The sequence below is a fragment of the Melanaphis sacchari genome, unplaced genomic scaffold (assembly GCF_002803265.2).
Source record: "Melanaphis sacchari strain LSU unplaced genomic scaffold, SCAv2.0 Contig24_pilon_pilon, whole genome shotgun sequence".
NCBI lineage: Eukaryota > Metazoa > Arthropoda > Insecta > Hemiptera > Aphididae > Melanaphis > Melanaphis sacchari.
This window is the reverse complement of record NW_020271125.1, coordinates 3,397,456-3,469,544: the sequence shown is the minus strand read 5'-3', so window position 1 is coordinate 3,469,544 and position 72,089 is coordinate 3,397,456. Positions and strand designations below refer to the sequence as shown.

Genomic DNA, 72,089 nt, shown 5'->3' with positions numbered 1-72,089 from the left:
CCAATAATATTGTACTTTTACAGCAATGGATAAGCTAAAGTTTAAAATAGTATTCAAAGAAGACTATTTTAGGAAAGTTTGAGTTTACTCTTCAAAAATTGTTTCTGTTAACGATGTTATTTTGAAAATCAAAATTTGTTTTCAGTGGTTTATGTTCTAGGTACCGCGTCATTGATGATACTTGTTAACAACATTGTGACATTGTAATATTAAATATCTACTCATGTTTATTCAAAATCATTATGACTGTTCTTTATTATAAAACCAATTTCAAAAAAGTTACTAATTTAGTTTATTTATGTTGTGACGTTGTGTTTAAGTTTATTAGTTAACCAAAAGTCTGTATGCTTCAAAATAAAATATCATCTAACTGCTCGTTATATTTATTTACCTATAATAGTCAAGTATTTTATTTTTAATTATTTTAAAAGTATTTTAATTAATTTTACTTGTGTTAAAAAAAAAAAAAAAAAAACAAAAAACGAATAGAAATTTACGAATAAAAATGTTTGCAATAGAATTATTAACTATGGATTTATAGTCTATTATTATTATATTATATGATACTAAGTACCAAAGCTGTCTCTAGAGATTATAGAGATTTACCGTATAAATGTATTATATATTTTAATTTTAGTTTCACACGGTCATTCAATGGGAATTTGAAACTAGAGCATAATGAAATGACATAGATAATGTAGCCAAGTATTTTAATATGGGACATTATTATCAGTTGAAATACAAACTGTACCGTATACAATAATTATTATTTGATTCTGTTAAAGGTCTGATAACCAGATGTATACGAGTTTGTTTGTCTCGATCCATTGAACCATGGACACAATTGCAAAATAATAGATATCAAATGCACATTACTGTAATGTTGATTCTGCTCTATGTTATTACTTTGCAAAAACATAATATACAATGATATTAATTTTTTTTTATCAAATATAGATACTTAATAGTCAATAATTTTGTAAAATGTCTATATTTTTTGTATTATGTTCATTATGATAAAAATAATATTTATTACAAATATGGAATAATAATTATTGAAGTTTACAATCATACAATTAATAATATTATTATTATCTAAAACCCGTTTTAAATTTGAAAATTTAACATTTTCACTTGATGGAAAGTGGATAGTATATTACTTAGACGTGTACGCATTAAGTCAAATTTTAATTATGATTATAATAAAATTAATGATGTACAAAAACTGCTGTATTTATAATATTGTTATTACTTATGAAGTTTCAGTATTTTCTATTGTCAGAAAGTAATGGTTATATATAGGCTTAAAACTTAGATTAAAACTTTCATATCACAAACTATTAAAATTTTGTTTTAAAATAAATAGTTATACACGAAATATGTTTTTGAGTTTTATTTGTTGACAAGTTAAAAATCAAAGCAAACAAATTTAAACTCAGACTTAATTCAATAGAAACTACACACTAATGAAATTCAACAAAGTACAAACATTATCTTGTAAACATATTTTAGTATAAAATATTTTAATAATCATATTATTTTAATGGCACTACTCATAAACATTAAACATTGTAGATACGGTACATATATATATATATGTATATATATATTACTTTTACTTACAATGTATACATATTATTTGTGTTATATCATTTTTGGTTGTTTTTTGTAATTAAAATAACTAGAATTTAATATTTAGATCGGTGTAGTTTTATTTATCAATCATAAATTAATAACTAATTAGCAGCATTGTTTATTCAGTAGAATTTCAAATTATTCTTCCTTCATTATTCCGTGAATATTAAAGTACTAAAATAATATTCCGATGATTTAAATCGAATTTAAATTAAATGTTTGTGAACATATACATATATACATATTAAAATACATGACGTACATTAAGTAATAAATACACATACGTAGTATTTACACATATGCAGTATTTATGTTTTATTTTTATAGGAACATTTTGATTAATTTAACTAATATAAAATACAATTTAAATGAATATTAAAAAATATAGAATATATTTTTTTTTATTTTACCTGATAATTTAAAGCCAGTAGAATAGTTTGTGAAATTATAGTTGTTATTGTATTATGAAATAAATAATTAAACATTTTGTCAATTTTAATATTACTTATTTTATATGATATTTTAATCAGTATCTAAAATAAAAAACTTATCTAGGTACTTATATAATTGATTGTTTACTAATCGAATTACAAGAAAGGCTGTTTTTATATAAGGATTGCGATAAGAACGATATACAACCAAATATTATGTTGTATGAGAAAGTTTCCTAAGCGTATGCAAATTTAGTAAATATTTATAAAAAGTACAGTAAATATACAACTGTATTGTCCAACCTATATCAATCAACATACTTACATTTAACTGGGTATTTACAGTCTCGTAAGTTAAATCAACATAAAATAGTATTGTGTATATTATAGTGTTCATATAATGTTATACTTATAATAATATGACACACATTATTGCAAAGCGCAAACTTTGTATTAGATGTTCCATTGTTTGTCTAGCCAAGTCACAATTGTAATAGAAACTTCCGTAGTAATGACGAGATACAAGACCTATGATAGCATAATCATAGCTACATAATAGTCACTTGTAGTGAACTAACATAAAAAATTAATTATAGCCTTTATATTTCTTTTTTATTTTCACTACCATTTCGCTTAAAAAATGTTTAGATTATTCCATAAATTGGTAGCTTTACATTATATAAACTTAATATAATATATATTATTAAATATTAATAATAAACATAAAAACTTTAAATGATAACCATTATATTTACAACAGTGTATTATGGAGACTAACATAATATGTGAATACAATTTATTTTATTTTGTTTTTAATAATAGCAGTATATATTTAAAAATACAAATTTAATTCAATTAAAAGAAAAATTCACAAATCGCATTAATAACCATTTTTATGGAACCGTACTAAGTAATCTAAATATTTTACTAAATTGAGATAAATATAATTCGATTTTATTATGAATTTATTTGTCAAACATTACCTACTTATTCAATTTAAAACTGAAATGTTCTCAATTGATATTTAATTTTATTAAGAACGGCCTTAATTATTTGAATTATATACTTAAAATTCGCATTTATTTCGATAGATTTTATTTAATAATCGCTTAAATTTAAATTATGGTAAAATGTATTTATTCTACAAACAACAATAAGTTGTTTATCAAACTATTTATTTTTAGTAAATTGTTTTATATTTATTTTGATAAAATCTGTTGTTTAATAATTTTTAAAACTATAAACTTTCCTGAATAATAATTACAAATTTAAAAAAATATAATAACATTCTACAAGCGCCAGTTTAAGATAATGCATGCCACTTAGATTATTATTTTGAATCGAACTGTTCAATGCAGTTTTAAATTTAAAGTATTTGCAATTATTATTATTGTTCAAAATTATATATATACCAATGTAAAACTTTCTTCAAACATTTAAAGTTGGTATTTTATTCGTTTTTCTTTTTATATTATATATGATATAACAAAACTCATATATTTTTCCTTTTATAAATCATTTGGTGGTTAAAGCCGAAATAAATTCGTTGAAATATTGACAATAATGTCAAAAAGGGTCTTACTATAATATTTTTCACACAAAAAAATATTTTTTTTTTTTTTATAAAATATTTATTTTTATAAAGGTCTTGATAAACGGTAGAATCATATTGACATAATATAATGTACATAGACAACGTAAAAATAATATTATATTGGTATTCGAAACGTATTTGAGATGTTTTGTCGCTCAACCCTAATCGGTTTTAGAATTTAAATTCGTCTAAAAATGAAAAGGGTATAAATATGCGAACAAGGTAAAAAAACAATGAGTAACATTATTCATGACCATTTTTTTTTCGAATTGGTTAAATCATTTGGAAACAATCGCGAAATGTGTACAATGTATATATCATTAAAAATCCTGATGCGATAACTATAACCGCCTTTGACACCCTTTTCTAAATAGCAAGTATAGGGTACAAATTTGAACAAATAGAGGCAAATGTTTATGACATGAAGTTTCATAAATTATGACCAAACAATAATTTATCATTTTCATTTTACAATTAGATTATTTTGACTAGAAATTCAGTGACATTATAGTGGGTAAAATAATAGAGAATGAAAAAAAAGAGAGAAATACGATTGTCCTTACTCCAAAGAAAAATGAGAACTCATTATCCTATAAAAAAGTTTTGCATATTTAAAACATAAATACTAATATTTTCCGTAAAACACAAATTAGATAATTAAACTGTTTGATATTTATTATCGTGCAGTATTACAATGTATGTATCCCTATATTTTTTTCTATTATTAAATATTATTTAATATTATATTATATAATTTTAAAAATGTTGATATTAATTATTATTGTATATTCTATAAATATATATTTATTTAAACAACATTGAAAATTACATCAAATGTTATAATTGTTACAGTGCAAAGTTGTAGTTCGTATATTTGAATATATCGATGAACAGTGTCATATTTAAAAAAATAATAGAGTATTAAATATTAATCAAATAAATTATATTTGGGCAGATCAAGTAAAACTAAAGGCTGGTGCATGTTGAACTTAATATTTTAGGAATATTATTTCATATAGAATTTAAGTGGAAGAAACCTCTTGAAACTTTTTTATCATTATTTTATTTTATATAAATTTGGCACAAGGCCGTCTATGCGACATCCGTTAGGGCTCTTCAAAAAATGACCCGTATTAAATTTAACCCCACTTAAACATTCCGGCGGGTAAAACGTATATAGATGGGGTGAAAATATGTGATAAATCGAGGAGGTTAATAATAAAATAATAAACGATACAGACGAGAATGGGCTAGATGTAGATCGAACAGTTTTAGTCGAGTATGATCGGCCTACCCCTTTTAGACCTATTCGGAGAGAGTTTCGATGGAATATCGGAGACAAGCGGAATACTACATATCGTATCGTTCATATGTTTAAAAATAAAAATAAAATCCGTAGTCACCCTCACGCTTTCCTTCCTACACGGGGGTTAGGGTTCATTAGTACCGATGTGGAAAATACCTGTACGCAGACGACATGAAAAGGGATTTTCAATCTATATTGATTGCGTGGCTCGCGGGACACACCCACACATAAATCGCCTGAAGTTGTGATTGCAATCGGTGGAATCGGTGGATGCGCAATGAAGTTTGCATTTCGCTTCAGGAATACTCAAGTCGGCTGTACAAGGCGGTATGAGACCGAAGGGTGGGTGCTCTGTTCCAGACCAAACGACTGACCGCCGTCGGGCTGAGTTGTACGTCAGAAAAGATACATTTTATCCTGGTGTAGTCTCGCCGGACATGGACAGTGTGCGCGTTGAAATTAAAACGACCACAGCAAACGATATAGCCAACTATCGTTTTTTTTTTTTTTTTTAGGCAAACTTCAAATTACATTTTATTTTTTGTTTCGCGTAAGGCAATAATTTATTGCAACGTGTCCGTGCATCCCTATGTCTATGATTTAAAATTGTTTAAAAATAAGATTAAAATGTTTTTTTTGACAAGTTTGTAAACACGTGTTATGCTTATGAATAGGATACCAAAGCATAATTATTATATTCAACGTTTCGTTAAAAGTTAGAAATAATTATTTTTAAATACTCATTAAAATAGTGTAATTTGTTGTAAACAATCAAATTCTCACATCGATAAAAATATAAACACTAATTAAAACATTTTAAAATCTTATACAAAAAAAATATCGTTTTATCCACTTCAGATTTTCTTCTACAGATTTATTTGGTTTAATTGGCCGTTAGATATCCATCTAATTGGTACATAAAGTTCAAGTATGCATTATTTTTTAGTCTGGTGCACGCCATAATTTCTCCTCTTCAAAATTCTATTTTTGTTTATTTTTTTTTTCATTTATCGGCTTATCGCCAAACTCTGCGTAGGTACTTCTTTATAAACTCTAAGAGTATAATAAATATCCAGCCAAAGTTAACAGTTTAAAATGTATATATTTTTTTTTCATTTAATGATCATTTCCTACTTTCATAAAAATAATTTTTAATTCCAGTTGATTGTTATGATCAATTTATTATATTGACGTGAATAGTATATACATGTAATTGCATAAACAATGAAATATAATATAATATTATGTAGTTACTGACTGTAATTAATTTCATTTCCAAACTGTATGATTTCAATCTACACTAATTATTACTACAATATTCACGGTGAACAGATTTGTTCACATATGTATTTGATATAAATATGTTACAATGTTTTGGTATTTTATCTATTCAGAGTATTAGAACATTACACTGCTCTTATATAATTCGTTTTTAATTTAAATTATAAATATACAGAAGTAATTTACTACAATTTTACAAGATTTGGTTAAAATACATAAATGTTTATGGTAGAAGTCAAGATTCTTGTAAAAATATTGCTTTTAATATATTTTTATGTATAATTTTTGGAATTTTTATTGGTTGGTTATATGTTATTTTATAGTTGATATAAATTTAAAAAGTTGAATACGGTATCAAAAAAAAAAAAAAAGTATATTAAGTATTTTTTAAATTTAAAAATCACAGTTATGTACTTATGCTTATGTAGTGCGATTTTCGTCCCGATTAGGACATCGAGTCACATTGTCGTTGGCACGCAATTCATGGTATAGTATAGACTATAGTAGATAAGTACCATTTTTAACACTTTTAGACTATCAGAAATAATGATCTTAACATTTTCGTCTTGAATTAGTATTGAATTTTGATGTTTTAACGAGTAAATCTAATATACCTATATTAATTTTGAAATTGGTAACTATATGAGCGTTTGAACTAATGTAGTTCAAAAAACAGAAATCAACATGTGTAGTGAATAAAAATAATTCTGGTATATATGCTATGTTTTATTTTAATGTTTTTACTTCAATACGTTTATAATTTGTAACTATTAATAAATAAATTATTACTATACATTTATATGATATAATATTTTAAAACAATTATAAGAAGATGGTTTGGATATATTATTTATCAAGTATCTATAAATAACAACAATACTTCCTTATGTAAACTCTAGTGTTTAAAAACGACCAGCTATAAAATAGTATTGTATTATAAGTGAATAATATGTACATTTAAATTTGCCAAGTTGGAGACAAAAGCAACCGATTGTTAAAGGACAGCAAGTTGACATTTCTATATCATTGACGGAAATTCATGACACAGTTAACAATCTTAACATACGTAATTATTCGGTTTGGAACCATTTGCATCGACAACGCTGAATCGCAGCAGTACTACACTATTAGCAAATGGTGAATGAGTCGTATAATCACAGTGATATCATTTAAATGACAGATGGATAAGGATCATACTTCTCGTGAGAGTATTATAACACGTCGCGCTTTGTCCTTATCCTTGGGGACATATTATTTTCATGGCAACGTTTCACCGTATTAAGGGAATACACGGCCAGGTTACAAACCTAACGGATTTGATCATGTTAAGCAACTATAGTGTAGTATATTATACACGTATATAGTGTGTGTTGAATACGGAATGTAACCAGAAGTCGTTAAATGACTATAATTTGATTAGTTAGATTGTTATCTTTCAGACCTTTCCGTTGATAGTACAATATCCGGTGCAGTAAACAAAATAATATGCAGTATTAACGTTATGAAATGTAATACCGTATTTTGCGACTGCAGAAGATATTCATCAACACAAATTGTGTATTTGTAATATTTATTTAAAAAAAAAAAAAAAATAGGGGGAATCGAAAATGTTAACCTAATACTAAAAGAGTATTGTTTTAATTTAATTATAACAAATTCCCGCTGGTGTAAGTTTTTATGGCCGGTGTAATAATATTATAACTCCGAGTAAAAAAAAAAAAAGGAAAAAAAAGCGCAGCAGTAAGTAACACTTGTTAAAAATCGTGTGTTTTAAAATTGATAACCTCCATAAACAACAAAGCACACTTTTTGGATGGGAGGTGGTCTCGTCGTATTCGTCGTCGTTCACCGTCATAAATTCATGTCGGCCACCGCGCGCGGTAACACGTGTCGTGTAAAATGGGACAGAATGGTTTTAATGTCGTTTTCGGCGTGTAATCGAGTCATGGATTATAATTTAATAATGATATAAATATCATTACAGACAGTCTCGTCGTCGGCGAATACGAAATTCGCAGTTTCGTAAAAAAAAACTATGCGTACATATTATATTAGGTATGTATTATGTTGTTATGTGTACTCCTTACAGACTACAGTATAATATTATACGTACAATTTGTTCAATGGCGGGTGGTACGTGATAGGTAATAGTACTGTTGATGGAAAGGAAGGTTGATGGTTTAATCAGTCGACCGAAAAATTTTCGTAAGTCACGGTTTGCACAACGGCAGTTCAAGTTCAAAATTTTATTTCTTATTTGCGCGTCTCTTGTGTACAGCGTATATATGAAAATATATATATGTTTCTCCCCCCTCCCCCATCATCACTGAAGTCAAGTAAGCAATCTTGCGTCTTCGCTGCAGCTAGACTGGCATAGAGAAGTAAAATGAGAAATTGAGAGACAGTGAGGGGGGGATGAAATAATAATAGTAAAGAAAAAAGGGAAAAAACGTTATTCGGTGAAGGCACTGGTGCAGTCGCTCGTATACGCATATTATATATATTATGGGAATTCGACGGTCCGGATAAAAACGAACGTGGTTCGAACGGGGAGGGGGGAGCGATGTGTTGAACGGGGGGATGATGGGGTATGAGGAGGAGTATAGAAGGATCTGTGCGTGAGCTTCGGGCTGCTGTGTCCACCGCCGCTGCAGCATCGTTTTAAAATTCCGAGACCGTGCCGCCGCTGATCCGTCTAACACGCAATTGTTGTATCGGGACGTGACGACCGGCGGACGATCGGGCGGCGGTTATACCCCGCTGCCCCCTGATGCAACCCCTTTCGACTTGGGCCGACGGCAGACGTTTTCGGCGATTTATATATTATACAGAGCGCGCGGTCGGCGAAAAAAAAAAGGGGTGGACATACACACAACTGCAACATATCATTATTATTATTATTATTATTATTATATATAAAATATATAACGGTCGGCTATGCTGAGGGGTGAAAAAAAAACCTCGTTTGTTATTTTTATTCTCCTGTATACTACCTATACATACCGCACGCCACGCGCATAATATACGGTATTCGTTGGCAATATATACGATGTATTTATTTTTTATACTTTATGCCTCCTTACACTATTATTATTATTGTATGCATTACGTTTATTTTTCGAAATGCATTCAACGAGCGAGCACCCCCTTAGTCGAACGGACCCGGTGTGTGTACGCGCAATAAAAAAGGGCCGCTTCGACACAAATTCGAAAGTAGGTACCTGCGAAAATGAAAAAAAAATACGCGAAACTTCGGTTATCGCACGTGCGAATCATCGTGCTGCCAGTTTCGTTAATAATATATACATTTCATAATAATGATATGTAGTATGTTATTATATTATGTATATGTGCCATGTGGTTCCAGAATCGTGCGTGTGTCGACCTAAACGCTCTTTCAAGCGGTATTTCCGAACTGGATATCGTGACGATGACTTTGAGCTTAAGAGGTAAAATATTATATTGTACAGGTATATACACAAATTACAAAGAGATTCCAAAGAATTGTTTATGACTGCACCATTGATTAAAAACGTTTTTGTTTTCGTGTGTATTTTGAATTTCTCTTGCTTGGGGGGGTTTTTTTTTGTTCCTTTAAACTCTTTAGGAATTTTTTTTTTTTTTTTTGTTTTGTAGTAGGATTTAACAAAGGATCTAATAAAATTTATTCATCGTTATAATAATCAAAGGAATACGCGAAATTATTTGACTTATAATCTTATTTGATTAATTTCTGTACGTAGTTAAGACAACCTTTTTGATATCGACCCTTTAATTCTGGTAGATTATAAACATTATACAAAAACAAATGTCGAGAATTCAGAGAAAACTCATTATTAGAAACTTTTTTTTTATGGATATCCAATACACATTGTGTAGTAAATCAAGTCGTGAATGCTTTTACTGATTTAAAATATATATATACATATTAACAATTTAATTTACATGAATACTATTTATGAACTTTATACTAGTTCGTGTTTTTTTTTTTTTCAGAACATTATATAAATTGCATTAACATTTTAATATAATGCTGTCCCACGACTGTTCATACCTAAAAAAAACTTTCATAAACTTTTTCAAAACTAAAACATAAAACCATGAAGTAAGTAGCTATAGGTACTATTAATTTATCATTGAAGTTTTTAAATTAACCCGAGTGATTAGTTTGAATAAATTTTGTAACAAAGAATGATTTGTTCATATAAGGTTTACATATTATAAAGTTACATGAAATTTTCTGCTTGGATTTTTTATAAATTATGGCCATTATTGATATAATATTTTATGTAGTTTTACATTTTTAAGTTGAAATAGTTTATAATGAATCAATAATTTTATTTTTTTTCATTACTTATTTGGTAGTTTAATAATATAGTTGCTCTTTTTACTTTTAAGATGTATTCATAACAAAAGAAAAAAATAAAACTATTGAATAGTGGGGCCGAGCTCCAAACTAACTTGTACAGAACAACTTAATAGAAAAAACACTCAACCTATTCACTCAAAATTTGAAGTCAGTCAATGTTCGGAAAACTTATCCGATTTAATCCATTGTTTTTGAAGGTTTACCAACAAACGTACTAAATTTCAAACTTTTCATGAAGCGTATTCCGCAAATGCCAAATAACTTACGCACGGACGGACATAACTGCGGCCTCCTCATTTTGCTACATCGTAAAATGAGTTTAATATAAAATATTCACGTTCTTTAGGGTTTGTATGTCGCCTCGTGTGCGGATTATGAAAACGAAAATACAGCATTACTAACTTAGAAATGAAAAAAAAAAAATGTATAATTCAGCTATAATATTTTATTTTTAAATAATATTATAATCCAAAAACAAAAATACATATTTATATTTATCTAATTAAAATATTTAAATAAAAATAGGAATTTAAATCCCATCAATATTCAGGATACGTGATTAACTCGTATATAATATATACATATAAATATTTACATTAATAATATTAAATGTAGCTAAAAGTAAGGAAGTTAAAAAATACTTATATAATAATTTTTGTTTTTTTCTAATGATAACATATTTTTTATACAGTAAATGGTAGTACGCTGTAATAATTTATACTATATAGCAAACCTTTCTATTGAAGATTTATTTCAATAAGTTACCAAGTGAACTATATACAACACTATGTACCTTAAAATACATTACTTTTATTTATTTTCAAAATAAAAAAAATATACGACTGTATGCTTTATATTACCCATATTTTACAAACCACAAAATTATTTTAATAATTGGTGAACTTGCAAGGGTGTTCCCAATGACCACATGTGAACTATTTATTTCAGTTATTCAAGTGGGTTTTGGTAATTAAAATGCCACTATACAGGTATAAATATAAAATAAGCTATAAAATATTATGTAGGTACAATATCGTAGTTTCCATTGTTTCAGCTAATATGAAATCGATATGATTGTGTGCAGGGTTTTTATGTAAAAACTGAATTGTGTTTGACATTATCTATAATATCATATTGAACACGTATGTAATAATAACAATCCCTGTACAATAATACGCACTGATGTACGCACTATGCTTAATAAGCTTAACGGGAATACAATCAAAAGGTCATTACTAAAACGTATATGGTAAACTTATAATAAACCAGTAGTTATATATTGAGCTTAATTATTGAAAATTCAAAGTTTGTTTTTATTAGCATTAAATAAACTAAACTTTATTAGAATGATCAATAGTTTATATGGTTTTTTATCAATGAATAACTTGTTTTTAAATTCCTATAAATTTAAAGCCACAGTCATCACCGTACTACAGGGAATTTTTTTATTATTTATTGGTTTTGCTAATGTAACATAATATCTTTGAGTTTTCAACTTTTGTTTTATTAATGTATTTTTTACTAGGTGTTGTCTAATGTAATCAATTATGATAAATGTTTAACTTTCGTAGAACAAATTTTCTGTTTTCCAACTACTCATCAGTCATTAGGAACTACTGGGTAAGTGATGTTTTCAAAGTATCAACTATATTTCATAACTCATTTACATGTACTAGAATGGTAGTAATTAATTAGAAAATTTGTGAAATATTAATTTTTTTTTTATTACTATTGTAAGTTGAATATTTGTAAAACTTACCCATTTATATATTTATATTTTAATTTATTATTCAATATAAAAATAAATACTGATAAAACCTATTAAAACACATTAAATATTTCAACAACATTAAATAGTTAGGTAGCTTACGACTAGCAACTACTTGTAAAAGAGTTCTAATAATATGTCATAAGTAATTTGACTGGTTTCGTTTTATGCCAGGAAGTTACTCTTTCCCCCTGTTACAACTAGTCTTACTAGCAATTTATGTACAATTTAATTCGCTTGTAAACTCTTGCAGTTACACGCGATTCCATTTTAGATAACCTGGTCCCCAGTGCTAAGATATTTTGAGGGCCGTGCAAATATAATTAATTTACAACCTGCTGGTTTATTTTAGTTGTGGGGTTACGTTCAACGAGAAATGCATACTATAACTTTTGAGTTTAAATTAAATTCATAAATTTTATGCGACCAACATGTAACGTTTGTTATCGATTTTACATAATATAATAGTCCTGGAAAACAGACATATAGTTATTTAGATAATATTAATTTATCCAATCACTCTCAAACAATACGATAATAATGAATCATGAATACGGCTTTATTGAAAATTAAAGTTTACAAAACACATACACTTTTATCTACATACTAATTTAGTGTCTGCAATTCACTTTACTCTTTTTGATCGATAATTTTTTTTTTTTTAATTGGTTAAAGGTCAAACTAAGCAGTATTATTTACAACGTTTTTTGTAGAAATTATTTTTAACTTAAAGTATTTAATTTATAATATTTATGTTGATATAGTAATTCAATTGCAGTTATTGATATCGCGTTCTTCAATTAAATTTAATTATACGTTTATCAATTACCTGTTAACTTATAAATCACTTGAAATCAAGTAAATTATATTGACCTAATAATCCAAAATAAACTCAGTAAAAATATTATATTTTAAATGTATTATAATGAACTAGACTTCATTTGACAATAAGTGTTTACTTCATAAAGTTATACGAGGTTTTCTTCTTAATGTTTCATAAAAAAATAAAAATACTTTATATATATTATTTTTTGTAACATAATTAATTAAAAACTTATTATTTATTTTATCAAAGATTAACTGGTTCAATCAAACAATATATTATGTAATATAATTATTATAGCAATAATTAAATGTGATATAGAAGAAATAAAAAAGTGTAGGGTGGGTAAGTTACCTAGTGGTGTTAACAAATAAAAGAATTCTGAAAAATTATAGGTAAATAAAAAATGTTCGTGTTATAAGTTGTTTATTATTTAAGCGTAAAAGTTAAGCTCTGAAATTTTAATATTATAAATAATAGTATAAAATAAAAGATTGAAATACGTTAACTCATAGTGTAATTTTTATTTAAATGTATATTTATACATTATATATTTGTTATTATATATTTTCTAGAGTAAAATGTTTGATATTTTAAATCTAATACGTGTAAACGCATTTATATACCATATACAGAATAATTACTAAAACAATGTTAGTCTAATACGTAGAAACAACAAAATTTATTAAGAGGGCTCATAACTTATAACTTTAAAAAGGTTGTTATACGCGCTAAAATATGCACTAAAAATTCTAAAATATAAAAAAAAAAATATTAATAAAAATATATTGAAACTTTAATTTCTTAGAAAAAAATTTAGTGATATTAAGTACCTACATCAGATTTATTTGTTATATAGTGGCATTCAATTGTTCTGTAATTGTTAGAAAAAAAAAAAAAATTATAAAAATGAAGACATTTTTAATGATATTTTTAACATATATTTACCTTGAAAGTAATATTAAATTATGAAATGTTTATACACGTTTTCAAAGTGAAATATTTTACGATTATTACTGAGTAGAACGTTATGCAAGCGAAATTGTTTCAACTCTATCTTCGAAGTATATTTTTTGTCCTCTATGATACAAATAACATTATCGTTTAATTTTTCATGAATTATATGTATGATTTTATTGTTTTTACAATAGGAATAAAATTTGAAGTAAGGATCTAGGTATTTTATAATGTACTTATAGGTTCAGAAAATTTAAATAAGACGCTTCATTTTTAAATAGTTGAACTTGATTTGGCGCTTTTCGAAATATTTTTTAATACTATAAGTAATACGAATAAGCTTGTTGAGATAACTGAACTGGCCACTTTCTTTCTCTGCTATTCAACGGAGTCCATGAACTATATAAGTAATATGAACCGTTTTAAAACAAAACGCTTTTAATGTGCATCATCTGAAACTGATCATATAAAAAAAAAAAAAATAAAAAAAAAATAGGTAACCATTATATTGATATTCAAGATCATTTAAATCGCTTTTACTTCTTTAAAACAAATTTATAGCCTAACAAGAAAATAAAAAAGTATAAATTCTAAAAATTATGACTCTTATTTATTGTTATACCGTCAAACAATTAAACATTTAAATAAATCAAATTACGCAGTTTCTCTCGGATATAATAATCTGATTACAAGCTAACTTTAAGATGTCTCGTCTCGAGTATTTAGAAACGATTTAAAATAAAGTCTAAAAAATACCGTATAACACTTATGCCTGATCGCCGAAGAAGACTTAGACGACGCAAGGGTGGTGACGGGGTTTGCATGTTTAAACAACGGAAACCCCTTTGAGTAATAAAAATCATTCGCCTCATTTACCAAGTTTTGATAAGCGATTAAAACGCACAAAGGCATTTGAAAATCAAACGCAAATCAACGACGAATAATACCGGCACGCATAATGAACCCTCAAGAGTATGCGCGTATAATAATAATAATAATAATTATAATGATAATAAAAAATGTGTACAATATCAAAAGGGTCGCCTTTAAATTAAAATATCTTTTGAGTAGTCTTCACGATTTTTTTTGTGAAGAAAAAATAGCATGCACGCATGTATATATATATACCTATGTATTCCTATGTTATTTGTTTAAAGTACAAAAGAGGTAATTATTGCTACGAAATTAATCCTCTTCCATCGCCTCCAATAGCAACGGGTATCGAGAGGGTGATATTCACGATCCGACCAATTGTTTTGCCATTTTGCTCTCTGCCACCCACATTACCCGTAGCCGTGCGGATGTTAGCCACCGCTCTTCCACGGTTTTCACCGTTGAGTACACTTCCCCTCGGTTCTCTTACCATCGTTCTCGAGCATTCCGATATGAAATTAAGCCATATTAATAATAACCAGCTGGCGCAGTGGATTTTGGGCGGCCTTTGTCTTATTTACCGACGTCTGTCGGTCGGATTTAATGTCATTACGATGATACGGCTAACAATGCTGACGATGAGGAGAGTGGTGACTGGAAAACGACGACGGTGGGGAATACATTGTTGCCAGGGAAACTCCAAAGCCATCCTCACAGTCCTCGGTTATTCACTCACACACATACGTATTACATATATAATAAGTTTAAACTTATATATATATTTATATATATTCACCGTGTTCATTCCCTATAACTACCGCGTTACTATACGTCCATACTTCATGAACCTAGGTAACCAAGGATTGGAATAAACTGTAATTTTGTCTTGATTGTAAATATTATTATAATTATGACTACCTATTTTAAATTCATTAAAATCAAGAAAGCTGGTGAACAATTTACTATGTAGTGTATTATGATGTGCATATTATTTTATTATATGCAATGACAGAATGAAGTGGGACTCCATCACTGATGACGACAATGAAGATTACCGGGATTTCGCTCTAATGGAAATGCGAACAATGCTATAAGAACCACATATACAATGCGTACTTTTCTTAGTCCATAAATATATATTTATATCTTAATATATTATTTTGCATAAAATAACATTATTGGACAAATCACATTTTAATTAGATTAAAAGCTTAAAATGTTTTTTCATATTTTTATGGGAAAAAAAGAACAATGAAAATTTTATTTTTTTTTCAAATTATTTATAATTGTTATGCATAGAATAATATTTCTCTAACACCATTATGGGAAATCAGCAAAAATTCAAAATATTTAAAATTTCTTTGAAAATTTTAAAAGTATTTAATTTTTAATTATTTGACTTTTAAAGTATGTAAAAATGTAATACAATATGTGGTGTTTGTAACGTATTACAGTGAGCTACCTATATAAATATATTTTTGTTATTTTCTAAATAACACATATTTTGTTAATTAAACTATTGTATACATATTAATATTGGTGTTCAGTACAGGATAAAACTAAATATATTAGTTAAAATAGAATTGTTTAATTCTAACTTTTAAAAAATAACTGTGTACATTTAATATTTAAATGACTAAAATAATATATTTAATATAGCACATTATTTAAAAAAAAAAGATAAACTTTAACTAAATGTGTGATTTAGACGATGTTTTATGAATGATATTATTAATATTATGTGTATATTAGTATCCATAACTTAATACTAATACAGCTTAATAATAAAATGCAAGTTACGATCTTACAACAACAATAATAATTCATAATAAAAATAAATAACCTTCAGTTAAGATAATAAAATATACAAATTATCATATAAATATTTTTTTTTTTTTTTTTATTATGTAGTATTAAATCTATTTATTATTTAAAGTAATTAATATTAATTATTTTGTAGAATTTATACATCTTATATTCTAATATACGTCTGATATGAAATACAAACCAAACGTTTATGTCATAAATTCATAAATAATTGAAAAAAAAAGTTAGGTAAGAGAGTACCCCTCTGTTTTATATTAGGGTATATTAGATATCAAGGGGGTCACTATTTAGGTCTGTTAACTTTGAATTGAATGATATATTATTGTATTCAAAAATGATTCTGAGTGGAAATGATCTACCAAATTATATCACTAAGTAAGTAGTAATGTTTTTATTTTTTAGTTACAGCTATTAAAATTATTTATTTTACTTTTAGTAATATAGTAGCTTTTATGTATATAAAAAAAAATTGATTTGTTAACTACAAAATAGTTAACTGATATTCACGATGTTTAGAAATTTCGCTAAGATTCTAACTCAAAACACTTTTTAAAAATATTGAGACTATAGATTTTTGACATAATTTAATATAGATATTAATAACTTATGAAGAACTTTATGTTTCATTTTTAAGCAATTTTACTCAGAATTTAAAAATTGTTAATCGACATTTATAAAAAAATATACTAAAGATATTTTAAGTTTTTATGTTCCTAAACAGCTCAAAAATAGAAATACTTTGAAATATTATTGTAAATAGAAAAAGAAAATGATAGAATAAACTTTTTGTAAAAATGTAATTTTTTTAACTCTCCTCAAATTTTAAAATCGAAGCATTTTATCGACAACTTATCGTCTATTTAAAGAAAAAAAAAAAGAAAATCAATAATTCTAATCAATATATTCGTCGTTCCGTTTAAAATCTAAAAAGATAAAAAAAAATACATAAATTAAATTCAAACAATGTTTATTATTATTATTTTTTTTTTTGTAATTATTCTAATAAATCAATAGTTATTTAAAGTAAGAAAGTATTAACATATGATATGTACGTATTATGTGTGATACAAAAATCTAACATGATGAAATAAATTTTGTTCTAATTAATATTGTTTTTTTATTATTATTTTTAATTTAATTATTATATTTTTCGGTTTAAACTTTTATGTAATAAAAATTATAGAATGTTATTATTAATGTATGCTTGTATTCGCAAGCGTGTAGAAATTATGTATCTTAATAATATTGTTGTAATCGGCATTAAGAGATTATTGACTGTTATAGTACAATAATTCTCAATGCTGTTATCAATAGTTAATACTGCCGGTTCGGACTCAAATATAGAAAAAATATCAAGTATATTAGATTTTCCGATATATAATATATTTATTATAATTGTATAAGATCTAAGATTTTAATCCAAAAAATTAACATGTCGAATAAAACAATATCTCATTTTTGGAAACCTTAGAAACCTAAAGTTTTCTTCTACATAATATCTAATAAAAGATAAACAATAATAATAATATTTGCGATAAGTACGCAATATCATTCGTTTTTATGCATACCTATTACGTATGCGATTAATATATTAATATTAAAATAGTAACCTATAATAGCATGATTGTATTACATAATATTTTCATCTTCGATACGTTAATGATTTATTTTCGTGTTTTATTTATCAAGCATAATGTTTTTAAAATTAAAGAAATCAATAATTAATAATCTGTTGAAAATAAAATATTTTGGTTAAACTGATAGATAATTGTTTTGCTATATCATTCATCAGTAGGTACCTCTTTAATACTAAATAATAATTACCATACTATAATTTTATCATATACAAACAATGTGGATATTAAAATAAATTATATTCATATTTCATAATATGTATCTTTATTTAATATACATTGGAAAACATTGCTGTATGTCAGGAAGTTATAAATACGGTAAGGTGTTCTAATTTTCAATAGCTTTATTGTAGTATACTCTTATTTTATCAATGACTATTTATTATTAATAATACATAACAAGAAATAATTGCTTAAGGATTGTTCGTCATACACTCATACGAATGAAAAATTAAAATTATATGGCTTAGGTATAATTTATGAAATTATAAATAATTAATTAAATATTAAAATATCTATAAATAATTTAAAACTATTCAAATTATATAATTTATGAAAGTAATAAACAGTTATTATATTAACAATGTAGACAAATTTTAATTTGTTGCAAATATTAGTATATTTTTAACTAGGTACATTAAAATATCTAAAATCATTCTTTTTTGTTTTATATCGAACTATTAATAAATAAAATTAGGATCTTTTAATCAATAATACAATATTAGGACCTAACTTAATTTACGAGGAGAAGAAATCTAGAAATCTTGTATTAAATGTCCAAGCTTTTTGACTAAAAATAAAAAACCAATATACATCTTAATAACCATAATATATTTATCATTTCAAATGTTTATAAATATTATTTTTGAATTAAAACAAATGCTATGACCAATTCTAGTTTAAATTTGATTAAGTATTGCGTAAATATTTCTATATTGCTGTTATTTTGTACCTAACATTGTACTATTTCTTGAATACTTAGAAAAATATTTTTTCACTCGTCAAAATTAAAAACAAATTTCAATGAAAATCAGCTGATTATTTTATCAGTATATATCTTAAATTTTAAACTGGTTAGTATAAGTTATTTTTGTTTATAAAATAATGAAATATTTTTAAATGTTTCGATTTAACTTAAGATGGGTTTAGTGATTTAATATTGACCTTTATTAAAGATGAAAACTATACAAGAAATAGTTTGTATTGTAATGTGTTGTCAATAATATGATTCATTGTACGTATTATGATCATTAATTATTGTATAAATTATACGAAGTAGGCAATAGTTCAATAGTTCATAGTACCGTCTTCAATGAATACAAACCATGCAATAAGTTTTTATCACAATCAAAAAATACTCACAGTAAAAATATTATGCATGTAAATAATGTGTACAATAACGAATAAACATTTTCACTGTTTGAATATTTGTGGATGATACTTTGAATATACAAAACAACCTGTAAACAGTAAATTTGAAATTAAATACACTAAAATAATAGATTGTATTTATTTGATTCACAATTTTTTAGATCCCTATATTTAACAAAATAAATACAAACACAGTAACTTATTTCAATGTATTTTAAGTTATTTAATGTTCATATTATCGAAGTTATTTTTTTATTTTTTCATCACTCGATATCGTATTCTATAATTTTGTGACTCAAAAAATGATAATTCCATCCCCTTCAGAATTTATATTTGTCAAAATAAATATAATTATTATTTTTTTTTTCATAGTTAATAATTAAAATTTATATCTTGATGCGTGTAAATCGATATAAAATTTAGAATATCTTTATATGTTTTTTATTAACCACATTATTATAAACAAGGTATAATGCAACGTTATTAGAAAGCATTTTAGATAAAATGTAATGGATAAATTATTAATCGTAGTTATTTATACCAAAAACTAATTAATCGCATTATATATATTAATGTCAAATAATAAAATAATTTATTAATTTTGACTGTGGATACTTTAGATGTATTTATACCTTTAAGATAACGCTGATTTATGATAAAATAATATAATTGTATATAATTTTAATTGTATGAAACAAAATTAATATTCAGTTAGTCTTCATACAGACGTTACAAAGGATAGTAATTTGTATAAATATATCTAAAGTGATTTTTCCAAGTGCATAATAGAAACTTTAAACTGTCAATCATGTAAGTATGAAAAATATTATGGTTTATTATTTCTGTATTTTATTTTTTTTTTTTTTTTATTACACTCACAACTATAATTCATAGATGAATGAGTGAATGATCTTTGATAATTGGCCAATAAACATTTAAAACATCAAAATCTAACTAGGTATTTATAAATTAAAATTAAAATTTTAATAATTTCATTCATATGAAGTAAATTTTTTTTAAATTATATTTTATTGTATATTAACATTTATTTACATAATTTTGTTAAGTTATAAATTAACAACAATAATAAAGTAATTGTATAGCGCAGTTAAATAGGTTGTGTGTCAATAAAATTACATATAATAGGTGTCAATAAAGTTATGTATAATATTATTATGTTATACGTTTTATTTTATTATATATTACATAATGTTAGCAAAATTATTTGTCTTGGACTTGATAAATACCAATTTATTGAGTTCCATCAAGAAGAATCTTTAAAATAGGTGACTTTTTATAGAATATACAGGTACCATAATGCGGACTTAATAAATATTTCAAAGTTTAAGTCTGTTTAAATTTTAATAAGACATTGAAACATTTTTTTATTATTATTATTATTATTATTTTTTTTTTTTTTTTATGATATACTAAATAATTTACGAAAAATAGACTTATAAAATATAGGTAATAGTAAACTTCTATACTTAATTTTTTTTTTCTTAATATTTGTTTTTGTTGAAAAGTTTATAGAACTTTTAATGTATTTTTAATATAATTTTTTCAATTGTGAATATATTCAGTTTGTAATATTAGCGTGCTATAACAAAAATGTCTCACAAGTCTTTTGTTAAGATTTAATAATCAACTTTATATGCACATTCGTTTATTATTTACTATAGATTATTATACATTCAAATTTATTGAACAACAAAATATTATGAACAGACAATATATCACGAGTATTTTCATACAAATCAGATTTTAAATACGACTATTTTAGTAAGCTATTTAATTGAGTATCTAACATATTCATTCAACAACCATATTTTCTTCATTCATTAATAAAACCTACGAATTGGCTTTTTGTCTTAATTCATTGCGAATAGCGTTCTTTAGACTTAACATTGCTGTTGTATAAATAATTATTATGCATATACGTAATATTAAATTAGTTCTGAATAGTTTTATTTAATAATGACTAGGTAATATTATTGATTATATAAAACTAAATAATGTTTAATGTATACAATAAAAATACAATAAAATAGTTTAAATTATTTTTAACTATTTACTGGAAGCAAGCCTTCTACTAAAAAATAATTTTAATCAAAGTCCAAATACAAATTAACAATGATTAAATAACAACAATCATATAATAACCTATGGTGAATGTATTTAATTTATAAATATAGGTTGAATATGATTTTTATATCACTATATCTTTAGAATGAATGATTTGATAAAATTGATAAAAAAATAAATTCCTATAATAGGTAGGTGCATCTACCACCTATTTATATATATATTTTAATATAAATTACAGTAAAGTTTACAAGAAAACAAGCTCGTTAGTGTACAATTTCTTGTTATCTCATCAAATATTATTTCATGAAAAAAAAAAAAAAATAATAATAATAAAATTATTATAAGATATCGATTAAAAAAAAAAAAACATATGCATCCGTTAGTAATAGTGAATGTCGTTGGCACAATAACTAGTTTATTTTACATGCGTTAAATTGATGGATTTAAGAATAAATTGTAAAAACGTAAATCGTGTGTCAGTCGTTAAAAATTAGTGCTTTTTTGAGTTTAAAATAATGTTTTAATAAACTGATTTAACAATTGGAAAAATAATTTAGAAATGCTGAATATAATATTGTTTCAATCACGCATGTACAATTTTAGCTAGTTGTATGGTTTTGATAAATTTTAAAAATTTTTTGTTGTTGTTAAATTCGTTTGGTACTAATGGCTAAAGGTTCGTCTTCTGGTGGTAACCATAGTCCTAAGAGAAAAAACAGCAAATCTAGTAGAGTTAACAGAAACCAACCAACCTTAAATGGATCAGATACAGTATGTAATTTATTACAAGCCATATTATTACGTAAATATTGAAGTGAATAATAAAATTCAATACATTTATTTATACAATTATCATTATCATTCAAATTTCAATAATGCCATATTAATATGCAAGGTAAGCTGGAAAAACTAAACCAATAATATAAATATCTTTAATTTTATTTAATGTCATAATACAGAAAACAATTTAAATTTAGCTATTAATTATTATTATATGACAATTTATTATCAACTTAAAATGATGACTAATTAACGTATCAATGGAAATTCCAGCTATTTAAAATAATTAATTATTAAATTATCTTAAATTTTTAAAATTAATTAATCTTATTGAAACGTTTTTAATTTTAGGTAGGTACCCACATATACATATATATATAATATTAACACATATAAATACATTTAACATTTTGTTATTCTTAAGCATAACTTTCATATTAATTGAGTATATAAACGAGGACAAATGTATCATAACATAGTTATAAAATAAAATTTTTAATTCTTGTAACATATTATATTTTAAATCGTATCTGATAATTATTATTAGTAAGTATTATTTTACCAGCCGTATTTTTATTTATGAAATGAGGTCATATTGTTATTTAATATAGAAATCATTTATTAATAGGTATATAAATTAATAAGGTTCCTAAATTATTATTATAGATATAATACAAATTAATAAATAATGAGTTACTGATGTTAAATAAATATAAGTATTCTTTTTGATTCATAGTTCAATGGCAAAAAATATGGAATATTATTAATATAATATAATATTTAGAAAGTATTACATTGTTATAAAATTAATACTTATTTTAAATTTGTTATTATTTTATAATTATTGTATTTACTGCACAATAGAGCTAACAGACAAATAATATTTAATTTTAACCTTTATTTAATTTATATAATATATATTTTTTTACTTTTTATTAAAATAAATAAATAATTTCAAAGTATAGTAATCGACGTTAATTAAACTCACTTTTATATCAGACTATTTGATTCCATCAACCAAATGAGTCAATAAGGCGATAGACTCATAAAAATACACATATTATCTTTTAAAAATGTAAAATATTAATTAAGATTTCAATTTAAAATACATATTTACTAAAATATGTATTTATATTTATTTTATTATTATATTATGTAGAGATAAATATGTAATAAAATGTATAATAATATGTAATATAACGTATTGGTAATTGGTAATAAAAAAAAATATGATTTAAATATGAATTAACAGCACGTTTGTTTTATGTACCTATGTACATATTTTATTTATTTATCTAATTCTTAAATTATTACTAGATATAATTAGTAATAATTATATAATTATATAATTATTATAATTATTTATTATAATTAGATGGTTTTTTTGCTGTTTGTTAGGTAGTATAGGTACGTGCTAATTGGGATCAGCTGTTTTGAGTATAGTAGGCACATTAGTCATATAAATCTAATCTAATATCCCCAAACTATGTTTTAGTTTCGTCCAATATTTGTCAAATATTTTTATTTTTTTATAATTGAGCCAATACTTTCAGTGCGGAATTAAAGAGGGTTATTTTTTGATTAGAAAACTATAAGTCAATCTAACGTGATTGGTTCTAATCAGATTTTTTTTATTGAAATATATTTGTACTTCTATTAGTCGATAACTGACTTATTTGGCTAGTTTGAAAATTTAACTGATTAATGGCTATGTATTTATTCCACACAAATCAAGAACAAGGGATTTTGTTTAATTTGATTTCTTACGTCAGCGTATGGAGAAGTATGGAAATGATATATCAGGTGACTGTATTCTTAAATTATTCTGTAATTTTATAACTTTTCTGAATTAAATTATTGATAGTTAAAATTATGTACGTTAAGAATATGTTGTTTGTTACCAAGAATATTTCAATTCATTCTTCACTTTTTTTATTATTTAGGTATTCACTAATCTTTAATTTTTGTATAAAACAAACAATTTCAAGTCTAATTGCACGTAGACTAATAGTCTTAAAATTAAGCATATATAGTTAATTATAAACAACATTTTTTAATATCAATGATGGTATTTAAAATTTTGACTTTTTTTCATGTTAAGAGAGAATATACCTAGATACTATTTTTATGGTTTAGTAGGACATAACGTACGTATGAACAGTTAAAATTTCAGGGTGGTCACTTATTCGAGAACCAGAATCACTAGCTTAACACCATATCTTGACTATTATATTGACATTATTTTTGTAGTAAATTTATGTCATATGCTTTTGTAACTTAATCAAACATACACAATTATATTAAACTATAATTGTTTAGTGATGTTAATACTTAAACAAAATATCTCTATGGTTAACGTTTTATAAAAACAATATTAGATGTGATTTAATTAACTATCGTAATCTATAAATGTTTTATTAACACTGATAAATGTATAAACATAAATCAAATTTTAAAATTGATAAAATAATATATTAAACGTTTAATGAACTATTCAGTTGTATATGTTATGTAAAAGTGATAGATGTTATATTATATCTGATTATAAAGGATACAAATATTTTACCTGAAGTTAACTTAAATTTTTTTTTTTGTGCAGAGAATTTGAATTTTGTCGTTTTGAACTGAAACCATTGCACATGTCTGGTGATGTTTTATTGACGTTTTTTTTCCACTTAAGAATTGCAGTATAATAGTATAACTTACAGTATACTTGCGCACTCACTTAGAAATTGGGCATTGTTCCCATAGCTCTCGTAGGAGGGTGCCAGAACAAAAACTAAAATATAAAAAAAATAAAAAACACCAGACTAGCAAGATAATAATAAAAAAGAGGTACTTGCTAATGTCACCAAAATGTCCAGTCGCCAGCTGTACGGCCAAAGAAAACTTGAGTAAATATTTAACACTGTGTATAAAAAACTGTTTGGAACGGAAAGAACATATATTCATTTGACATATGCCACCATGTACTCGTTATTATTTTTCAAACATTATAAACTTAAATTAAGCACTTTTCGAGTGTTTATCGCGTTTCAATATAATATTATGTTATATCTGATATCGTTACCCTGTCCGCGTGGGTTTTGTGAACCGGAAAGGGTGAAGTTGAGTGTTATTGTTCCATATTTTCGTGTTTGCAATGTTTGAATACTTTATTATACACACGGCTTCTATCAAAAATAAAAGACAAAAGTTTTGAGTAGACTAAAAAATTGTATGTTGAATTTTTTTTTTTTTTATCAATTAGAAAGCAGAAAAAACGATTAACATATTTCAAAAATACCCATTCAATAATAATAACTACGCCAATAATACATTTAATTTTTCTTCAAGTTGAATCAATTTTGCAAAATTTACTAGCCTACCTATAAACTCAATGTATGTTTTACCCAAAAATAAAGCTGACGAAATTCAAATAAAAAAGTATTTGTTAAATGGTAACGAAGAGGTATACTATGAAATATAAGAAACCATAATCCCAGCAAAAAAATCCTCTGTCATCATAAATATATTTTACTGGACATAAATGTGGCTATACAATATCAGAAATAGTGCCAAAAATATAAAATTCCATAGAAACCCAAAAATGTTCTCATGTAATTTATATATAAACAGAAATACGTTTAAATCTTTTTTGAACATCAACATATAACGCATATGAACTATTTTATTTCGCTTAGAACAATACGTTGGAACTTGGAGCGTTGTAGTCAATTTATCATTTATAAACAATTCTGTTATTCGATAACATTTTACGGTTTAATTTATCATCATAATATATTATTATTTAATATTTTACTAAATAGAGTTCAAAAATCAAAATACAATTTTATTCAAATTCAATATTTATATTGATTCTAAGAAAATTAAAATAAATTCTATAGTAATATTATCATTATTATACGACGGTTTAAGGAAAATCAAAAATGGTACTACCAGTTTTGTAACCGGGTAAAAACGACCTATGTATTTATTTTTGTGTATTTAAATTAGGGTAAATTATAATTAAATTATTTATGCGGTTTGAATTAATAATAATAATATTAATAATTATTATTATTATTATTATTTTGTTTAGCATTTAAAACTAGAAAAGCGTATACCTAATATTAAATATAAAAATTTTCTTATTGAAATTAAAAAAAAAAATTACTCTGTAAAATATTATTCTTAAAATTTTTATAACATAATAATATATTTAAATATTGTTTGGATTACACTAATATTGATTAAAATAAGATTGAAAAAAAAAACAAATCTATTAGTTGCATTTATATATTAAATATGTAAGGGACAATGCCACCCAAACATATATCTCCTCATGAAGTTGCATACTTAATTAATAAATCACAGAAACACAAATCTCTCAGCTATGATTTAATCACATCCAAAGTTGTAGTTCATTTCCCAAAAAAGGCGTTACTGTTCCTCACTTTTATTTACAATTCCATGATAAGGCTCGTCTACTATCCCTTACTCTGGAAATATTCAATAATAATAATGATCCATAAGTCAAGCAAACTAACAGAAATGCCTCAATCATTTCGACCAATCAGCCTCTTACCTTACTTCTCGAAAATTTTCGAAAAACTGATTCTTAAACGCCTCTTACAAATCATAGAAAAAAACCTTCCTAATACTCAATTTGAGTTTAGACACAATCATTCCACAGTACATCAGATCCACCGTCTTGTGGATAAGATCTACTTTTCTCTTAAAGAAAAGCTCATATGCACAGGAGTGTTCCTGGACGTTGAACAGGCATTTGATCGAATTTGGAACCAAGGGCTTTTCCACAAAATTAAAATACTTTTCCCTCCATACTTGTATCTACTTATAAAATCATATTTTAGCGATCGCCACTTCTCTGTGCACTCAGGAACATTTTTTTCAAATATTTCTAAAATAGAAGCTGGTGTTCTGCAAGGTGCAGTTATTGCACCACTCCTTTTTAACATCTACACCGCGGATCAACTCACTATTCAAAATACAATAGTAGCCGACTTTGAGGACGATAAAGCGCTACTCGCATTCCACTCTGATCCAGACATAGCTGCCTTCTTTATGCAAACCCATCTTGATCTACTAGCCTCATGGTACACAGAATGGGGTCTAAAAACCAAACTAAAGCGCTCCACTCTACCTTTACACTACGCCCCAGAGATTTTCCATAACTACTTCTCAAAATTCAACCTCAACCCTACTTTCAAAACATCAAATATCTTGGATTAACCCTAGACCGCCGGTTCACATGGGCCCCTCATATACGCTCCAAACGTTTAACGCTCAACGATCGTAGCCGTCAACTAAGACACCTGCTGACCTCCAAACATATTCATCTAAATAACAAGCTTCTTATTTACAAAATGTTACTTAAATCAATATGGGTCTATGGTATACAGATCTAGGGACCAGAAAAACCTACTAACATCAATGGAATACAAACCTATTAATCCAAAACTCTAAAACAAATCACTAAAGCACCATATTATTACGTTTCCAATCACACACTTCATCACGACCTCTCCATATCCTTTGTTGCAGACGTGGCTAATACACACTATAAAAGATTCCACAACCGTCTTTTAAACCATAGAAACCCACTCATACACGACATCTCTTCCTTGACTATCCCTGGAAATCCCCCAAAACGGCTAAAGCGTAAATGGTGTAGAAACCTACTTACTAACTAATACTCTTATAGTACCTTCTCTGGGAGGCTTCTACGCTCTGTTATATTTACCTTGTTATTTAATTTTTAATTTTTTTTTTTTTTTTTACTTCCTCAATAAAATTGTTCTTATTGTTCTTTTTTTGTAACAGATTGAATGATTGAATAAATTATAAAACATTTAATAATAAAAATAAAATAAAATATGTAAGGTGTTGTGTGAAATTAACATAATATTATTTACTGTGTATTAGCATTGATTATATTATGTATTAATGTATATTATATAAGTACATATATAATACATTATAAATATTAATTAATAAAACCTATTAGATTTACCGCAGTGTAGATAACATTACGTCACTATTTGTTTTTTAAACTGTTTAATATTATTCAGATTATTCATCACTTCTGTACTCTAAATTCTTAGGAAAATATTTTACATTGTTTTTATTACATTATGCATATTAATATATTTAGTTATAATTTTATGAATATACAATGATTTGGTAATGTGCTACTTTAATTTACCGATTTTTTTACCACAAACAACTTTTGGTCACAGAACAAGCCATAGTATTTTATTTTTTTGTTTGAATCATATTTAATTTTAATTATATTATAAAAAACTTATATTATACGTTGTTCTTTTTTGTCCTGTTTGTTGTTTTGGCAGTAATATTTAACTGTAAACAATTAAAGTATTACACAATATACATTATTTTAAGTATTTTTAAATTATTGTTTTAACGTGTTTTTATTTTATTTTGAAGTGTATAACTTACAATTTATCTTAAAAATATGAAAATAATATAATAATCATTTTTTTTTTTTTTTTTTTTTTTTTAATTGAAAACTTTTCATAATAATCAGAGTAAAAAATTAAATATATTACCTTATAATATGTGTATAGTTTGCTTCTTAAATTTTGTTGCTATAAATATCTGTGTATTACATAGTTTTAAATTAATTTAAAAAGTATACCTATCATATTATTATCGAAAAATGTATTGGTAATTACTAATTTATGTGAAACATGTTCGCAAATCTTCAAGAATCTAATTAGATTTGCTAAATATACCTTAATGCATATTTATGAAATTCTCGTAGCGTCAGAATTGTCTACACAATTTGTTCCGTGTATAATTTTCACATGCTATAATTTTACTGATAAAATATCGTTAAAATAACTAACCGTTGATTATAATTGAAAGATCTTTTGAACGACTAACGGAATACAAATAATATTTACATCGTAACATCGTACACTGCCTATTAACTATTATGTACGTTCGAGTTAAACGAACGAGTTAATTTATACTTAAGCAAAAGTGCTGTATGGCACGATATTAATTTAAAATACTCAATATCTAATTACATATTGTATTTATATTTTAGGTTAAGACGTTGCATAACGTTTAATACCTATAACTTGTACCGTTAAGGTTAAGCACTTATGATTACTTACAATTTACAAAGATAATCACGTTTAAATAACTTTGTTATCGATGTAGATATTATCATAAGCTCACAAATATAATTAAATAACACTATATTTATCGAAATTGAAAAAAACTATGTAAATTCAGTCACGGTCCAAAGGTTGTTTAGGTAATTTAGTATTAATATAAATTACTTTAATAAGAGTAAACGAATAATAAATATATTACATAACCATTATTTTTATATTTATATATAAGTGTATAACTATTATATCATTATAAACGCAGGTATAAAAACTACCACTTGAGGTAATATATGAATGAGCTCCCTCGAATACGTCTCTATTTATACGAAGGCGTATTATATACGTGTAGGTGCGCGAAAATAAAATTTATGATTTCTTATTTTTGTGGTAAAATCATTACAACGTTATGCATGCTCGAATAAAATAATAATGACGACCGATGTGGATTTAACGATGCGGTGCTCATCTCTTCGTCATTATTTATTATTATTATTACTTTATTTCATAAGTTTCCCAAAACGGTGTACGCTTATATACACGTTTAATACTAAATACATAGCTGCGGGGTATAGGACAAAAATATAGAAATAGGGCTGTTGTTATGGGAGAGAATAAATTAAGCTTAATACGAAGATATTATTAATATTGGAAAATAGATAAACCAGGTTTAGGTGTGTTGAACAGTATTAATTTATCAAGTTCAAAATAGTATAAACAGTTGAATAAGTGTATAGAGGTAAAATCTCTGTACGATTGTATAAAGGTTGTATCTTCTTTACAATTGTAATATGAAATTGAATTTTCTGAAATGAGACAAGTAAAACAAATTCATAATATTTTGTTATTCATACATCAATTTTTTTATTTTATTTTTATTTTTAATACTCAGTAGGTGTATTATTCATCTTCCGTTTCTCTCTGCTGTTAATAAAAAATATATGCGAGTGCGCGCCCACACGCACACACACGCGCACACATACACACGTGCACATGTATTATGCATATTAATATGATGATAGTAACATTACCGTTGTCACAGCGTCTGCGAGAGAGCGCAACAGGACTTTTAATCCGATTCCTGTATGCGCGCTGCTACAAATCCTCCCGCCGCTGCGTTCAGAGCTATTATAATTGATTCGTGACTCTTTCCCGGGGCAGATCGGAGCGAGTGAGGCGGCGTATAGGTATCCGATATAAAGCACGCGTCCCGAGGGTAAAAATTGCGGACCTGACCGGGAGGGGGACGGTCGGAATAGAAAGTCGTAATTCTTTTCTTTTCCTCCACCCCGCGTCACGGCGTTTTTCGCTTTTATTCCATTTTCTCCCTAATATACCTATGCGCGCCTACGCATTCGGTCGTTCATCGCTCTCTGTATCCATCCATCTGTCCTCGTCCACTCTCTCACTCACTCTCTCTCTTACACACACACACTCACACTATCTACCTCTCTACTTCTCTTTATCGGTCGTTTCCTACTCGACGGTCGTAGCAAACCCCGTCACTATGCCGCTCGCCACCGTCGTCCGGACGTACCGCAAGGTTCTGTTCCTAAGTTTATTATATATATATATATATATATATATATGTATAAATGATACAACCCACCTATATGTACGTACGTATACATATTATACGGAACTGTACTGGCGAACGTCTTTTCAATCTGCGTCCTATTGTGTGGTAGGTGCGTGCTTTTCGGACCCGAACTGCCGTCGTTAGCGCCGCTTTTGCAACGGGCGCGACGCGAGAACAAGTCAGCAGTTTTCTCGTTCAATGCACTCCACCGGCGCGTCGTTATCTTTATAATTAAGGCCGACCGCGCGCGACGGACGCCTGCATAGTCTCCGCTATCGCCTTTATTATATGTGTGGGGAAAGAAAGCCGATAAAATACATCGGGTCTGCAGCCCGGCGGAAGAGATTATGATAATATAACATCAATTTATAGTTTTTATTATTTTTTATTTTTGCGGAGAGTTTTATTTTTCTTTTTTTTTTTTTAAATTTAATTTGTTCGTCCAACTATTGTTATCGCCGCTTAAAAATATTAAAATAAACACGTTACGCAAATCTGCGACCGACTGTGCCAGTTTTTCGAACGCCCGTCATAACACATATAACTTTTGAATTTCAATCTTAATTAATAAGACGTCTCCTCACCCGTATGACGTGCGTTGTTAAAGAAAATTACGACATGATAAACTTGCATTTTTTAATACCGATTTCCCAATTTTGTATCATCGAATTGGCCTCCTATAAAACTTAAGGGTAAAAACATATGTGACTAATTTTTACACGTCGGTTTTTTGCGATTCTTTCATTTTTAAGCAAGTTATGAACATGTAAAATATTACAAATTTTCAATCTCATAATGATCATAATTCTTTTAAACATTTAATTTTCGTTAAAAAAACTAACGTAAAAATTCTGAAAATTTTCTTATGGTTATCATGTCTAACATGTAAATCACTCAAATATCAAAGCTTACAGTATTAAATTGTTTACCTTTGTTGAATATAAATTTGCTATATTTTACGTTCGTGAGACAAAATCAACATACGACTTCTTCTCATAACAAACTAACCACGTACAATTCATACTTGAATTTCCAAATCACCTTAACTGTAACACATCCAAAATAAACGATATTTGTATTATTGTAGTGTACCATATATATAAATAAATATACACTTGGTTTCGGTGGATAATGAAAATATAGTGAGCAAATATGTATGTTATATCGTTATCGTAATGTTTTATAATATATAATTGTATTATTTATTATACGCACTGAACGTAATACGACTATAAAGTAAATATTGTACTCTAACTGTTTGGAAAACAGAAATTATAAAAAAAAAAAAAATGATTGAAAAATATTTTTTACTTAAGATTAATATCGTAAATTATTTTATGTCTTATTGTAATATAATATATTCTGTTATAAACTTCAAAAATATATACATTAAAAACGGTTTTAAACATTAAAAGTTTTTATAGTTTAATGAGCTTATAAATATATTTAACGTTTCGTTATTTATTTAAAAATGTAGGGTTCATATTATTATATATCAGTAAGAAATTATTTGTTGTCTAAAATAAATTATAAAGATAAAATATACTGTGATTTCCATTACACATTCGTACTTAGTACTTAGTTTGTTAAATAATTTATTTTTTCTGAATTAATTTGTGTATTTTTAAATTTATAATAAGTCATGATTTGATTTTTAAATGCCTTTTTTTTTAAGTAAAAAGTAAACAAATCATACTCATGTATAATAATGGGCATAATTATATTACATTAGGTCTACACACGTAGGCAATAGACGTACGGTATATAATATAATAAAATATAATATTAAAATATTTCGTTGTAAATAAGTAGGTACATTTTTTAATTTATTTATGATTAAAATAGACACCTCGTATCAAATTATACAAATCATTAATAAATTTTTACGTTCGTATATAATGCTTAGGATATCGAAAATAGTAAAAAGCTACCAACTATCTATGCATATAATTTTTATAAAAAAATTAATACATCAGGACTTTGTATGTAAATTATATTATTTTAGAACCATTTTACTGAAATGTTATTAAAATATTGCAATTTTTATTATCTACTATTATTACCTTTATTTTTTTATTTCACCAAATTTCATTCATTTTTAATAATATTATATTAAATTGGCATTTAAAAATATCAAATAATAATAACGATATATCTCGCGGATCATTATATAACAACACTATATTATATTATCTTGTTTATTTTATTTATTCAGAGATTTTGGGTACACATATAACATTTATACTAAGTACTGCACACTAAGTTCTTTTATCTACAGTGCGTATACATTTATAATGTTTTGTAAATATTTTAGTTTAACGAAAGAATAATATTTATATAAGTAATTTATTACAGAAATAAGTACACATTATTTTGAAAATAAATTGGTAGTTATTTGAGTATCGTTGCGTTAAAAAGAAAAAAAAATATTTCATTTTTATAAATAATTATTATAAGATCACAATAGGTGTTATTCAAATTTATATCTTTTTAAATGTAACTATTATGTGTAGTCGTATAGATAGTACATTTAATTATGCTGTAAGGCTAATCTTATTTTTAAATATCATTCATAAAATGTACACAAAAACATTTTACAATTTGTTTTGTATTAAAATATTTATGAAATTAAACTATTTTATATATATTTATAAATTATAAATTAAGTAGGTTTATCGTTTTCATACCTACCAGCGTGAAATCATTGATTTTTTATCACTGAAAATTTAAGGTCCCTAAATGGTTTGATATTATATTATACTTGCTTAAAATACATTTTTAGAGTCACGTGTCATCATAAAGTTTTATTTTAAAGTTTAATTCTTTAAAGTTATTTATAACATGTCGAAAAATAAATTTCTGAAGAACTATATGAGTTAATGATTAAAATTAATTGTTCTAGGAATAGTGTCAATATGATACTGATTATTAACTTTTTCTTAGCAGATAAAAAAGTCATGTCTGCGATTGTGCTTGTAAACTAAAACGTTTTGATTCGTTTTGAAACTAATTGGTTAACATTTTGAGCTTACGCACTAAAGGTTTTGTGAAAAAGACGAATTTAACTAATTTTGTCAGTTTTGAATGAATGAATTTACAAAATATGTTACCAGCTGATTTGACCTCATTAAATCATTTTTAATTAAATCCATTCAGTATCAATAATTTTGCAGTGGAAAAACAGATTTTTATAAATATTTAAATAACTTCTATTTGAATATTGGTTTATAATTACTTTTTAGTATAGTTTCTATTATATTATACTTGTTCACAGAAAAAAAATCCATATAATTCTGAGTAAAACATTGAATATTGTAAAAAAAAATATTTTATACCTACAATTATTTGAATAAAAATAATATTCATAAAAAATTATTTGGATAAAGTTAAATGTTTATCTATTTTAATTATTTTGTTTTTAGTTAAATATACATCATGTTTTTATTGATCATAAGAAAGAATCGTTTTTTTAACATAGTCAAACAACCGTAGAAATCATAGAAATGTTCCAGATGTCTGTGATTTATAGCATTTTCAAAGTATTCCTCCCTTTATATTTTCAATCGACTTTAAATATTTCCTCCTTATTTTAATATATTTTTCATTTGAATTTTCCCCTTGATTTTTTGTTGATAAACAATTAAGTTAATATTTTCTCACTACATGAGGTGGCATATGGTTTAACTTTTATAATATACAATGTTTTATTACAAAATTGTATACTAGAAAAATAAAAAAGTAGTGTATTAATATATTTATTTTGATTTATATCATAAGTTTAATTGAAATAACTTTATTAAATGTTGTCACTTTTTATAAACTTTGTTTTCTCTATCTTTTAAAATTGCATTCATCCAATTTAATATAAAAACAATTAACTTTTTTTTTAACAAAAACAAGTTAAGGTATAACTAAATATTTTAATGTTTATATGTAAACACAAAGTTAATAAAAATAAAGTTAACATTAGAAAGTTTTATTGTAGTTAATAGATAAAATGTAAGTTTTCATATTTTTTACACTTTGAACTCATTTAAAATCGATATTTATTTTCATTTAAATACAATGTTACTACCTAGTCTCAATCTTTCATTTTATATATTTTAATCACAAAAGTGCTATGTTTAGACTTCATAAGAAAATTTCATTCCTTAATATTTTATTTAAAATATATATATATTGTTTTATTTTTTGTATACCCTTTTTTTTTTTTTTTTAAATATTTTGCTTTGACTTTTACATTATTACTATTGTTTACTAAAATAATACTTTTATGGATTCAGTTTATAATTAAAAATAATTATTTACATCAGTTCATAAAAGGTTGGATAAAAGGTTAAAAAAAAAGCATTACTATTAATCCAACTAAATACTATTATAGTTTCAGGTTTGATTATATTTACATATTTATAAAGCTAAACTTTGAAAAAATTTTATATTTTAATAAATAGTTAAGTTAATTTAAAATGACAATTAAATTATGGTATAGGTCAAAAATAAATAATTATAAATTAATAAGGATAATATAATGTCTGTAGGTATAATTAATTAATTAATTTTTTTGCCATTTTTTTGTCAGCAAAAAATGAGAGTATAATTTATTTTAAACATTCAATTATGGTATGTTTAATGAATTACTTGCTTTTATGTCTTCTCTTTTTTTAGAATCATTCCAGAAATATGACCAACGCACAAATAGACAATATCAAACCAGTACCATTGGCACCTCCTTCCACTGAAGAGTTATGGACATTAAAAAATCCGATTTCTTTAATATTAGAAATACTTATCATCTTTCAAATGTTTTTTGTTACGTTATTTTTTAAGATGTTTAGAGTGTTTTTGCCAACATCGAAAAAATCTGTCAAGGGAAACGTTGTACTGGTAAATTACAATACATTAATTTAAGTATAATATGACTAATATGAGACATAAACAAATTATTTATAGGTATATAGTTTTTTCTTGTACCATTTTAATATTATAAAATTATAGCATGAATTTCCAAGATCATTATAAATTCGATGTCGGTTAAAGTTAAATTAATTCATATTTTCTATTTTAATGGATTTAATAAGATAATATTATATGATGAAATCGTCAAAAACCAAAAAAATAGGTAACCAAATGCAAAACTACGTATAAATAGATTCTTATTTATTAAACTGTATGGTATATATGTAATATATTTATGAACAAAATTAGAGATAAATGAAGTTAGAACATATTTTTTTATTGAACTAATATGTATAATTATATAATAATACATAACTTTACTTTAGAAATAGTTATATTAAGGAAATTTTTATTTAAATACCATTAATATTCAATAAAGATGATACAACCCTTTCAATCAATACCTCTCAGAATAATAACCAACGATCCATGGTTTATTAGTAATAGAACTCTCAATAATGTCTATTTGTGGTCAAGAATTTAAATTCTACAAAGGATTCTATAATAAATTACATAATTATTCAAGATCTATCATATCAAATTCATCCTATCTAGAATAACCCGATATAATCCATCGACTGAAAAAAAAAAATAGCTCAGAATTCTTTTAATTTTGTTATTATTCATACTATTTATAAAAAAAAAATCAATTATCGAACTCAGATTTTAGGTAATTTATTTAATGTTATAATGATGATGTAATGTAGAATATGTCGTATCATTATTATTACATCACTGGTATGGTTCATTTTAATTTATGATACTTGAATTGCTGGTTATGAGTTATTAATATTCAATTATATTCCAAATGTAAGTTATGATAATCAAGTAAATTATGGTAAAACGAACTTAACGAAGTGAATATCTGAATATAGATTTGATATGCATGTTGAAACTCAATAAAACAACAGTATACTCACACGATTATTAAAATATATTAACGTAATGCCATAGAATATATTATTAGTATAATACAATTTTATTGTTTGGTTGTTAATTACAGTGTATTGAGTTTAAACCAAGTTAAATACATGTGACTTTTCGATAGCTGTTTCTTTTCTTTACTAAATAGCGTGCACATTGTAAATGTTCACAACAATGTGGTTCATATTCCTCGTGTTAAGGAACTGTAGTCATAAACAATTAATATTAGAGCCAGAATATTTTGAAAATCATGAAACCTAACATAACCTGCTTGTTTAATTTTTTAATTATCTGTGTTCATAGATCACGGGCTCGGGAAGGGGCCTTGGCCGTGAACTTGCCTTAGAGTTTGCTCATCTTGGCGCTAAAGTAGCATGCGTCGATGTAGATCAGACAAGTAACGAAGAGACAATTAAACTAATCGAGTCTAAAGTCCCGAATGTTTCGGCCAAGGCGTATACTGTTAACGTGGCAGACAGCTCCGAAACAGCCGCTTTGGCCGTCAAGGTGGAGATCGATCTAGGTCCGGTGGACATACTCATTAACAATGCTGCTGTCATCGTTGGTCACACGTTCTTGGGTGCCCAGGACCACACGATTTCTACTATCATCAACATAAATCTGCTTGGACACTTTTGGGTTAGTAAGTGAAAATAAAATTCGATTTATTAATCGAAAAATAAAATAAATATATTACATTTAATAAAACATCAAGGGTGACTTGAATTTTAAAAGATGGAAAAACATTGGCATAGTTCACATTTTTGAACTTTGTGATCATTAAAATGTATATAGCATACAAAGTTAAATGTAAGCACCTAGTTAAATAAAAAAATTAAAAATTTGAAAAAAACGTTAAAATTGTTGTTTTTTATTCGAAGTGGTTGTTATTTAATGTCATATAATATTGGATTTTAAAAATAAACATTTAAAACTATGTGAAATAATTTAACTCAACAGATAAAATTACTTTAAGTAAACAAAGCAGCGACTTTGTGTAAAATTAAAATTATTTAAATATTTAAAGTCAATACACTTGTATAAAGGTTATTATAAATACGAGGACGATATTTAAAAATAATATATTATGCAGATATGATGACCAGAACACTCGTGTATAGTTAGTAGTTACTAGTTACTAACATTACTGTAGACATGTCATATTCAAAGCGTCAACATGAATCAAAAACTCAGATTCTTAATCAATTTAACCCACATTTTTTTATTTTTCTATTATATGGCAAGCATTAAATTTTAAAGGCAGAGTCCCACAACCCCAAGAATCATTTTAAGTTAATTTCTTATAATCTATTATTTGAGCTGAAATATTTAAATTTTCATTGAAGTAATTCAAATTTAATTTTAATTAAATTATAAATTATTGTCTTTCAAATAATCTTTTAACATTCAAATTCAAAACAAGTAAACGTGAACAACAATATTTTATTTGAATAAATTATCTTTATGATTTTAACAATAATTTGTTATTGTGTCATTTTTTTATGGTTTAGATGATACGCTCGTTTTTGCCAAGTATGATGAAGAGGAATAGCGGTCACATTGTAGCCATTTCGTCAATTTCGTCAATTAGTGGTATAGCAAATTTTTCGGCTTACACGGCTAGCAAGTCAGGTATTAATGGTAAGAAAAATTCTACGTTCTACGATCGAAATCTTTATTGTAATCATCAACCTTTCGATCTACATTTTTTTTTTTTTTTTTATGGCGTGACTTTACTTGGAACACATATTATTATTGTTCAATTTGAAGTGCATTGTAATCAATTTAAAACTATTTTATAAATTTTACTTATTTTTTCATACATACAAAGTATATAACGGCTTGGAAATATTGTTAAATAGGTACTTATTTTTTTATCGTTATTTTTTTTAAAGTTTTTACTTTCTTAAATGATAACACATGTATTTAAATTATGTTTTAGAGTAAAATTATTTATAAAAAATCGCGATATATGAAAATTGAATTTATATTGAGTAAATAGCTATAACTTTATAAGTATTAAAAAGTTTAACAGTTAAAGGAAGAAGAGTTAAGTGGAATAGGAATAAATCGAAAAATTTAGGCCCAGCACTCCGTTTATCAATATTTTAAATACTTATAATTTTAACTAAATAACTAATTACTTGTTAAATTTATAGATACATATTAAAATTTTTATAAAAATATTTTGCTGTTAATTTATAGTGTAAATAGACAAAAACCTTAAAAAATGAATCATGACAATAAAAAACAGTAAAATGTATTATTTATTTTTTTTGTCATTTTTTTTTTTTTAATTTACAAAAATAAATTGACGATATCAATGACAATGATAATATTTCGATATTTTTTATATCTAGTTGGTAACAAATTTATTTCTAGGAATGATGGATAGTCTCAGAGAGGAACTCCGGGAGCATTCGCACAACAAAATCCATACCACTGTTGTGATACCAAAACTTATTAACTCGAGTGCTGATTATATGAAATTTTTCAACAGCAGGTATTACTATTTGTAAATTATAAACACAATACAAAGAAATAGGTCAATTTTGTTAATTAATTTTTTACTATCTCTATCATAGAATAATAATATTACATATATTAATATTGATTGCCAAAATATAAGCAATAAATGTATAATTATTTCTAATTCCGATTGGTTGTGAAGAATAAAAAATCCATGATAGCCAAATAGAAATCACGAAATTTTTCGTTTTTTCTGAATAATAATTTAATTTAAATTAAATTTTGCATTTTACCAACTCACCGTCCAAATGCCATTGGTATTTATAAGTAGATTGTCTAATTATTTATTATGACTATTAACTATAAAAAAATTATAAATATAACATTTGGATTTTAATTTTTGATTCGTATAATTTACAAATTTTAAACTTTAACCATTGATATAAATTAAACATAAGTATTTACATTTTTCGTTGAAAAGTCTATAGGTACTTGCATAGATTATAATATTTAGCATCTATTTTTTTATCATCACCATCTCATGACACTACTCGTATAATACTTACTATCCTACGATAATAATATATTCAGCTATATTATATTAATAAACCGAATTATGTATTATAAATCCAAAAAGTAAAAGTTTGACAGGATATGCAATTAATATCATATAAGTTTTAAATTATGAACATTAAATCGGATGCTTATGGTATGATAATCGGTTTTCAGATTGCCAGTGTTGAGTGTGGAACAAGTAGCTAAAGCCACGGTCCACGGGATTTTAACAAATGAAGTAGAATTCACTATTCCTCGCATAACATATTTTGCAAATGTTATTTCGAAGTAAGCTGCTTAGTAAATGCATTATTTGTTTATGTTAAACTAATTTATTTTCTTTTTCTTCAGACTCTTTCCCGTAAATATTTCTGATTCGATAAAAAATATTTTCTATTTGAAAGTCATGTTGCCACCACAAGAATACCAGGACAATCTGCCTAATATGTCAATCATTAATCGTACAGTAGCTACTAAATAAAATTTAAAAAAAAGGTTTGTATAATATGTTTATTCTTAATTTATTTATTTTAAAATATTATTAAATCGTATGTATAATTATAATCATTTAATACTGTAAACGATTTTATTTTAGTTAAACCCAACACATGTAAATTAATTAATTAAATTGGTTGATATGTACACAACTTTATCGTTAAAAACTATCATATTACGGGTAAATTATGTTATATGTATTTCTATTATATTAATGTTTTGAATGGTTTTTTTAAGTCTTAACTAAATTTTAAAATATCTGTTATCTATGTGTGTTTATTTATTATCAAAGTAAAACAAGTTATTTCAAGTGTTTTTATTTATTTAAAAATTGTGTAAAAGTTTATTATGAGAAATATCTGTTTGGGAGTGTAAAAAATAAATAAATTTATTGTTTTTATTATAAAAACTTATTTACTGAATACAAATTTCTGATTAATTTGTTTCAATATTGAAAGTAAATTGTGTGGACGGACTATCTGTTTCAAATTTTGTAGAATTTAAATGATTTATTTAATACTGTTTTAACTTAATTGATTATTTATTTAATAAAAGAAAAGTTAAGAATATATAATAGTCATATAACTTAAAGGTGTTCTGCGGTCAAATGTTATGGTACATTTGAAAATTTAATAGTTTAGACTTTTTATATAATATGGTGTTCTTTTACCTCTTTTTCTACATAAAGCGTTCTATAATTTGTTCAACCGTCTTCTTGTTGCTTCCTTTGGAAAGTTATTGTTTTTACTTGTCTATTATAAAATAAAATTTATTGTTCAAAATATTATTTTCAAACAATATGAATAGTTAATCAATAATCCATTTTTATTTTTATTATTATTGTGAATAAACTATTATTGAAATCGATAAAATTATTTATCTTTTTAATTTTCTATGCCATACATTACTTAAAATTTCTGTTACTATCATTTTATTAATTAAGTTTACCATTTATACAATATGCTTATATAATATAAAATTTAAAACATCGTTAATTCATATGACTTAAAGAATATAAAATATTCGCATTGTGTCTATCGTATTAAACTGAATTGGTTACATGATTCTTAAATAGTTCAAATCAATTATGATAAGACAAGTCTTAAGATGAAGTGGACTGTTATTCCATAATAATATTTTTCTGAAATAAGTAATACGTACATCTATTTTGTGTTGTGCAATTAGGTACTTATACGTATTGAGTTATACCTCAATGTAATATATTATGTATAAGTGTATAGATATATTCAGCTATAATAGCCTATCTACTGGGTTTTCTAAACAGACTTATGTAAAATAATTTAGCCAAGTTTTTTGATTAATTTATTGAAAATGATTTCAAATGATGTGCTCGCCAAAATATCAATACCCATTCAATAATAAGTCATACTGGAAATTCAGTTTTAAATATTTTAATAGTAATTATTATTATTATTTATTTTTCACCTTTTAATAACCAATTTTGAATGAATGTTTTTTTTCTTAAGTGTACACTTCATCCATTATGAATTTATGGCTCTTAGAATGTTTATGAAACAATAACCATTTTAAATTTGTATTTAAATACATACAACTTAATATTATTACATTATTATTATCAATAGATTTATTCAAAACGTGCTTATAACTTAAGTACATTATACGTAATGATATTATTATGCTATACATGAAAAATAATCCCTTATAAAAATTGATTAAGGTTTTTTTTATACAAACAAATACAAGCAAATTCCTTGTACTTATTTAAGAGTCGTAACTAAAAATTAAAAAATTACAACAAAAATATATTATATGCTTATAAAATTTTTTATACGGAACTACTATATAAAATAAAAATCATTTTGTAGTATTTTGTTTTGGAAACCTCGAATTAACGAATATAGATTAATATTTTGTATTTTTTATTTATAATTTATAAACTTTGTAATATTTTTACTCATATTTTTGATCATTGTACATTTTTCTTGACGAATATATATATATTTTTATTAAAACAAATTACTTTCAATAGTATTAATATTTATCTTCAAACAATTTGTATATATATATATATATATAAAATAAAATATTTAATAAATATATGTGTGTTTATTTCTTATAAATATATATTTTTTTTTTTTTATAAATCTAGAGTACTTAGTCCAAAATATAATAATAAAATGCTATACGGTAGTGATCCAATTATACGTATTTGATGAAATTCTTTAGCCATTAGAAAATACATGTTTAATAAATGATTATAGTTTCTCAGAGAATGCATTAATAAACCTGTAACAAAACTTGATGTCTACCTCATCACAGTATTACGAGTAAGTTGAAAAAAAAAAAGTTTTCTGTTTATCCATCTGGGAATATAACTTAATTCTTAATTTATTTAACATTTCTACCATCCATATCACTCCTATAAATATTTTCTTAAAAGTATGATCAAACTTTCCAAATTATAATAATATTTTTAGTTTCTCTGAATATATATTTTTTTAATTACCTTTAATTACAATTAATATTTAGGGAAAATATAAATTAATTTTAATGCATATTATTAAAAAAAGTAATAATAAATAATTATTTGCCTACAATTTAAAACTTTATGAAAAATTCAATTTTCAAATAAGTTTATTTTCATTAGATTGATTTTAAACTAGAATCAACATTAAAAAATTAACATCGCAACTAGATAATAAAACAGGTTTTATTTTTATACTATTTTAAAACTAATGGATTATATAATATAACTATGACTTTATATAATACTTTATACTTTATACTTTATTATACATTACACGTGATAGCCTTCAAAAACAGTGACTATTCTATATCTTTCTATGTACCTTCCTAGTACACACAGTCATATAAAATATATATCTAGCTAAATATACACGTATCTTACGATGATTTATATTTTTTATATAGCTTTAAAATCGTAGAATGATTTCACAGAACAAATATACTAATATTATGCTCATCCACCTTGAAATTAATATATTCCTTATTTTATTTACTATGTTATGATAAATTAAACTTATTATTATCAATTGCCATATTTACCATACATTTATTATACTCTTCAAAATTAAAATAACTGAAAAATATTCAGCTAAGTAAAAAAAATCCATAGAAAAATTTTCCGATATGCTTACTTATCTCTCATGTTTACCTAGAATAAATACTTTTCTATTAATAAAAAAAATTAGATTCGCTTTTATAACGATTCCTATTACAGCCAAAGTATGTACCTACTACATTGCAAAAATATAAAATAAAATATGTACATATGTATCGTATTTTTCATATAGGTAACACAAATAATTTTACTTTAAATATAATATATTACGTAAAAATCTAAATATTCAACAAATTATTAAAAAATAAATATTTATGTTTTACCAATGTTTGATACACATACTTAATAACAATTCAGGTCTTGAAACAATTACTCAGATATTATCCAAAAATCCAATAGCTAATTGGCTCTAGTAGATACATACCTAGTAGTGCTTTGAAAAAAAAAAATGTACGCACGTATTTGATGAATATAAAATATTTTTACTCGGGTTTTATTTTGCAATCTTCAAAATCCTCTCATAAAATCCTACCTAGAGAATATCCATATGTCTTAAAATCCTTCACGGCACATAAAGGAAAATTTTAAATGAGATCTTATATATACTTTCATATCTTCATAAATAGTAAATATAAAAAAAAAATAAAAAATAAAAAATTGAAATTTCGTAATATTGTTACAATATCAGTTATTTAAATTAATAATGATGTTGAGATGTTTCCTAAGCATCCCGATTTTGGTTTTGAATTAAAATCGCAAATTCAAAAACAAGCTTATATTAATTGACATTGTAACAGCAACCAATAAAGATTTAACACCTAAAGTCAATTTCTTATGTTTTAAAGTCGTAAGACATTATTTTTAAAACTTAAATATTGATAGAATAAATTGTATTTTAATTTTGCCAGGTTAATGTTAAATTTTGAGTGTTAGGGAAGAAACTATTTGTTTTAAAAACATATTTTATTTTTTTGGTAAATACATTGTGAGACAATAACATAGTAGGTATGTTAAATAATGAAAAATATTGTTATCGATTAGAAATCAATCACGATCTTACTCGATCACGAGAAGATGATATTTTATCAGTTTTTTATAATTCTTAAATCCAAAAATGTATTCAAAAAATTTAAAATATCAATACCAAATATCAATACAATCGTTAAAAATACGAATAATATGTACTCGTATTTGTATTTAAAATATAATATTTCAAAAATGAAATTTTTGTGATTTAAATAAGTTCTTAGCATAATTGTGAATATACCTATAAATTTTCAACTATAATATTGTAACTCGCAATCAAAAATAAACAAACTGAAAACTGAAAACCATTAAAATGTAATTCGTGAGATAAACAGTCAAATCATTCCGGATCATTTTAAGTTGTATTTAAGCCACTACAATGAGTGGTTCTTTCGAAATTTATCGTATCACATTTTGAGTGAAATGTATTATTACTAAAACTTTAATCTACACCTAGGTTTACTGAAGATTTTTTCTCTGTTCAAAGACGACGTTTAGTAACGGTTTTACCTTTTCACGCATATGCGTATATGTAATGTATATGTTATATACATACGCATAATGCTTAGTTTATGTCATTATGTTCTTGTAAAAACATTCACCTGTGTTTAAAGTATGTTTAGAGAAAAATTAGGTTTGCTCGGGTACCCGAGTTTTCAAAACAAGAAAACAAACGCTTCAAAAGATGCGAGTTTACCCCTAAATCATGCGCGTATTATACTTATCAAGATTGAGTTTGCATTTGCGCGTGCTTTTTGACAGTGAGAAATCCTTTGAAAAAAAAACTTAGAGGGCGACCCCATCGTTGTTACCGCCTCCACCGGGCACAATGGATTTTCTTTATTAACACCTTACAGGCCACGGGTGGTCTATAAATTTAAATGTAATCTGATCTGGCTGATCTGGCAAAAAGAAATGTATATATGTATAGTTTATATACGTATAATAAAAAATAGTAAACGCGCAAAAGGGTCACGAAGAAAATCGTTTTCTAAAGTTGTGCACAGCTGCAAAAAAAACAGACGGCAAAGGTACCATATTATATGTATTATATATAAGTGTATACATTTTTTTCACTCACCCCACCGGAAAGTCAAAATATATAAAATATACATAGACTACTCACGATCACTATCGGTTGGCCGTTATTGAATGATTTTTCCGTTTTATTTTTATTGTCTGCCCGCTGCTGGTGCACAATGAATCACAAAATACCCCTGAACCCCTCCCCTCATCAGCACATAGATCGACTGAACCCAATATGTTTTTTTTTTTTTGTCCTACCTTGGCTAGTCACTGTTTTTTTGCTTACCGGACCGTCCTCTTGCACGCCAAATAATACAGCTCCGACAGATAAACCTTCCTAGTATTATTTGAAAACCGTTCGAGCAAAATATAAGATAAATATTCTCAGTGAACTTGTGGATGTGAAAGTAAAACTAGCTATTTATGTTGTATTAAACCTTAGCTTTTAAAGTTCCAAACGATTTATTATGTTGCTAAATGTAGGAACCTACTTTCGTTTCTTTGAATGAAAAAATAAAAATAATAAATAGAAACCAAAATAATTGTTTTGCTAAAAACAATGTATATTGTGCTAATAATATATTATGTATTTTTAAATTAGTTATTTGTATTTCGTTATTTACTTAAAAATTTTGATATATTGCTTGATAATGCTGAATAGATACTTTCTATATCGAAAAATTAAAATATGTTATACATGATTTTGTTAAACTACGATAACAATGTTTCAGTGTATCGTAGATTAAATATTTATATTAAACATACAATAACTATTATTTATTATTTTTAAATTCCTATAATAGGTTTAAATCGTTAAGGTATCATGCGGTTAACCAGTTAAATTTTCAATAGTTTTCATAATTAATATTTGCATACAACTTCTAACACGGTTTTTAAGTTAAATTTAATGTTCAAGTAGATTTTATATCATTATATTTCTACGGTCTTATATATTAACTAATAAAAAATATTTCTTAAGTTGTATGAATTTTTTTTTTTTTTTATATAATTATCATTTAAATGCTATAATGTAATATATTGGACTTAGACGTTTTTTCGAAAAAAAAAAAGTGTTTGATGAATGATGATATATTAAATCTTTTCTGTCGGTGATATTTTTCTGACCCCAGGTATATGTTTCCACTAGAATAAACAGGAACAAACATCTTAATGCATATTCTGATAACAATTGGTATTATGTCTGTACGCGTTGTCCTTTTTCTCCATCCCCTCAATCCATGGACAATTGATACTCAATGACCCAAAAACTGTTTGTTAAAATTGCATTCATATTTTTTTTTAGTAAAAATATAAAAAAAAGATAACTGACATATAAATGTTGAGTACCATTATGAAAGAGAACACATGTTTATAAATATATATTGGGTATATTTTGTATATACAAAAGTGCTTTATCGTTTATTGAAACATTTTAACAAGTTCCATTATTCCAATGAAGCTCTCCAATAAATATATAAATAATTAAATTTTATAAATTATGCTTTGAAGTCGGTTTTAATACACAGTTAAATTTAATGTATTGACATGTTATGAAGACTGTTATCTAGATTTTAGCTTTTATACTATTGGTCATAAATTATGAAAATTATAAACTGTAAGATTTCTATCACATCCGATTTTACACGCTATCATATTATATACGCTTTTGTTTACGACTTTTAATTCGTACACGAATAACAGTTCTACAAGTATAGCTTGCTTAATTTGATATATCTAACATATTTTTAAAAATTAAACTTAATAAGTATAAATATTATTATTTTTATATTAAAATATTATTTAAATGTTAGTTATTATAGTAATTTTATAGTAAATAGGTGGGGGATTTATAAAATTATACTAGTGGTGCTTTATCAAATAAAGGTAATCTGGAAAGGTAAGTTTGGAAATATTTTTTGGGCAGGGTACTAGCGAAACAATTATAATATATTTCTTGTAGAATACTATAGACCAAGTTAAAACTATTTTGATTATGAAATACAAATTTATTTTATTTGTGCAGACAATGTGACGTCAGTAAATTTCTATATAAAAAAAAATGCAATTTGCAAACATAATTAACTAAAACACTCTTGTCGTGCTAATTGTAAATATATACAAAAATGTTTAGGTATCTAATATAACTAAATAAAAAAGTACATTTTATGAGGTTATAATTTATACTCTATCTATGTCTTATAGTTGATGTAACTCGTGCAAGTAGGTACCTAAGTGCCCATATAAAATAAAAAATAAATACAAATTACACGTATATTGATAATAAACTGAAATTAACATAAAAAGAATATAAAAAATGTCTACTGTTTTTAATTGAAAATAAATCTAAAAATTGAATATACTTAATGTTAACAGTAAACAATTATATTATATGTACAACATTTAACACAATAAGATGTACAATAAGGATATATTATCATGATATAATTGTTAAGTAGATGGATCATTTTTATTAAAGAAGTTACTCATTAGTTATTATTTTATTTATATATTTGTGTATAAATTATTACAACTGTACTAAATATTTTGATCAATAGCTAAAAATGTTTTAAAGAAATATATTTTAAGTAAATATATTAATTATTGATATATAGTTTTTCCTGGAAAATATCCAAAAAAAATAAATTGACCTTTAAGAAAAGTAATTCTCTTATGACCTTTGACATTGTTAATATTTTATAAAATAACTTCTTTTTAAAAATAGGTTAGTTTATGGTTAAATGCATTTTTTTATTTTGAAAAAAAATATATTATTGTAGTTGTTTTCTTGTTGTTTTATTATTTACAAATTTTTAATTGAATATTATATGATCCTTTTTAAACTTATTGTATCACATTATTTGATAGTGATCATTTTGCGATTTGTTATATTTTTTTTTATTTATAGTTGATTGTCAGATAATTTTTAGTGTCACATTGCGAAAAAAAAAACAAAATAAATACTAATTGAGATGTTCAAATCAATAATGCATAATAACACACCATATGTATTTTTTTTTTTTTTTTTTTTTTATAATAAAATATAGGTATCTAAAAAATATTAGTATATTAATTTATACAAAACCAAATAAAAGGCTGTTACTTGAATATAGTAAATCTGATAAAAATCTTCCAGTGATTTAAAATAGAGATTTAAAACTGAAATACATTAAATGCAAGTTAAAATATTTTAATTGTATTTATTATATATCATGCGCAAAAAACGTGTAAGGTATTTCGTTATATTATACTTGAATTTAAAAATTAACTATAGTTCACATGCTAAATTTTGTGTTGAAAGACCAATACAAAAACTGATGCATGCATCTTTGATGCAAATGATGCGTATAATTCATTTGACAAGAATACTATTTATTTATGGAGTAAATTAATTAATTACCTAACTAATAAATAATAATGATAATAACATTAAAAATTTTAATAGGTATTTTTATATTAGTAAATTAAATCTAAGGGTATGCAAAAAAATTCTGGTCATAGTTTCATCGAAATAACTACAAGTATTTGATTTGATCATTGTGACATTCACGGAAGCAAATTACGATAATTATTATTGGGTTTCTTTTTTTTAAGTTATAAGGTGTTTTAGAGAATTTATAGTCAAATTTAATAAAAACATTTATTTGCGTTGCCTACAATAAATTATAGCGTGGAAAAAACTAAAACATAAAAATTACTCTTATAATATATGATATTATTGTCATAATTTTACTTTAGCTTTGATGGCGGAAAATATGTACTATATATCTAAGTAAATGTTAATTCTGTAATCGAGTATTTTTTATTATTTTAAAATTAATTAACGGTTATGAAAACATATTTCTTATATAATTTACGATGTTTTTTTTTTTTTTTTTTTGGATCAAATTACGAAAAATATCCTTCTTCTAAATTAAAAATGTATGTTATAATTTAAAAAAGTAAAAACTTAAATTATAACGATAAAAATATCAAAAATTATAATTTTTTTTTTTTTTTAATATTGTTTTATTTCGATATTAATTTATATATAAAAAAATATATTAAAATGCATTGATATATTTTGAAATAATAAGTGTTGAAAGATTCAACATGTATTTATGCGTTTAGGTATAATGGATAAGAACAATAGCGGTTAATTTGGAGTGTAATATTTTCAGTTATCTTAGTGTTACATTAATTATAGCATCTTGTGTATAAACTATTTACTATTCAATTGACCAGCATAAAATATTCACACTCTGCACATTTCAAATTTTGAATTAATTAAAATGTTTATACTGATATTATATTATACAATAATTTAGAGTTTGTATTATAGCTGTTAGTTTGATATTAGCTATCAACGCAAGTGAACCTAAAATTAAACAGTTAATAACAACCATCTTCCAATTAATAAGTAAGTAAATCATTAAAATATATTAAATAAATATTTTTAGAGTTTTAAACCAAACGCGTTTTTATAATAATAAAATAATTTTACAATAGTGCTCGCTTAAACCCTCAAGTCAAAAATCGTATCTATATGAAATCTAAATCCTTCACTAGATAACTAATATTGTAATTAGGTCCACACTGCTACCGTAGTTATAACTATTAGCAGTTTTGTATCTACGTCAATCTTATTAAACATGAATTACAATATGGACATTATTTTGATCCACTGTCGAAATTACATTATATTTATTAAAATAAAGGTTTTAGTTATCAGAAATAATAATAATAAATAAAAAACGTCGTTCGGATAGGGGAGGGGGGGAGGTAGGTGCCTACCGTTTTATTGTAAATTATGTGTTTAAAGCGTCACTGTAACGGTTGTGTTAAGTTAAAATTTAATGATATAAATAATTTTACAAAAAATAAATAAAATTATTTTGAGCAGAGAGAGCGTTGTGTCAATTTATACCATTAAATATATTTCATATGTTATTGTTGTTTCAAAACGTGATAAAAATTCATCATCAAATCAATAAATTTATTACTTTGATCATAGTATAAAACGCTACTTAATAATTGATATACTCTTGTAATATATAAAATATTATAAGATGTACTTACAACATGATATAACTTATAGAAGTCTGGGCCAGGGGAAACTCTATGTACGTCATTATATCGAGATAAATATAGATAATCTATAATAGTTATTTAATACATAAACAACAACATTATACAGTTGTTGCAAGTGCGTTGATAAATATATATCGTCAATGATATAGTGTCGCAAAAATGATACGACGATGGTGATATGATATGACTTTCACCTATTTCGGACGTGACGTTCATTTCAAGGCATTGGTATAATATTTACTAACTACTGTTAATCCGTTTTCCCAGGAAATAATCGACGTCAAGGTTTACTTGTACCACAGCCATTACAACTGTTCACGTGGGTCTATATCGAACAGTGAAGTAACTACTGATATTCTTGTCCACTATTAAAGTGTCGACCGTGTACGCTGAAACACGTACATTTAGCGAAAAATCATAATCGTTTATCTTGTAGGTTACATATGTCATGTCGTTCAATAATTTGGCGCCCAACCCGTCGAAGATCGTGCTCCAGCTAATAGTATTTATTTTTCTGTTGGTGCCGGGAATTTTGTGGGCAATTTTGAAAAAATTCATACCGGTGAAGCCTAAATCCGTTAAAGAACAAGTCGTGTTGGTGAGTTTATGAATATTGAATTTTTATTTAACTCTGACTTTAAATCCATCTCAGCGAATTTTCGCAATTAACGATACACATATTATTTGTTTGTTTACCACGAAACGTGAACTGTGAGCAGTAACGGTACCTAACGTTATATGCATAATAAAACATTAAATAAAAATAATATATATAATATATACAACATTATAATATAACAAGCTGACCCGGCAAACGTTGTTTTGCCATATAAATTATATCTAATGAATATTTTGATATTAAAATAAAAAATAATTAAATTATTGTGAGAGGGAATGTCGTATACTAGTGAATGACTGAGGTGAATGGAACACTGTGAATGATGACAGCCCATAAAAATAACAAAACACCAAATATTCTCACCGCCCATAAAGTAAATTTGTAAAAATGTATGTAGTTCGTTTGGCATTGGTAGCAATGAGCCCACTCTATGATAAGCTTGGCCTTTGATTTTGAATATTGAATTAAATTTTTGACCATTTGCAGCATTATTTTTAACTATTTCTGTTGCTCCGAACGATGTCATTTGGAAACATGAATTGAATGTTCGAATTGACTTCAGAAACAGGTTAGAATCTAGATCCGTATCGATAAGTAAACCGTTCAATGGTTCAGGTGGTGTTTCAATTTCCGGTAGTTGCACTTTTCTTGACGCGCAACACATACCAGCTGGCTCATTTTTGAACTTAAGCGCATTACATTGCGGACATTCCTTGTCCATAGCACCAATATCTACTTTCGAATGAGCATAATATTTAATATCGAGCCCATACTCGAATGCTAGACGAAGGAATGAATTGGATGTAAATGCTCTATGTACTTGTTGGCGTTGTCGGTCATTTGCTCTGCGTGTGTCAACTACGATTTGACGCGCTTCTAATCGTCTTTTTTGATTTTGTTCAACTTGTGCCTCATGCAATCGCACCATGTTTACACGTACATTTTCATTATTCGGTTGTGCTTTTCTATCTCGCATGATTGTACTTTTGGTCGTTCGACGGGCCAAATCAGACCCCTTGCGTCTTGCTGGCATTGTACAAAATACACAAATCGATACAATTAAAGTTAATATATGTGATTATTAACCTTTCTTATAAATGAGAAAGAAAGCTTATTGTGTTGGACCGACCCATTCAACGGTCGAGTCGTTTTTGATGAATTCGTTAAATGCGATAAATACGCGGTTGTTTAATATTATGAAAAAATATGGAAACGTACGTAAATAATTGTAAATATACAATTTATAGTTCCCTGGTAACAACTGTTGTATATTATTATGTTTATTATTTTTATATTTTATATTTTATTTTTTTTTTTATTTTCCATCACCGATATCCAACAGTTGTTATAAATATTTATGGTGAGCCACCCTTTACACCTAGGGGTATGAAAACTAGTTTAAATCACTCTCTGAGACCTATTTAATATCCGCAATAGATATCATGAAATTCGGTCTAGCCGTTTTGGAGGAGTTTGGTAACAAACATTGTGACCGGTTGGGGTGAGTCACCCTTTACACCTAGGAGTATAAAAAATAGTTTACATCACTCGCTGAGACCTACTTAATATACACAAAAGATTTCATGAAAATCGGTCCAGCCGTTTCGGAGGAGATTGGTAACAAACTTTATGACACGAGATCTTTATATATTAGATATTAGACATTGCTCATAACCACGGCCGTCGATCATCGTCAATGATTAAAAGACATGTAAAAAACTAAAACTAATTAATGGCCAAAGAACTTCAAGGTGACTAAGCATTTACAACTTATAAGCACTTGGCACACACGCAACTATATACGCTCAAGGTAACATACGTTGACCGATCAGTTTACGGATCACTCACTAATTGACGTTTTTTATTGAATTTAAATTGTTTTAAATAATCTTTTATAATAATTTATAACTACTATATTGTAACTATCGTGAATCATTAAAGTAGTTGCATTGTCGCAAGTTGTGAATTCGTCGACAAATGTATACTTATACTCAAATACATATCAATATATTATTTTAAGAATTTTAAATGTGCTTTCTTTCGTAATTCTATATAGAAGGAGAATAATTTATTTTGATGTGAATAAATAACTTTAATTAACAAGTGAATTTTATAAAAGTAAATATTTATTACTCTGTAAAGTCAATAATAACAAATAATATATTTTTATAGTACATAATTTCAAATCATTTTATAAAATTATATTTTTACCATTTTTAATTTTAATTTTTTTATATTTCTACTTTTGAAACGATTATGGCATATATTTTTAATTTTATATTCTGAAACAAAATATTTTTTTTAGAATAACAATAACATTTTTACAGTAGTGTGGTTTGATAGAACTACATTGTTTATGATGAATCGTTTGAAGAAAAATAATAACACTACTGGTGAATATTCATTGTTTTGAATTTCTAACTAACAAATTATTGGTAATTTTTGAAATTTTAAAGAGTTTGTCAAAATGTTAACTTTAAACGCTTAAAAAAATAAAAATGACTAATAAAATATATTTTTTAATTGGAAAATTAAAAACTTATTAAGATATTAAAATTAAAATTTTAAGTATCTTCACCCAAACATTTATACGAAAAAAAAAAATGAAAATTTTAGTTATTGATGAATAAAGTTTTAAAAAGAGTAAAAATATTTTAAAAATTATATCACGTATAGAAAATTTAACCATTTGGTAACAATTTCAAGTATATCAGTTTTTTTGTTATTCCTAATTATAAAGCAAAATATTGAATGTTTTTACATTTTACTCTAGAAAATACTTATTAAATTCAATGTTTTATCATAAAATATCTCCAAAGTTAAAAATGTCATAATATTTACTATCTTTAAAGGTGATAATAGACAGAAAAAACACATTATTGAAAATTTATACAGAATTATGTGCTCAGAATCTAATACATATATTCGTTTAAGCTTTGTGTAAAAACTATCATAAGTTTATTTTTATAATACGTGTTTGATTGAAAATGTAATACACAACAAAATTAATAACATCTGGAAATAATAGAAAAATATCATTGTTTGAAAAATACTTTTAAACATTAACATAATTTGCATAACATGTAAACAATATAACTAGATAAAAATTTACATAAAAAAAAAAATTAAAAATAGCACACAATTAATAGTGACCCAATATAGTACAACGAAAAAAGGTCAAAAAAATGATCAAAGCTAAATATTTTTTTTTTCGTTTGTAAAAATTTTAGTTATTACACACATTATAAAATATATGATATACGCGACATGTCCAGTTCCTTATTAGTCTAGTACAAAAAAAAAAAAAAAAAAATTGTTACATTATCTCTGAATAGTAGTTTAGTTGCTACACTGAGCTGTAATAAATCATAACATTTTAACACTTTTAATTTTTTTTCAAAAGTAATAAAGAATAATACTTGACGGCTACAACAGCATCTATATTAGATTACTTCAATATAGATAAATTTCATCAAAATTAATTCACTTGTTGGTCAATCATAGAACAGCATTTTCACGTATCATAAAAATATTTTGAATTAGTAAGATAAGGCTGTAAATTTTCAATTGTTAATATTAATCAGTTATAAATTTATGATACAAAATATATCATTTAGTTTTATATAATATATTACTTGATAGGAGATTTTAAACATTACATTTTAAGTATAAATTTTCAGATGATAAAACTGGTAGGTATATCGTATAATATGTACATGTGTGTTATATTTGATTTGTTCGTTTACCATCAAAGCACGTTTCGACCATTATGAATGGGTTTCAAAAAACATAACCCTAAATAAAAAAGCATACGTACTTGATGCAAATAAAAGGTACCCTACGTAGGGCTGTTATCTAGATCAAGCTTTTATTTTTGTTCTTTGACAGTGAGGAATATTTTTAAAATATCCTTATGATATTATCACACATATATATGTATATTGTGTATATGTATTTTTTGAACACCTAAAACGAGCCATGGGTGGTATATTTATTTAAATGCAATACAATACGACTGTTCATGATATAAGGAAATCGCTAAGGGTTGTTGTATATACTATATATTTTATCTAAAATAACGAGTTACATAATACGAAGAAATATAGAAAGTATCATGTAGTTATGCGTAATTTTTTATATTTATGAAAACGGAATTGCAATAGTGAAATAAAGTGTAAAAAAATTTAAATTTTATTTTGACAGTTAAGAATATTTTTAATTCGCTTTTTGAGGTATAGTTTGTTTTAATATTTTTTTTATTTTATCTTTTTTTCAGTTTATCATATTTTCTTACAATTTATTAAATAGTTTACTACCTACAATGGTCGTCACAAAAAAAATTATATCAAAACTTGTAAATGATTTTATTGTTTTATCATATAAAATATTCATAAAATATTTTAAATACATATTAATAGTTATTTTCAATGCAATATTAAATGTTATTAATAGTTTTATAATTAAAAATAATGCATAAACTTATAGTAATTTTACATTACAAGTAGATAACTAAGTTATTAACACAGTGAATAAGTATGTACTTATAATAAACTAATAAGCGGAGTAGGTATTATAAATTGTAACCTTAACTATTTTGAGTCTGACTTTTAAAAAGCACTTAATATAATAAAGTGTATTATTTATTGATATTTATGATGATGTATCAAATATTCAATTTATTTTTTAACAAACCGTAAGTATTTATAGCATAGAATTACCTCAATTAAAAAACTTAATTAATAATTAATTGAATAATAATATATTTTTTTAATTTAATTGAATAATTAACTTTTTTAGATCACAGGTGCTGGTCGGGGAATAGGTCGTGAACTTGCGACTAGGTTTGGTAAATTGGGAGCAAAAGTTGCTTGCGTAGATATCGATGAAACGGAAAACTATGAAACGGCTAAAATAATAAAAGATTTTGGTGGCGTGGCCACTAGCTATAAATGTGACGTTTCAAAAAAGGATCAAATAAAAACTCTGCACTCAAAGGTTAAAAAAGATTTAGGCCCAGTTGATATAATCATCAACAACGCTGGCATTGTGTGGGGACATTTGTACATAAACCCCTCAAAGGATCAATTTATCACGGACCAAATCAATGTTAACCTTATGGCTCATATTTGGGTAAGTTTTACATAATAGAAACTTTTTGTTTGTTCGTTCGAATGTTTAACATCCATTTAAAATACCCTAAAACTACAGAAAAATTAATAATATAAGTTATAACACCTTTATATTGTATTTATTCATTTTTATAAAGTAAAAACAAATTATAAAAATAATATTGTTTTAGTGTTAATTAATAAACTAAAAATAATCATAATATAGATATAATATAAAATTAGGTAATTTAATTTTTTAATCATGGTTTGAAAAAAAATATAATAAATAAACTTATCTTTTTTTCTTTTATTGTTTTAACCATAAAAATATTTTAAAAATCAAACTTGTCATACAAAATGAAAAAAAAAAATAAATAAATACCGATTTTAATTTTAAAAGTGTAGAATTGCTGAGTTACATTCAAATAATCAGAGAAAATATATACGCGTGACTAGCTAAACGGTCTTGTCAGCAAGTCTCTGAAAACAAACTAAAATTATAATATTAATAATATCTTTTAGTTATATAAAGATACAATAACATCAGTTGGCAAATGTAACATATTCACTTATAATACTATTCCAACATTATCTGATCATGACGTAGGTACTCAAGTATTCAAATATTTCAAACCAATAGAAAGAATTTAATTACAAGATTAAATGTTGTATAGTAAATACAGACATTTTGATAATCATCGCTAAATAATTTAAATTGTATTAATAATTATTTATATATGTTAAGAAAAATTTCCATTAACTATATTATTGAAAATTTAAAAAACGTTCTAAAACATGGAAAAAAAAATGTTTGCATTTTTTCAAATAAAAAAAATAAAAAAATAAAATAAAAGATACATTCAATTTAACAGTATTGTCTAAAATAAAATTTCCTTTTGAAAAACTATGTTTAAAACCACTTGAAAAAAATGACATCACATTTAAATCCCAACCTTAATTATAAAATATTGTATTACAATCAGTTAGTAGTATTAATATCAGTTTAGCTACCTACATAATTATATACAATAAATGATTATAAAATAACAGAAATTCATTCATATATATTGATATATTTGTTTATTGTTCATATTTTTATACAGATGAATAGAGAAATTCTTCCATCAATGTTAGAGAGAAATAGTGGACAAATCGTAGCTATGTCTTCGTTGTCTTCAATGGCGGGTGTAGCTAATTTATCCACGTATACGATTTCTAAATGGGGTATAAATGGTAAATATTTCTAAAGTTTTCATTATAATTTAATAGATTCAAAAATGTTAACTATCAAAAACGTTTTTGTGAGGTGTTTCTTAAATAGTTATACTTCTTTTTTTAAATCTTCAACCACATGTGTACAAAAATATTGAATACGATGGTTGAAATCAAACGGTCTTGTATGAGTGTTTTTTTTATTCTGTAGCGTTCACAGTATAATGAAGTAAATATCATTGAAAAAAAAATAATGAAATTTAAAAATAGTATGTTACAGTTATTTTATTTCTTAATCAATTCATCGTGTCGTCAATTTCAAACGATTAAAAAAAAAAACTAATATAAATTTTAATTGTTTTAAGACTTACCTTTATGTATTTTTTTAATGTTAAAATAATGTTCTTTTTTCATAGGGTTATCATTTTGTATTTTTTTATTTATAACTAGTTAATATTTTATTAACATTTGCACTCAATGTATGATGTATGTAGGTATGATGGAATGTTTGCATAACGAGTTGAAACTATTCAACTCAAATGTGAAGACCACGAATATATTGCCGTATTTTGTGAAAACCAACGAGAAAGTTTCATCGTTTTTAGATATCAGGTAAAAAACATAATATACGAGCCACTATATTTTATGCTCGTTACATTATATATTGTTTATTAATAACTGGTGAACGTGTGTTTAGATTACCCGAAATACCTATACACATTGCAGGTGATGAAATGATGAAAGGAATACTAGAAGAACGGAAAATATTCTCAGTTCCTGGTCACATGCTCACCATATCAAAAATCATTAGGTATGAGAATAACTTTGTTTGGGCTCTAATCGCTCTTCTAATATGATACGTATGAGAGAAAATAAATGCAATATATCATGTTTTTTTCTTTCAGGCTGTTACCGGACAACTTGCAAACGTTCTTCGACAACATATTTTACACAAGAATTCTTAGAGTACCCGAGGAAGAGATACTTTTAAATAAATATAAACGATAAAACTAGTGTTTGAATTGAATTGTCATTAAATTATTAATTATATTTAAATATTTTTTACATTTCACTGCTTTATTGTTCTTTTTTGCAATAAAATGTATTTGTACTTTGTGATTTTAAAATATCTTATTCGTTTAAAAAAATAAATATAATAATTTAAATTATTTAGACATTTTAGATAACGGCCTGACAAGAAAATGTATTAAGATTACATTTTACTCTATAAATAATTTATTTTTATTAACACATAAAGTTTGTGAACATATATTTTTTTTTTAAGTAGTATGGTCAAAGATCAAAATATATTTATCACGAAAGTTACTCAAAATGGGCGATTTTTTCTATTATTAATTATGTTTATCTAAGCACAGATTATAAGCAAATAAAGACAAGAATCAACTCAAAATAATAATTAACATAGGAGTATTGGCTACATTGGAAATAGTAAATTGACTATTAAATTTATCCTTTAATAAATTACCAGCATCTTGTTGTTCACAGAAATGATATACTAACTATTTTTAAGAGTAAACTATTTTAAAGAAAATGCTTTTTAAATTTAAAATTAAAAATTTAATGGTATACTCGTATTTTATGAATTTTTTTAGTATTTACACGTAATGTCTATGTCAATTAATTAATGTTTTGGTTATTACGTACCTAACTATTAACATTTTTACCTGGAAATCATTTTACAACTTAATATAATATTTATAATCCAAGTCCTTAATAAAATAATAAATTATACTAAATTATATATATAATGTTATATGATGTTAAATATTTTATTTCAATTTCAAACTTTCATTGTTTTTTTTTTTTTTTTTTAATTAACAATATAATATCCATACACAATTTTAGTTCAAATAAAAAAATAAAATTAGTATTTAAAAAGTCAATAGTAATTTTTGCACATACATTTTTTAATGTCTTAAAGTGATAATATTAAACAATAATAAGTTTTTGTTCTAAATAAAATTACAAGGCTAATCGATGCGTGTGCTTTTTTTTAAATTTATCTTGAACAAAGTATTAAGTAAATTCAGTTTTTACATCAAATTTATTATAAAATACCATATGATAATATTTTTTGAGTTAAAAATCGGAAAATAAAATAATAGTATTAAAAATATTACAGTACTTATCTTTGTTATTATTTATAAATTTAATAAAAAAGTGAAATAATGATGTATTATTTGTAATGCAATGCAATACAAAATTAAGAGTATCTTTTGTGGATATCAACTGTTAATAGCTATTTTACATATTTATTTTTTTTGATATGATCATCATGAGTTATGATTTATATAATTTAATTTTATATTATACTATGATAGTTAAACAAAAAGTGAAAAATTAGTTTAATAATCAGTTAAACTTATTTTTATTTTTTTTTTTTAATCAAACAGTATATTTTTTAATTTCTTATAAAATAATAATCAGTAGTCGATTAGATGCAACTAATCATAACATATTTGTTGATAAAATTAAAGCGAGTTCGTTTTCTATATATTTTAAAGTGTCGTAATTTATTAATGTTTCTAAAATCCACTGCAATTTAAGTATTAGCTATCGTCAGACAAAAATGTGCCACATACTCGTTTCATATTTTTATTATTTGTAAAAATATTTCTATAATTTGATCAAACTGATCATTTTACTCGCACTCTTTGTAATTACTATCGTCATAAATTCGATATTTCTCACAACTCTACATAGTTTTTGTTGTATTTCTCTGTAATGGTAAATTCTTGATCTGACAAATACAATTTCGATAATTTATTTAATTTTTAAGACTTGATCAAACGTACGCATTTTAAATTTTTAAAGATTATAAATAATAAGTTGATATTTTATTATAATTCAAAGAACAATAATTATATTATTTTTTTTTCGAATAAATATAATAAAAATTGTGTCAATACTTTTATTAAGTACCTATAATGAACCTTTACACCAAATGATTACAAATAATATGGTATTAATCTCGTTTGACAACCAGACATTACATTGTTTTTGGTAATATGTCAAGACACCTTGAAACCAGACAACATTCAATGATAATACCAGTCCATCTATGGATCGTATTTAATACATTAAACGATGTCATGGATGTAGTAACGAGTATTGGACATTTTATCCCATCGCATTTTCAATGACTTCCTTCTGCAAAAAGTAATCAATTTAATCATTTTTCTCTTTAAATTCAATTTTTGTTATTGCATTAAATAATATCTTTATAACTTATAAATTTATATTTGTGTTTATTAAATTTACTACTTTTTTCAAGTTTTTTATCTATCAATAAATTCCAACCTGATGCTTATAGTTTAGATAATATTATAATCTTTAAGTATGAAAATAAATAAATTGACCATAATTTTAAAATTAATAGCATAAAACGAATAATTTTGCTGAATATTAATTTGCTATGTTTCGAATTAGTTATAAGGAGAGAACACTTCTGGATATAAGTTTATAACGTCTTCTTAGTGTTTACTGTCAAGTGACTGACTCACAGTTTTTATATCATTTTTTTTTTTATTTGAATGTATTGCTTATTGTACATTATGTAATTAAATGTTTTTTTATAACACAAAAGCTATTATTTAAGTATAATTATCAACCAATATTTATAAAATATTCATTTTATCATTATATATATAAACATGACGTTTAATTGTTATTTTTAACAATTATTTTTTGAAGATCAAGAACTTAGGAAATACAGAAATTGCTAAGAATATTAGTATTTGGCTTTTCTACGGTAAATTATTAAAACTAATATTTTGCCAGAAGTTTACCAGAAAAATCAATAATGATAGGTAGTAAGATTCATTAAATATTCTCAATATTTAAATTATATCTCTTTTATGTCTTAAACATACATTAATATTTTATATTATAGGTGCATCCGGTTGAAGCTCTATTAGCCGCATAAAATACATTACTTTCATTATAATTATTATAAATATTTTTTATGTGTTTGCTTAAGCTTTACGGTTATTCATCTTAATAATGTAATTTGCAATATCACAATTGATATAACATTGAAAAAAAAATAAAAAAAACATTTACATTATTTGAATATTTGTGTCTAACAATAAAATTATGGTATACAAGTAATATTTTTATAAGAAATAACAGTTTTTTTTTTTTTTTTTTTTTTTTTTTTTTTTTTTTTTTTTTTTTTAACTAAAATAATTTCGATACTAATACGTTAATCTATTATTATTTATGATGAAGTATAAAATAATTGATTAAGAACTAAATCATAATTATGTTTATATTATTTACTTCAGAATCTCATCGATTAAATTACAATATCAGGTGTAAAAACTATTCGAAGGTTTATAAAAATATTGTAGAAGTGACTTCGATACATTGAAAAAATACTAGAAACGATCATCTAAGTAATTATTGTAATTATAATATTAATATATTACTATAGTAATCATTATTATTACAATATTCATTAATAGCAAGAATTTGTATTCATTTTATTTTTATCTAAACAATATAAATATTATGTAATAATTAATTACAAATTATTGTAATATTATTCCATGTATTTTCCTATTGAATACATTATTCAGGTTTAATAAAATATAAATAGTAGTATTGATTTAAAGTTTAAACTATTTACTAAATATTTTTTATTTAAATATAAGATAATAATATAATATTTATAGTTTTATGATATCATATAATATTGTTGCATAATTTTAATTAAATCGATTATCTAGATTTAAATAAAAACACCTACGTATTTATTCCATAATCTCATCATTATTATATACCCAGCTCAAAAAGGAATGTCTAATTTGGAATGTACCAAACGACCAGTTGAGAGTACTTTTAAGTAAATTTGATTTTTCTATTTAATTAAATTTAATAAACTAAATTATTATTAAAAAAAAAAAAAACAAAAAATAATAATTAAATACTGTTATAATTATTAATATTTATTTCAATTGTTTTTATAAAAATATCAAAAAGCATCAAGAATAAATAAATATTGAAAATGTATTAATGTTTAAGACATTTTATCAATTATTAAACTGAGTATGTACTTATTCGTATTTAACAACGCCATAATAATTGCTGGTTACCACTATTGATTTTACATTTAAAATTATTAGTTTTTAATGAGTATTTTCCTTTAGTTAGACAAGTACACCAAAAACGTACATAAATAAAATCCTATTGCTTTCAAAATTATAATATTAATAGTTCACAATATCCAATAAACTCACTTTCCTGTAAATAAATTTTACATGTAGTGTACCTCGTCATTTAGATATTATTACTGTATACGTTAAATAAATAAATTGTATAAAAATACGATTTTCAACCATCATCAAAATCATTGTGGGTGATATACTAATAAATACATATACTCATGATAATTTAATTTTGTTTATATTATTATGTTGTTAGAATGTATTAATAAATATTATTAAACTGTTTTAATTAATTTCATAAAAACTGATGCGACCCTGGAATTGTTATTGATTATACGCGTCAAAACTACAATTTTAAATAATAATTTAAAAAATTTATCAATTATTTTTGATATTTTTTTAATTACTGTAAAATAGTATGACAAATGTTTATTATATTTATGCGTTATTCAACTTAGAAAAAAAATCATTTTTATCATTGATTCAAAACATACCAAATAATTTTTAAATATAATTTCAATACATGATATACGTAGTATTAAATATATTATATAATATGTATACATTTTGAAAATTTTATCATTTCTAGTGAACGACAACATAAATATTTTGTAAAATTTTTAGGCATATGTTGTTATTCTTTCAGAAACTAGTGTTAATAATCCCATTTTGCAAAGATTTTTTTCTTTTTTTTTTTAAAGTATTGAAAATGTTCTGTTTTTGACCTTGAAATTAACATCTAAATCTATTAACAATCGATAAAAGAATTGAATATCAAAATATTTTTCTAAGTCAGATGTAATGACAATCACCAAAAAATCATCACGTATTCACTATTTTTTTTCAACGATCAGTATCATAATAATATTTTTAGTACTTGTTGGCACGCATAAATAAGTTTTAAATAAGTTCAAATTACAATAATTACAATACTAATGTGGTGTATAATACTTATGACGAAGCGTAACAATTTGGTGTCAGAATATTAAATTTACTGTTTTTGAAACGTTAACATAGTTCATTATATTTATTAAATACACATTTTTGGTGTGACATTGAACCAAGTACACAACTACAAATAATAAAAATAAAATGTCTTACCAAGTTTTTCATTACTATAAAGTGGACATATTTTTGATTAAAACTTTCTAAAAGAAACACAAAATTTTAAAATTAACGTTTTAATTGCAAATTATAAGATTATTTATTTATTTATTTATTTTTTTTTTTTTTATTAACTGAAAAATATTGTGACAATATTTAGTTGTGTTTAGTCGTGTTATCTCAGTTCTAGTATAATAGCTTGCATTTTGTGAAATTGACTCATTATATTTGGGGCATTGATTTTTTAAATAAACCAAACAATATGGGTTTGGTTTCAACATTTTTAAGTTTTTTTATTGATGAGTACAATATACCTTCGGAGCCATTAACATTTGTTTTTGAAATAATAATAGTTGGAATACTCAGCATTCCAAGAGTTATTGGAACAATAATTTCGTATGTTTATTTTCCACCAGAACCAAAAAATGTCGAAGGAAAATTAATTTTGGTATGTAAATATTATTAATATTTCATATTTAAATAAACAAAATATACAAATCACTATCATTGCAAAAAATATTTGTACATTTTAACAAACACGCCAAATGTTAAATATAACATATTTTTAATTAAAAAAAAAAAAAAAAAATACCAGTGATAAACTACGTTTTGATATACTTGTGTATTAAATGTACTTTTTTTTTGAACTAAACTTTTTTTATCGAATTCAAATTTAATATCACAAAATCAATAATGTAACATATCCACTTTAGATAATAGAGGTCAACCCATCTTCTTTATCCACTTAATTTGATGATACTTACAAATATTTAAAACAATATGTAGGTGTATTTTTATTTTAGAACTACTTTTCTAACATTTTTATGTTTCTGAATTTTAATAAAAACAAAGCATTACAGGAAATAACTGATAAAAATGTCATAATATGCACTTTTTATCGTTTCTTAACACGCTCAGTGGTTAATTTTGTGTCATTTCATATATTTTAATACTATTGTTTGTAATGATGTTATAATAATATTGTTCAATGTATTCAGAAATAATACCGTGTAACAATGCCTATAATTTACGTTCTAGATTACAGGGACCGCCCGGGGAAACGGCCGTGAACTGGCCATACAATTTCATAGGTTGGGAGCGAAAATTGTGTGCGTTGATAAAGACGAAGTGGGCAATAATGAAACGGTCGATCGGATCAAGGCGGAAGGCGGCCAAGCAATAGGATTTAAAGTGAATATTACTGACAAGGAGCAGGTAATGATGATGCACGCGGCCGTAAGAGATCAAATGGGCCCCGTAGACATTCTCGTTAACAATTGTGCCGTTATCGAAACGACATTATTTGCTAATCCGGAAGCTGACGACACTATATCGGATATATTCAATACAAATTTACTGGGCCAAATTTGGGTACGCAACACTTCGATTTACTAATACTTATTTATATACTTTTATATTAGATTTTGGGTATGAGTGCACTAGTTGAATTTTTATATCTATGGCCAGAATTTGAAAAATTGTTTATTCAGGAAATTATAAAAAGATTATTGTTTACGTGAAAAATAAAATCTTGATGGGAAAACAAATATTATCGTTTTCTTTATCGAATATCAAAACGTATTGAAACTGAACACGTTCACTTTTTACTTAAATACTGTTTTTACAGGTAATTAGGGAAATACTTCCATCAATGTTGGAAAGAAATAGTGGCCATATCGTAACAATATCATCGATGACGTCATTGAAAGGGCAACCTTTACTTTTTGCTTATACTTCGACAAAATATGCCCTACGCGGTAAATACATGTTATATTTGTTATAAATTTTATTTTAAAAACAAGTCAATATCATATTTATAATAACTGTTAAAATAAGTAAGTTGCTTTATTTCATTTTTTTTTTATTTTAATAAAATGAAATAAAATTAATTAGGCGATAAAAAAATTAAAAAAATAAAGTCAATAATGAATAGTTTTAAAATATAAATTATTAAAACACACGTGTTTATCAGTATTGTTGTATGTTATTTTTATTTACTTAGAGCTTATTAATACTCATTTTTTGTAACAGGTATGATGGAAAGTTTAAGTAGCGAACTTAAATTAATGAATTCAAACATAGTTACTACAACAGTTTGTCCATATTTTATTGCAAACTGCCCAGACAGATCTAAAAGACTAACATTAAGGTATGCTCTATACAAATTATATCAACCACGCCATATGGTTTATAAATAATTTTTCCTATTTAGATTTCCAGAACTACCAGCTGAAGATGCTTGCGAAATGATTATCGATGGAATATTACGTAATGAGCGAATTTTTACAGTTCCTGATTATTACTTTTACTTCGTGCAATTAATAAAGTAAATAGAACCATTTTATTTAAATCTAATAATCAATAAAATATACTTCATATTATGTTCATTTTATAGATTTGACATTAATATGTTTTATGCTTGGGGATCAAAAAAAAAAAAACATTTGCGTGATGAAAAAAATTAATGTTTTTTGGTTTCCCTAACAACGTGTTATTTCGCGTAATTAAATCTAACAGACTGAAATGTTTCTGAGTTCTAACATTTTCTCGTTCAACATTTATAAATACGCACTGTTCCTAACACAAAAAATTACATACAGTTACTTATTAATATAAATAAATAAACCTCAATATCGGGATAGAACATCAGTAATATGTTTTATAACCTGCTATAAGATATATTAATAATTTTATGTTTTTCTCAGAATGGAGGAACAAAAGGTTTATATATGTTTGAAATAATAAAATAAAATATGGATATAAAGATACATATATTAATTGAATATAAAATATGATATGAACAACTGATATTTTTATGATTATTACTATTTTAGTGTATATGTATATGCAATTTAATAATATGATAAAAAGTTGGACAATTAGGTTTCGTAGTGCTGTACATTAAGTGTCGAGTGAGTCACTATTGTGGGTTTGAAATTTAAATTTAATGATACATAGTTGTATACGATAAATGTTTTTGAACGGAAATAGTCTTTCAGCAAACATTACTAAGTATACATCTCATGATATTATGTTCTTTTAAAGTAATTTATTTTATCGTTAACATTATGGTAAGTTGATTAAATTATTGTTGAAAATATTGCATTTATTACATTATTAATATCTATTTTTAATTATAATATACACACATATAAAAATATAATATATTTATTTATTTACACCATACATTATAAAAATGTTATCAATTTTTTAGTCAATACATCTTACTGTAAAGTTATATCATACAATTAATCTAAATGTAATAATAATGTATGTAAAAGATTTAAGGAAACAAACAAATAGTTACAAGATAGATAACTATTTTATTAATAATATTGAATTTGTATAAAAATTCGATTTTCTTTAATTTTATATTTATTTTTTCGATTATTAAAAAAGTACGGAAAATTTTGAAATTTGACCTGTTTAAAGTACAAACTAGACCTAATTTTCTATCCAAAACCACCCTAAAAGTTGAAAATCAAAAGTTTTTACTACTAATTATTGTGTACACAAATACACACATATCTTCATAAAATTAACACATTCATTAATTTTATTTTTGCTACGTTTAAAATCTAAAATATAATTTGACATAATATTTAACTACGGTTTTAGATTTTTGCCTGAAGATTTGCAAGATATGATTTATGACATTATATATACAATCATTGAACCAAAACCGGATGAAGAAAAAAGCATACAAAAATATACGAAATTCGCAGAAATGCATAAACCACAGGTTATTTGGAATAATTTATGTTCTTAAACTTATGAAAGAAAATCACTCTAGCTATGATAAAATTCACAATTTCACTCAGTAAAATGAGTAATAATAATAAAAAAATTAGGTTTCTTGTTTTTTTTTTTCAAGTGAATATATGCAAATTAAATCTACCTAATAGATACTAAATTTTAAAGGCAGAACTTATAAATCATGATAATTCTGAGTTTCTCATTTATCATTATTTATTTTTACATTTTATACAATAAGTTAGGTTAAATAAATAACTTGAATAAAAATAAAAATGTTATCCTATATTACATCTAGTTAAATATTACATAATCATAATAATATTATAAAAATATATAATATACGTTTAATATTTTATTTAGATTGTTTTATCTTTACGTAAGTAAAAACTATATAATAATAATACTATTTTTATATACGTAATAATAGAAATATTATTATTTTTTATTTTTTTATTGATCCTAAATTATTTTAGCATCAGAGGCAATTAATTAAATTATGTTAAGATTACAATTATATAAAAAAATACATTTTTTTATTGAGGTTATATAGATTTAGTTTGTTTAAAAAAATTAATTAAATACCAGATTAGGTTCAAATGCGACATAAATTTGTTGGCATATCTTATGCTCTATTCGATTTTGAATGTACTTTAAGCAGTTTGTGCAGAAGTGCTGACGTTTAAAAAATAATTACTCTTACCTCCAAATAAAACATTTTGAAAAAAAAAAAAAAAAAACTACTATTATATTTATAATGCATCGTGTAATATTTAATGTTTGTTAATTTCAACTTAATTATTGTGATATCATATTTATTAAATTTTAAAATATTTAATAAAAATTGAATGACGTTTGAATTTCAGAAATTTCTTTGAATTACATAAAAATGTAAATTGCTAGATTGAGATAAGTGTTATTTTTTTGAATCTCAATCCAATAGCATACATTATTTATCACTGCTCCCAAAGGGTTTGCATATGACTTTTTTATGTTTACGTATATATATAATATAAATATATATATCTATATATATTTTGCAGACAATTCTATACAATTTCTTATTTTGTTTTGTCAGTTGTAAAATACTGACGGGCTAAACTGTTTAATTTGGAACAAAGCATTTAATATAATTTTAATATCAATGTAATAAATTACCATGAAAAATTTGAAAATTTGAAAAACAATGTTAGTTATGCATAACAGCATAACATACAAACTTCGTTAAAGACAACCATATTACATTTTTTAAATATCTTTATAAATTTTTAAGAAACATTTATATTTAACCATGGTTATTAATTTAAAAATCCATTGTATTTTTTAGTTTATAATAATTAATATTTAACATCATTAAAAACTAAATTGAATCTAATTAAGTAATAAAATATTTTAGTTTAGAATTTAATATCATTAATTAGATGTCTAAATATTTATGAAACATTATTTTTATTATTATACATTTTTTATCATAACTAATACACATAATTATATTTTTATTTCAGTATTCAATGTTTGTACCATGTTTAAACATGGGTAGTGTACCTGATTAATCAAAAAAAATATATCATTATTGTTATTTAAAAATATTGTTAAAAATTATTTATTATTTTAAACCAATTAACAATATATACGTATGGACTTTATTTTTGTAAAAATTGTATTTATTTATAAGGTAATAATATGTATATCATTAATACTAAATATATATACCTTATCTACCTACGATGTTTTAAATGCTAAAATTTATAGTATAGATAGGTAAAGGTAATAGATAGGCTAATTTATAGGCTAGATAAATTTTAAAAATGTATTATAAATTTAAAAAGTAAACATAAAATAATGGTAACAATACTAATAATAATCAAGAAAAAGTGACTTCTGCCAAGATAATACTAAAAAAAAAAGTTTAAAAAGAAATATTTAATGCATGTAGTAATTATTAGTTTTTATAATAAAGTTAATAATATCTGTTTCGTAAATTATTAGATCATTCATGACTTAAAAGATAACTAATTTCATATTAATTGGCTGTGTAGATACTTAGATGATAAACTTGCCCAATAAATTATTGAAGCTGATGTTATTATTAAGTGGAGTACTTTATAATTTGTATATTGAAGAAGGTGAACGAGAATATAATGTTTATATTATATAATATTTTACTTATCTAAATAGACGTTAAAAAGTTGCAATTAGTGAGTGATTAATATAAATACTACAATATATATTTTTAATACTATTCTTAAAACATGATATAGAACCAACTAACTATATAACATATTATTTTAAAATAATAATTTAATTAAATGAAATAAAATTAATGAGTTCAACTTACACTGATGTAAATAATATTAATTTTTATCATACATAGGTTACAATCACAATATTTAATGGGATAAGTCAGTGATTGTAAATTAATATATTTTATATTATACGTTACAAAAAAATTATAGTTTTTATAATATTTAGTTTGTTCAGTACAGCACACCTTATATGTCTATCAAAATAGTAATCTTCTTAATATAGAACAATTAAATATAAGCCAATGTGTTATCAGAAACTGTATTATACTTATTTTATCAACATCCAATGTAATTTTAATAAAAACATAAATATATGATTGATAAATAGATTATTTTTGTTATAATCAGTATAGCGAACTATTATAATATTAATATCAAACAGAAGACAGATAACTAAAATGTACCTAAAATGATAATGCACACTGTGGCTTAGAATAATATCGAAATACATCTGACAATTAAATAACGACAAACTGCATGTCATAAACTATTATAAAGTATGAAATTAAGATAATTATTAAGTCTTAATAGTAACTTAAACAAATTACGAATATTATATTGGCTGCGTGCAATATAGATACCTACTCGTGGATTTAAATTAATTATAATGTGAATGTTATGTTTTAAATTGGCTTAAAAATTAAAATACTAACAAATCAGACTTTAGAACAAAAATCTTGTACGTACTTAATTAGGTGATACTAAAGTATAGGTATGTAGATAACTATATTAAATCATCGGAGTAAACTATAAAATGGTCTCTATTTTCAAATGCTTATAAATTACAATATTAAATTGTATAAATTTATTATGTTTTGGTATTTATTTATCTTGATCAATGATCGATCTGATCTTGAATTATATTATACAAGTTACAATCGCATTAACAATCAATAGACCATTTATCTTGAATGACATATGCACTAAAACGTGTTTATCTTATGCCGTTTGATATCAAAATTCATTAACATGATACTCGGAATATTAATTCGCATATTATATTGTCAACTGTTAAGACGAAAAAACAACGTCGTGTTCTGGATTTTAATGTGAATTCATAGTTTTTCGAAGCTCTAACAGTGCAAAAAACTCTAACACACCCATAATTCTTATTTTCGTTATTCGTTTGACCGTTTTAGGTTGTAAACGTTTAACGGATTAATTCGACGTTCTTATGGATGCTTAACAAAAAAATTACCGTGTACATATTTTAATTTGTAATATATCATAGTGTTTTGTCATCTATAGGCGCACAACCATTAGTGATTTTATGGGAAGCTCCTCCCCCTTCCGGCGACCCTACTAGAATAAAAAAAGGTCTAAGTAAATAAAATAAATATTCACTATATTTATCAAAACATTTAATATTTATTATAAATACAAATTATTTCATAAATATAGGTATAAAGTATATAGCATATAAGTTTATTTCTCATCGTGTATCCATTAACAGACAAAAGAGAGGTTTGTTTGTATTTAAATATTCAAAATGTTTTTCCCGTCCTTTTGCTGCCCTTGGGACTTGTCAAGAATCTCCTCAGTGTACAACGCCATCTCGTGCAAGAACAATGTATATGTGAACTACCATAATCATCGTAATCATCGTCGTTTGTCATTATCGCCGTCATAAAAATCCGAGTGTATCGGACGCGTGTTGAAAAGAGGGAGGAGGAACTATAATTTTTTTTCAACCGTTAGTTCGTTCACTGAAAAATAAAAAGATAGGTCTCGAAAAATTAATCAAGTATAACGTCAACA

The 72,089-nt window shown here is 24.6% G+C and overlaps 2 protein-coding genes across 6 annotated transcripts; both read left to right on the top strand.

Moving 5' to 3' along the window:
• The first annotated feature begins 20,592 nt into the window (after positions 1-20,592).
• LOC112595006 (short-chain dehydrogenase/reductase family 16C member 6-like) lies at positions 20,593-40,893 on the top strand. 5 transcript variants are annotated; one of them, XM_025340068.1, is made up of 7 exons: positions 20,593-20,679; positions 36,124-36,342; positions 37,642-37,977; positions 38,850-38,979; positions 39,721-39,841; positions 40,537-40,650; positions 40,714-40,893. In XM_025340068.1, exons 2-7 carry the CDS (start codon positions 36,139-36,141, stop codon positions 40,841-40,843), a joined length of 1,035 nt encoding a protein of 344 aa, XP_025195853.1. In that variant the 5' UTR covers positions 20,593-20,679; positions 36,124-36,138; the 3' UTR covers positions 40,844-40,893. The 5 variants fall into 5 exon arrangements, with proteins under 5 accessions (XP_025195853.1, XP_025195852.1, XP_025195856.1 ...); XM_025340067.1 differs by lacking the exon at positions 20,593-20,679 and adding an exon at positions 22,359-22,728; XM_025340070.1 differs by lacking the exon at positions 20,593-20,679 and adding an exon at positions 22,758-22,852.
• Positions 40,894-51,403: 10,510 nt separating this feature from the next.
• Positions 51,404-69,645, top strand: LOC112594936. Its single transcript, XM_025339954.1, has 13 exons — positions 51,404-51,638; positions 56,457-56,789; positions 57,871-58,000; positions 58,474-58,591; positions 58,677-58,790; positions 58,885-58,975; positions 64,463-64,720; positions 65,311-65,643; positions 65,900-66,029; positions 66,304-66,421; positions 66,485-66,598; positions 67,891-68,014; positions 69,531-69,645. Exons 1-13 carry the CDS (start codon positions 51,489-51,491, stop codon positions 69,576-69,578), a joined length of 2,061 nt encoding a protein of 686 aa, XP_025195739.1. The 5' UTR covers positions 51,404-51,488; the 3' UTR covers positions 69,579-69,645.
• Positions 69,646-72,089: the final 2,444 nt, after the last annotated feature.

Bases quoted from the DNA above. Each gene is read 5' to 3' on its own strand.
- LOC112595006 (XM_025340067.1), top strand. From the start codon at position 22,624: ATGGCTAAAGGTTCGTCTTCTGGTGGTAACCATAGTCCTAAGAGAAAA. The intron at 37,978-38,849 runs GTTAGTAAGTGA...TTTATGGTTTAG, and splicing joins ATCTGCTTGGACACTTTTGG to ATGATACGCTCGTTTTTGCC. The intron at 39,842-40,536 runs GTATTACTATTT...ATCGGTTTTCAG, and splicing joins ATGAAATTTTTCAACAGCAG to ATTGCCAGTGTTGAGTGTGG.
- LOC112594936 (XM_025339954.1), top strand. From the start codon at position 51,489: ATGTCGTTCAATAATTTGGCGCCCAACCCGTCGAAGATCGTGCTCCAG. The intron at 58,976-64,462 runs TATAAACGATAA...TCTCAGTTCTAG, and splicing joins AAGAGATACTTTTAAATAAA to TATAATAGCTTGCATTTTGT. The intron at 64,721-65,310 runs GTATGTAAATAT...TTTACGTTCTAG, and splicing joins TCGAAGGAAAATTAATTTTG to ATTACAGGGACCGCCCGGGG.